General features: G+C 34.1%; 2 protein-coding genes across 2 annotated transcripts; both read left to right on the forward strand.

Moving 5' to 3' along the window:
• The first annotated feature begins 12234 nt into the window (after window positions 1–12234).
• On the forward strand, window positions 12235–13382 carry LOC139894253 (uncharacterized). The gene is made up of 5 exons (XM_071877452.1): window positions 12235–12433; window positions 12554–12621; window positions 12667–12734; window positions 12785–12818; window positions 12912–13382. Exons 1-5 carry the CDS (start codon window positions 12235–12237, stop codon window positions 13380–13382), a joined length of 840 nt encoding a protein of 279 aa, XP_071733553.1.
• A 17059-nt stretch (window positions 13383–30441) lies between these two features.
• On the forward strand, window positions 30442–39419 carry LOC139894254 (uncharacterized). Its single transcript, XM_071877453.1, has 4 exons — window positions 30442–32416; window positions 35821–36780; window positions 36919–37028; window positions 37095–39419. The coding sequence occupies exons 1-4, from the start codon at window positions 30442–30444 to the stop codon at window positions 39417–39419; spliced, it is 5370 nt and encodes a 1789-aa protein (XP_071733554.1).
• Window positions 39420–72089: the final 32670 nt, after the last annotated feature.

Genomic DNA, 72089 nt, shown 5'->3' on the forward strand with positions numbered 1-72089 from the left:
AATAAAACATTTATTAATAAAACAGCGGAAGCATTAAAAGTTTTACATCAAATTTAAACTGAAATAATAATAATAGTCTTAATGCAAAGTAAATGTAATGAAATGAAGACTCCATGTAGCATCATTCAATTCATCAGGTAGCAATCATCGCAATCATCTTATTCGTCACCTGAGACAAAACATGCTTAAAGTGTCAACCAAAAAGGTTGGTGAGTTCATTAGTTTATCAAAATCAATCATTTCCATTATAATAATAGGTCACAAGATTTCAGTTTCATAAATATCCGTACACTAGCAAGTGTATAAAAGCATTCTATAAGTTGTAGGCACCCGGTAACAAGCCTTAACGTTCATGTTTTACCCTCTGAAGTACACCAGATCAGGTGTGTTTAAAATAACCTCGAAGTACTAAAGCATCCCATAGTCAGGATGGGGTTTGTCAGACCCAATAGATCTATCTTTAGGATTCGCGCCTACAGTACATAGACAAGTAGTTTAATGTTACCAAGCTAAGGGTATATTTCTGGTTTAAACCCACGTAGAATTAGTTTTAGTACTTGTGCCTATTTCGTAAAACATTAATAAAAACAGCGCATGTATTCTCAGTCCCAAAAATATATATAAAAGGGAGCAAATGAAACTCACCTTAAATAGCAGTTGAAGTATTCCACGCAAGAAAGGAAAGTAAAGAAAGTAAGTGACCGAGATATCAAATAGAAGTAGTTCTTTAAGAGAGAAATGAGAGATTAAGGTGTAAGTTTAAAATGAGAAATGTATGTGGTATTTATAGTTGAAAATGTTAGGTAAAAAAAATTAAAATAAAATAAGTAAATCTTAAAAGTTAAAATAAGAAAAATTATTTTGTATTTTTATTAAAAGTAAATCTTAAAAGTTAAAATAAGAAAAAGGAGTTTTTATTTTTATTAAAAGTAAAATCTTAAAAGTTAAAATAAGAAAAAGTAGTTTGTATTTTTATTAAAAGTAAAATCTTAAAAGTTAAAATAAGAAAAAGTATTTTGTATTTTTATTAAAAGTAAATTTTAAAAGTTAAAATAAGAAAAAGTAGTTTGTATTTTTATTAAAAGTAAAATCTTAAAAGTTAAAATAAGAAAAAGTAGTTTTATTAAAAGTAAAATCTTAAAAGTTAAAATAAGAAAAAAGTATTTTGTATTTTTATTAAAAGTAAATCTTAAAAGTTAAAATAAGAAAAAGTAGTTTTTATTTTTTTTTTGTATAAAATTCTAAAAAAAAAATTTGTTTAATATATTTCTAAGAACATTTAACATTTTATTTCTATATTTGTTTAATTATTAAATACGAATTTTATATAAAAATTATTATTATATTTAGTTTTTATAAAAATTAAAATTTATGATTATTAATTTATAGTTTTTATTAGTTTTATAAATGTTATAATATTATGTATTATTTAGTTAATTATATATTCTATTAACTAAATAACAAAAGTAATATAAATATTATATATATATTCATTGATGTAATTATGTTATATTATATATCATAATCTTATTTATAATATTTATAATTATATTATTTATTTTAAGCGTACGTTTATTCGGTCAACGTTAAATTTATTCGTATATAACAACTCTAGGTATTATAGTAAAATCGGAAGTCGAAAAGTGAGGGTTGTTATAATATACCAATAGTACATACATCTAAAAGCTGTGTATTATACGAGTACGAATACGGGTGCATACGAGTAGAATTGTTGATGAAACTGAACGAGGATGTAATTGTAAGCATTTTTGTTAAGTAGAAGTATTTTGATAAGTGTATTGAAGTCTTTCAAAAGTGTATAAATACATATTAAAACACTACATGTATATACATTTTAACTGAGTCGTTAAGTCATCGTTAGTCGTTACATGTAAGTGTTGTTTTGAAACCTTTAGGTTAACGATCTTGTTAAATGTTGTTAACCCAATGTTTATAATATCAAATGAGATTTTAAATTATTATATTATCATGATATTATCATGTATAAATATCTCTTAATATGATACATATACATTAAATGTCTTTACAACGATAATCGTTACATATATGTCTCGTTTAAAAATCATTAAGTTAGTAGTCTTGTTTTTACATATGTAGTTCATTCTTAATATACTAAATGATATGTTTACTTATCATAGTATCATGTTAACTATATATATATCCATATATATGTCATCATATAGTTTTTACAAGTTTTAACGTTCGTGAATCACCGGTCAACTTGGGTGGTCAATTGTCTATATGAAACATATTTCAATTAATCAAGTCTTAACAAGTTTGATTGCTTAACATGTTGGAAACATTTAATCATGTAAATATCAATCTCAATTAATATATATAAACATGGAAAAGTTCGGGTCACTACAGTACCTACCCGTTAAATAAATTTCGTCCCGAAATTTTAAGCTGTTGAAGGTGTTGACGAATCTTCTGGAAATAGATGCGGGTATTTCTTCTTCATCTGATCTTCATGCTCCCAGGTGAACTCGGGTCCTCTACGAGCATTCCATCGAACCTTAACAATTGGTATCTTGTTTTGCTTAAGTCTTTTAACCTCACGATCCATTATTTCGACGGGTTCTTCGATGAATTGAAGTTTTTCGTTGATTTGGATTTCATCTAACGGAATAGTGAGATCTTCTTTAGCAAAACATTTCTTCAAATTCGAGACGTGGAAAGTGTTATGTACAGCCGCGAGTTGTTGAGGTAACTCAAGTCGGTAAGCTACTGGTCCGACACGATCAATAATCTTGAATGGCCCAATATACCTTGGATTTAATTTCCCTCGTTTACCAAATCGAACAACGCCTTTCCAAGGTGCAACTTTAAGCATGACCATCTCTCCAATTTCAAATTCTATATCTTTTCTTTTAATGTCAGAGTAGCTCTTTTGTCGACTTTGGGCGGTTTTCAACCGTTGTTGAATTTGGATGATCTTCTCGGTAGTTTCTTGTATAATCTCCGGACCCGTAATCTGTCTATCCCCCACTTCACTCCAACAAATCGGAGACCTGCACTTTCTACCATAAAGTGCTTCAAACGGCGCCATCTCAATGCTTGAATGGTAGCTGTTGTTGTAGGAAAATTCTGCTAACGGTAGATGTCGATCCCAACTGTTTCCGAAATCAATAACACATGCTCGTAGCATGTCTTCAAGTGTTTGTATCATCCTTTCGCTCTGCCCATCAGTTTGTGGATGATAGGCAGTACTCATGTCTAGACGAGTTCCTAATGCTTGCTGTAATGTCTGCTAGAATCTTGAAATAAATCTGGCATCCCTATCAGAGATAATAGAGATTGGTATTCCATGTCTGGAGATGACTTCCTTCAAATACAGTCGTGCTAACTTCTCCATCTTGTCATCTTCTCTTATTGGCAGGAAGTGTGCTGATTTGGTGAGACGATCAACTATTACCCAAATAGTATCAAAACCACTTGCAGTCTTTGGCAATTTAGTGATGAAATCCATGGTAATTTTTTCCCATTTCCACTCCGGGATTTCGGGTTGTTGAAGTAGACCTGATGGTTTCGGATGCTCAGCTTTGACCTTAGAACACGTCAAACATTATCCTACGTATTTAGCAACATCGGCTTTCATACCCGGCCACCAAAAATGTTTCTTGAGATCCTTGTACATCTTTCCCGTTCCAGGATGTATTGAGTATCTGGTTTTATGAGCTTCTCTAAGTACCATTTCTCTCATATCTCCAAATTTTGGTACCCAAATCCTTTCAGCCCTATACCGGGTTCCATCTTCCCGAATATTAAGATGCTTCTCCGATCCCTTGGGTATTTCATCCTTTAAATTTCCCTCTTTTAAAACTCCTTGTTGCGCCTCCTTTATTTGAGTAGTAAGGTTATTATGAATCATTATATTCATAGATTTTACTCGAATGGGTTCTCTGTCCTTCCTGCTCAAGGCATCAGCTACCACATTTGCCTTCCCCGGGTGGTAACGAATCTCAAAGTCGTAATCATTCAACAATTCAATCTACCTACGCTGCCTCATATTCAGTTGTTTCTGATTAAATATGTGTTGAAGACTTTTGTGGTCGGTATATATAATACTTTTGACCCCATATAAGTAGTGCCTCCAAGCCTTTAATGCAAAAACAACCGCGCCTAATTCCAAATCATGCGTCGTATAATTTTGTTCGTGAATCTTCAATTGTCTAGACGCATAAGCAATCACCTTCGTTCGTTGCATTAATACACAACCGAGACCTTGCTTTGATGCGTCACAATAAATCACAAAATCATCATTCCCTTCAGGCAATGACAATATAGGTGCCGTAGTTAGCTTTTTCTTCAATAACTGAAACGCTTTCTCTTGTTCATCATTCCATTCAAATTTCTTCCCTTTATGCGTTAATGCAGTCAAGGGTTTTGCTATTCTGGAAAAGTCTTGGATGAACCTTCTGTAGTAACCAGCTAGTCCTAAAAACTGGCGTATGTGTTTCGGAGTTTTCGGGGTTTCCCACTTTTCAACAGTTTCTATCTTTGCCGGATCCACCTTAATACCTTCTTTGTTCACTATGTGACCGAGGAATTGAACTTCTTCCAACCAAAATGCACACTTTGAAAACTTAGCGTATAATTCTTCCTTCCTCAATACTTCTAACACCTTTCTCAAATGTTCACCGTGTTCTTGGTCATTCTTTGAGTAAATAAGTATGTCATCAATGAAAACAATGACAAACTTGTCAAGGTATGGTCCACACACTCGGTTCATAAGGTCCATGAACACAGCTGGTGCATTAGTTAAACCAAACGGCATGACCATAAACTCGTAATGACCGTAACGTGTTCTGAAAGCAGTCTTTAGAATATCATCTTCTTTCACCCGCATTTGATGATACCCGGAACGTAAGTCAATCTTTGAATAAACAGACGAGCCTTGTAGTTGATCAAATAAGTCGTCGATTCTCGGTAGTGGGTAGCGGTTCTTGATGGTAAGTTTGTTCAACTCTCGGTAGTCGATACACAACCTGAATGTACCATCTTTCTTCTTGACAAACAAAATAGGAGCTCCCCACGGTGATGTGCTTGGTCGAATGAAACCACGCTCTAAAAGTTCTTGTAATTGGCTTTGCAGTTCTTTCATCTCGCTGGGTGCGAGTCTGTAAGGAGCACGAGCTATTGGTGCAGCTCCTGGTACAAGATCTATTTGAAATTCAACGGATCGATGTGGGGGTAATCCCGGTAATTCTTTCGGAAATACATCGGGAAATTCTTTTGCGACGGGAACATCATTGATGCTCTTTTCTTCAGTTTGTACTTTCTCGACGTGTGCTAGAACAGCATAGCAACCTTTTCTTATTAGTTTTTGTGCCTTCAAATTACTAATAAGATGTAGCTTCGTGTTGCCCTTTTCTCCGTACACCATTAAGGGTTTTCCTTTTTCTCGTATAATGCGAATTGCATTTTTGTAACAAATGATCTCTGCTTTCACTTCTTTCAACCAGTCCATACCGATTATCACATCAAAACTCCCTAACTCTACTGGTATCAAATCAATCTTAAATATTTCACTAACCAGTTTAATTTCTCGATTCCGACATATATTATCTGCTGAAATTAATTTACCATTTGCTAATTCGAGTAAAAATTTACTATCCAAAGGCGTCAATGGACAACTTAATTTAGCACAAAAATCTCTACTCATATAGCTTCTATCCGCACCCGAATCAAATAAAACGTAAGCAGATTTATTGTCAATAAGAAACGTACCCGTAACAAGCTCCGGGTCTTCCTGTGCCTCTGCCGCATTAATATTGAAAACTCTTCCGCGGCCTTGTCCATTCGTGTTCTCCTGGTTCGGGCAATTTCTAATAATGTGGCCCGGTTTTCCACATTTATAACAAACTACATTGGCATAACTTGCTCCGACACTACTTGCTCCGCCATTACTCGTTCCGACACCATTTGTTCCTTTCGTTCTATTAACTCCTGGTCCATAGACCTCACACTTCGCCGCGCTATGACCATTTCTTTTACACTTGTTGCAAAATTTGGTGCAGAACCCCGAGTGATTCTTTTCACACCTTTGGCATAGCTGCTTCTGATGGTTGTTGTTGTTGCGGTTATTATTGTTGTTGGGATGATTGTTGTAGTTGCTGTTGTTGTTGTTGTTGTTGTTGTTGTTGGGCCGTTTGTTGTAGTTGCGATTGATGTTGCGATTGTTGGGATAATTGTTGCGATTATTGTTGTAATTGCTGTTGTTGTTGTATTGGTGATTCTTATCACCGTTTTCCTCCCACTTTCTTTTGACTTGCTTCACATTGGCCTCTTCAGCAGTCTGTTCTTTAATTCTTTCTTCAATCTGGTTCACGAGTTTGTGAGCCATTCTACATGCCTGTTGTATGGAGGCGGGCTCGTGTGAACTTATATCTTCTTGGATTCTTTCCGGTAATCCTTTCACAAACGCGTCGATCTTCTCTTCCTCATCTTCGAATGCTCCCGGACACAATAGGCACAATTCTGTGAATCGTCTTTCGTACGTGGTAATATCAAATCCTTGGGTTCGTAACCCTCTAAGTTCTGTCTTGAGCTTATTGACCTCGGTTCTGGGACGCTACTTCTCGTTCATCAAGTGCTTGAATGCTGACCACGGTAGTGCGTACGCATCGTCTTGTCCCACTTGCTCTAGATAGGTATTCCACCATGTTAACGCAGAACCTGTGAAGGTATGCGTAGCGTACTTCACTTTATCCTCTTCAGTACACTTACTTATGGCAAACACCGATTCGACCTTCTCGGTCCACCGTTTCAATCCGATCGGTCCTTCGGTTCCATCAAATTCCAAAGGTTTGCAGGCAGTGAATTCTTTATAGGTGCATCCTACACGATTTCCTGTACTGCTAGATCCAAGGTTATTGTTGGTATGTAGCGCAGCCTGTACTGCGGCTATGTTTGAAGCTAGAAAAGTACGGAATTCCTCTTCATTCATATTCACGGTGTGTCGAGTAGTCGGTGCCATTTCCTTCAAAATAGTCAAATGGAACAAGTTAATCATACAGAATATTAAGAGTAGTTAATAGTATTTCGTAGCATAATATGAACTCATTTATAAAAGCTTTTTCTTCATATTAGCATTTTATAAATTTAAATTCGGGTAGTACCTACCCATTAAGTTCATACTTAGTAGCTAATATACAATTCAACTACTACAATTCTATATGAAAAACTGATTATAATAATATTTCGCGTTCAAACTTTTATACAATATTTTACAAACTTACAATACCGCTTATTTTACATAAAGCATGAAATATAGCACACAATAACTTTGATACAAGATAGTTGTGAAGATAATTCTAGCTAGTACACAAGTCGTTCAGCAAAGGCAATAAAGACACGTAATTCATACGTCCAGAAACAAGTCATGCATTCTGGTTTTACTAGGACTACTTCCCATCCTTGGTCTTGTGGAACATAACCGTTATGGCCATTGATAAGACAGCGTGTTGTAACGTCGTCAAAGGGACGAGGGTTACGTAATGTCCAACAGTCCCGTAACAATCTAAAAACCTCATTTCTTACCCCAATTACCGACTCCGTCACTTGTGGGAACGTTTTGTTTAATAGTTGTAGGCCGATGTTCTTGTTCTCACTTTGGTGAGAAGCGAACATTACTAATCCGTAAGCATAACATGCTTCTTTATGTTGCATGTTAGCCGCTTTTTCTAAATCACGAAGTCCAATATTCGGATATATTGAGTCAAAATAATTTCTTAACCCATTGCGTAAAATAGCATTTGGGTTCCCCGCAATATATGCGTCAAAGTAAACACATCGTAACTTATGGATTTCCCAATGTGATATCCCCCATCTTTCGAACGAAAGCCTTTTATAAACCAAGGCATTCTTGGAACGTTCTTCGAATGTCTTACAAACTGATCTCGCCTTAAATAGTTGTGCCGAAGAATTCTGACCGACTCTAGACAAGATTTCATCAATCATGTCTCCGGGTAAGTCTCTTAAAATATTGGGTTGTCTATCCATTTTGTGTTTTTATACTGTAAAATAGACAAGAGTTAGATTCATAAAAAAAATACTTATTAATACTAGCAATTTTTACATATATCATAAAGCATAAGCACACTATATTACATATATTACACCACACGAATACAGCTATCTTATTCCAACTCGCTTGTTTCTTCTTCTTCGGTTTTGGTTCGTTTTGCCAAGTTTCTAGAGATATATGATGTTCCCCTAATACGAGCCGTCGTTATCCACATTGGTTTAGAAAAACCTGGTGGTTTAGAGGTTCCCGGGTCATTGTTACAACTTAAGGACTTCGGGGGTTGACGATACATATAAAGTTCATCGGGGTTGGAATTAGATTTCTCTATTTTATGCCCTTTCCCTTATTATTTTCTTTTGCCTTTTTAAATTCAGTTGGGGTAATTTCTATAACATCATCGGAATTCTCGTCGGAATCCGATTCATCGGAGAATTGGTAATCCTCCCAATATTTTGCTTCCTTGGCGGAAACACCATTGACCATAATTAACCTTGGTCGGTTGGTTGAGGATTTTCTTTTACTTAACCGTTTTATTATTTCTCCCACCGGTTCTATTTCTTCATCCGGTTCCGATTCTTCTTCCGGTTTCGATTCTTCTTCTGGTTCCGACTCTTCTTCCGGTTCCTCTTCGGGAACTTGTGAATCAGTCCACGAATCATTCCAATTTACATTTGACTCTTCATTATTATTAGGTGAGTCAATGGGACTTGTTCTAGAGGTAGACATCTATCACATAATATCAAACGCGTTAAGAGATTAATATATCACATAATATTCACATGTTAAAAATATATAGTTTCCAACAAAATTTGTTAAGCAATCATTTTTCAAGTAAACACGGTCGAAGTCCAGACTCACTAATGCATCCTAACAAACTCGATAAGACACACTAATACAAAATTCTGGTTCTCTAAGACCAACGCTCTGATACCAACTGAAATGTACCGTTCTTATTGATTAAAAACGTTCCATATTAATTGATTTCGTTGCGAGGTTTTGACCTCTATATGAGACGTTTTTCAAAGACTGCATTCCTTTTAAAACAAACCATAACCTTTATTTCATCAATAAAGGTTTAAAAAGCTTTACGTAGATTATCAAATAATGATAATCTAAAATATCCTGTTTACACACGACCATTACATAATGGTTTACAATACAAATATGTTACAACAAAATAAGTTTCTTGAATGCAGTTTTTACACAATATCATACAAGCATGGACTCCAAATCTCGTCCTTATTTAAGTATGCGACAGCGGAAGCTCTTAATAATCACCTGAGAATAAACATGCTTAAAACGTCAACAAAAATGTTGGTGAGTTATAGGTTTAACCTATATATATCAAATCATAATAATAGACCACAAGATTTCATATTTCAATACACATCCCATACATAGAGATAAAAATCATTCATATGGTGAACACCTGGTAACCGACATTAACAAGATGCATATATAAGAATATCCCCATCATTCCGGGACACCCTTCGGATATGATATAAATTTCGAAGTACTAAAGCATCCGGTACTTTGGATGGGGTTTGTTAAGCCCAATAGATCTATCTTTAGGATTCGCGTCAATTAGGGTGTCTGTTCCCTAATTCTTAGATTACCAGACTTAATAAAAAGGGGCATATTCGATTTCGATAATTCAACCATAGAATGTAGTTTCACGTACTTGTGTCTATTTTGTAAATCATTTATAAAACCTGCATGTATTCTCATCCCAAAAATATTAGATTTTAAAAGTGGGACTATAACTCACTTTCACAGATTTTTACTTCGTCGGGAAGTAAGACTTGGCCACTGGTTGATTCACGAACCTATAACAATATATACATATATATCAAAGTATGTTCAAAATATATTTACAACACTTTTAATATATTTTGATGTTTTAAGTTTATTAAGTCAGCTGTCCTCGTTAGTAACCTACAACTAGTTGTCCACAGTTAGATGTACAGAAATAAATCAATAAATATTATCTTGAATCAATCCACGACCCAGTGTATACGTATCTCAGTATTGATCACAACTCAAACTATATATATTTTGATATCAACCTCAACCCTGTATAGCTAACTCCAACATTCACATATAGAGTGTCTATGGTTGTTCCGAAATATATATAGATGTGTCGACATGATAGGTCGAAACATTGTATACGTGTCTATGGAATCTCAAGATTACATAATATACAATACAAGTTGATTAAGTTATGGTTGGAATAGATTTGTTACCAATTTTCACGTAGCTAAAATTAGAAAAATTATCCAATCTTGTTTTACCCATAACTTCTTCATTTTAAATCCGTTTTGAGTGAATCAAATTGCTATGGTTTCATATTAAACTCTATTTTATGAATCTAAACATAAAAAGTATAGGTTTATAGTTGGAAAAATAAGTTACAAGTTGTTTTTGTAAAGGTAGTCATTTCAGTCGAAAGAACGACGTCTAGATGACCATTTTAGAAAATATACTTCCACTTTGAGTTTAACCATAATTTTTGGATATAGTTTCATGTTCATAATAAAAATCATTTTCCCAGAATAACAACTTTTAAATCAAAGTTTATCATAGTTTTTAATTAACTAACCCAAAACAGCCCGCGGTGTTACTACGACGGCGTAAATCCGGTTTTACGGTATTTTTCGTGTTTCCAGGTTTTAAATCATTAAGTTAGCATATCATACAGATATAGAACATGTGTTTAGTTGATTTTAAAAGTCAAGTTAGAAGGATTAACTTTTGTTTGCGAACAATTTTAGAATTAACTAAACTATGTTCTAGTGATTACAAGTTTAAACCTTCGAATAAGATAGCTTTATATGTATGAATCGAATGATGTTATGAACATCATTACTATCTGAAGTTCCTTGGATAAACCTACTGGAAAAGGGAAAAATGGATCTAGCTTCAATGGATCCTTGGATGGCTCGAAGTTCTTGAAGCAGAATCATGACACGAAAACAAGTTCAAGTAAGATCATCACTTGAAATAAGATTGTTATAGTTATAGAAATTGAACCAAAGTTTGAATATGATTATTACCTTGTATTAGAATGATAACCTACTGTAAGAAACAAAGATTTCTTGAGGTTGGATGATCACCTTACAAGATTGGAAGTGAGCTAGCAAACTTGAAAGTATTCTTGATTTTATGAAACTAGAACTTTTGAAATTTATGAAGAACACTTAGAACTTGAAGATAGAACTTGAGAGAGATCAATTAGATGAAGAAAATTGAAGAATGAAAGTGTTTGTAGGTGTTTTTGGTCGTTGGTGTATGGATTAGATATAAAGGATATGTAATTTTGTTTTCACGTAAATAAGTCATGAATTATTACTCATATTTTTGTAATTTTATGAGATATTTCATGCTAGTTGCCAAATGATGGTTCCCACATGTGTTAGGTGACTCACATGGGCTGCTAAGAGCTGATCATTGGAGTGTATATACCAATAGTACATACATCTAAAAGCTGTGTATTATACGAGTACGAATACGGGTGCATACGAGTAGAATTGTTGATGAAACTGAACGAGGATGTAATTGTAAGCATTTTTGTTAAGTAGAAGTATTTTGATAAGTGTATTGAAGTCTTTCAAAAGTGTATAAATACATATTAAAACACTACATGTATATACATTTTAACTGAGTCGTTAAGTCATCGTTAGTCGTTACATGTAAGTGTTGTTTTGAAACCTTTAGGTTAACGATCTTGTTAAATGTTGTTAACCCAATGTTTATAATATCAAATGAGATTTTAAATTATTATATTATCATGATATTATCATGTATGAATATCTCTTAATATGATATATATACATTAAATATCTTTACAACGATAATCGTTACATATATGTCTCGTTTAAAAATCATTAAGTTAGTAGTCTTGTTTTTACATATGTAGTTCATTGTTAATATACTTAATGATATGTTTACTTATCATAGTATCATGTTAACTATATATATATCCATATATATGTCATCATATAGTTTTTACAAGTTTTAACGTTCGTGAATCACCGGTCAACTTGGGTGGTCAATTGTCTATATGAAACTTATTTCAATTAATCAAGTCTTAACAAGTTTGATTGCTTAACATGTTGGAAACATTTAATCATGTAAATATCAATCTCAATTAATATATATAAACATGGAAAAGTTCGGGTCACTACATGCCTAAGGTTAAATGGTATGATGTTTGTTTTAAGAAGAGCCAGGGTGGATTGGGCATTAGATCTTTAAGTGGCTGGAATATTGCTTTGTTGTCCAAGCATATGTGGAATGTTTTATCTAATAAAGAGTCTTTATGGGTGAGATGGGTGAATAGCTATAGGTTAAATGGGAAGAATTTTTGGGCTGTGAAGGTTGATGGTGAGTGCTCTTTCTCTTGGAGAAATATTTTGAACATGAGGTCTGTGTTGAGAAGATTTTTCATGTACAAGTTGGGAAATGGTAATGCTGTTTCTCTATGGTATGATCAATGACATCAAGTGGGTCCTTTAATTGATTATCTTACTCCTAGGGATGTTCATATTGCTGGTATGAGTCTGAATGCTCAGGTGAGTGATGTCTGCATTGATGGTAATTGGTTGTGGCCTGTTCAGATTGTTCAAAAGATTGGTGATTTGCTTGTTTACCCCAACCATGTGCTTAGGGATGAAGAAAGGGATAGGTTGTATTGGAAAACTAGGTTTGATAAGCTTTGTGATTTTAGTACTTCAGGGTATGGGATGATATTAGAGCTTCTAGGGATGAGGTTAGTTGGCACAGGGTCATTTGGTTCTCTCAAAACATTCCTAGACATGCCTTCATTTGTTGGGTTGCTATCAATTGTATACTGAGCACACAGGACATATTAGAGAGGTGGGATGTGCCACGTGGTGATGTGTGTTGCTTATGTAATCAAGTTCAGGAATCTCATGATCATCTTTTGATTGGCTGTTCTTATGCTAAGTCTGTATGGAGATGGTTTAGAGGTAAGGCTGGTTTAGATGGGATTATTGATAGAATTGAATATGGTACTAGTCAATGGAATGATGTGGTTAATATCATGGCTGGTACTATTTGTAATAAAGGGATTTGGAGTATCATTAGAAGGCTGGTGTTTGCTGCTGTCATTTATCACTTGTGGCAGGAGAGAAATGCTAGAATTTTTGAGAATGATAGCTCATCTCATGATGTGATTGCAAAAAGGGTTTTTGAAGTTGTCAGGCTAAGGTTGATGGGATTGCAGGTGAAAAAGTCAATGCAGTCTCACAGTGCAGCTAAAGTTTGGAAGTTCAGTTTTGGTGATGGTGGTCCTACTCATTTGTCTGTTTAAAATGATGGATCAAAAAAGCATGTTTGGTGGTTTCTGGATTTGGTGGTTCATGTATCACTTGGGTGGTCTGGTTTGGGATGGAGTTATAAGGTGGTTTTGGGTAGTGATAATCCCATTAGTTGGTCTTGTTTGTACAGGGTCTGTCATCTATGAGTCTGTGTGTGTGAGTGGTGTTTCAAAAGAGTTATGGGTTATATGGGTCAACATTGAGTCTGTGTGTAGGTATATGGGATTATCAAATAGGGTGTTGGGTGGAAAAAAATAAAAAATTCATTATAAATGTGTTGGAGGTTAGCACTAGATTGAAAACCCTGGGAGATATAAGGTTGGAGTCATTTTTTAATTCTTTACTTTATTTTACCAATTTTAAATTTCTTAACCTCATTATTAGGAGTTTGGTCAAACCTGTGTCTTGTTATGTACAGGGTGTGTGTTTTAGTCAGTCTTTTCATTTTTGGGAAATCAATTGGGATTTTGGAGATATAAGGTGGAAAAGGGTTAATCTAGCATCTGCATGGTGTCATTTCATTTCTGGAAAAATAATGAATATATGGCTTATATTGTTTCATAAGTCATACTTAGTGAAAAAGAAATATTATATGGTCTGCAAATGCATAGGATTGGAGACTTTGGTGTATATGCAGGGTTTTAATGTATATATTCTTTTTACTGGAGCTATAAGGGGTGTCAAAAGAAGTCTCACTTTTTCCTGGCATCAATTTGTTGAGCTAAACTTGTTTTTTGATGGTGAGATGGGAATTCATAAGGTGAAGCAGGCACCATGGATAGGAACTTTATATTGGTTGTTTAGGGTGCTGTTTATGATCTTTATGTTTGTCCCAGGCTACCACAAAGGTCACATGCTTAATATTAGTGGTCTAAAAGGTGTACATCAATCATTGCACCTTCTGTGTATAGGTTCATGGTCTAGTGGTCTATCTTGTCTCATAAATGGGGGTAATGGAGTGATAAGGGTGATAAGGGTAGGTCAGTTCAACCTGTGGCAGGGTCTTGAGTTTCATTTTTGCTTAAATAACTGGCTTATATTTGTTCATAAGCTAGTAAAGTCATGTAAAATAATAAAAATGGCCACAGGTGTGTAGGATTGGAGACATTGGTGCATATGTATGGGGTTTATACATATGTTCTTTTTAAAGGAGTGATAAGGTGGGTCAAAATTAGTTTCACTTTTTCTGTTATGCTGCTTGTTGAACCATGTCCTTTTATTGGAGGTGAGATGGGAATGTATATGGTGAAACATGCCTTTAGGGGTTACAATTTTTTGTGTGGAAGGCTGTTTAGGATCCATATGCAGGTCTCAGGCTGCCAAAGGGTGTATTACCAGCATAAAAATGGTAATAGGTGGGTCCTACATCAGTTCTGGGACCCATAGAGTCTAGGTTCAGAGGTCTGTGTCAGTACATCCTTGGGTGGGACCATCTTGGTTTGGGATATGATTGTTGGTGGATTAGGATTCCTGCTGCTGCTATATTGTGGGTACAGATGGATAGGTTTGACTTTTTCGGGTCAAACTTATGTTCTTGAGAGTTTGTTGGGTTACAGGTTTATGATTGTATGGTATGACTTTGATTTGAGGCTGATGTGTTATGGTTATTTGAGGAGTAGGGTTTTAGGCTTGAAACTGTGGTGGTATTTAGGGTTTAGGATGAAGGTTGACTTTTTTACTCAAATGGTCCAATGGTGGTTTGATTTGTGTAATAAGTTTGGATTATGGATTGTGATGATATGCAAGTTTCAGATTGGTCAACAGGTTGTTAATTTTTAAAATGTTGACCAGGTTGGACTTTTGGTCAACTCTGAAGTTTTTGGGTGTACAAAAGTAGATTTCAAGATTGATACATGCTTATTGATGTTTATGAGTATTATTAGTATCATTTATGGGGTGTTTCAATGTTTGAAGGGTGTTCTTAATTTTACAACCCTTATTATTTTGTTCATTTTAGTTCCTCTCCTAAATGGGAAATGTGAGATTTATTTCATGGTTTTATGGATGATTTTTTGGGATTTTGTTGATATAATTCAGTGGCAGGTGAAAGGACCCGTTCATATACATTATAAACGATTCACAATAGTTGATTACATTGCGAGGTATTTGACCTCTATATGATACATTTTACAAACATTGCATTCGTTTTTAAAAGACAATCTTTCTTTACATCGAAAATTGATAGGCATGCATACCATTTCATAATATCCACTATCCAACTATAAATTGATTTAATAATAATCTTTGATGAACTCAATGACTCGAATGCAACGTTCTTCGAAATATGCTATGAAAGACTCCAAGTAATATCTTTAAAATGAGCAAATGCACAGCGGAAGATTTCTTTAACACCTGAGAATAAACATGCTTTAAAGTGTCAACCAAAAGGTTGGTGAGTTCATTAGTTTATCATAATCATTTATTTTCATCATTTTAATAGACCACAAGAATTTCATTTCCAGTTCTCATAAATATACGTCCCATGCATAGCGACAAAAATAATCATTCATATGGTGAACACCTGGTAACCGACATTAACTAGATACATATAAGAATATCCCCTATCATTCCGGGATCCTCCTTCGGACATGATATAAATTTCGAAGTACTAAAGCATCCGGTACTTTGGATGGGGTTTGTTAGGCCCAATAGATCTATCTTTAGGATTCGCGTCAATTAGGGTGTCTGTTCCCTAATTCTTAGATTACCAGACTTTAATAAAAAGGGGCATATTCGATTTCGATAATTCAACCATAGAATGTAGTTTCAATTACTTGTGTCTATTTCGTCAAACATTTATAAAAGCGCATGTATTCTCAGTCCCAAAAATATAAAGGGTAAAAAGGCAAATGAAACTCACCATACTGTATTTCGTAGTAAAAATACATATAACGTCATTGAACAAGTGCAAGGTTGGCCTCGGATTCACGAACCTAAATTAATTATATATATTTATGTATTGGTCAATATTTGTCTAACAAATTAGGTCAAGTCATAGTGTACCACAATCCTAATGCTCGAGACTAATATGCAAAAGTCAACAAAAGTAAATTTGACTCAAAATAATTTCCAAAAATTTATACATGATTAATATATAGTTTAAATATCGTCATTTTATATTTTTAAATATTTTTAAAAGATTTATTAGAGTAAATAATATAATTTATTTATTAATAAATAAAATTTTATATTATATCTATATAATAAAATATACTTTTATATATATTAAGTAATAAAATTTATAGGGTTCATTTAATATTATAAAGATAATATGATACGTATTATTAAAGTAAGTTATTACACGTAGTAAAATATGTTTGTATCAAATATTTATTTGATAAAATAATATCTATAATGATAGTAAGTAAAAGTTGTATTATTTTGTAATAATAATTATTATTATAAAAATATCAATATTTATAATTACTAAGATGACATTATGATAAAACGATAATTCTAATTATGATAACTTTAATATTTACGACAATTTTTAATATTATCTTTAAAATAATAATTCTATTTAAAATAATAATAATAATGATATTTTATAGTAACAATGACACTTTTATTAAAATGATAATTTTTGTTAAAATGATAGTTTTAATACTAACGATAATTTTAATAATAATAGTAATGATAAAAATAATAAGAACGATAATTTTATCTAAATCAATATCTTATAATATTTTAATTTCATCATGATACTCTTACCCATTATTTCCTAATCGTTTCGTTTAATAGCTTTTAATCGTCTTTTATATCGTGTTCATAATAATGATAATAATAGTAATCAAAATAATTAGGTGTTACAAATATTTGTTTTAATTACACTAATATTAATAATGATAGTTACTATAACATTATTAACGATAATACTAATAATTATCTTAATGATAATATAGTAATAATAATAATAATAACAATAACAATAACCATTTTTAAATAATGATATATATATTAATAATGATAATAATAATAATAATAATAATACCAATAATAATAATAATAATAATTGGATAATAATAATAATACTAATTATAACTTTAACGATAATAACGATAGCAATAATAAAAAAAAAAAATAACAATTTTTAATGATAAATCCCTTTTATTGATAAAGATAATAATAATGATAATAATAAGATAAAACTACAACGATGATAAAAACGACGATAATAATAATCATTTTTAATAAAAATATCGAAAATTCAATTGATTATAACTTCTAATCCGTTCATCGAAACCATTCGATATCTAAAGGAAAAGTTCTTAATTTTTCGCTAGCTTTCCAAAGACATGCATATCTTATACCTTATCTCAACCGCAAGTGTAACTATCTAAGGGCAATATCAAAAGTACAAGCATGCATAATCCTAAATACTCGAGCACTAGTCAGGGATACACTATTAGTATGTAAAAGTTAAATTATGAGTACTCACGTATCAATATTGAGATTCAATATTGCAGGAAAGGTACGTAGATGCAACGGAAATGATAAACACTATATTGACCTCACGAGCATACCCATGAACCATACTCAATCACCTCCATAGCTATAACCCATAATTTCCTTAATCCTATCCCACTCGAAAAACAATTTCGAAATCACTCGGACAGCACTCCGTCGTAATATTTTATGTATACTAATAATATCTTGAAATAATACGGAGTAAATATATATATGTAAATCGATTGAGAGAGTTTAGAGAAAAATATTTTCAAGTTTCTATGAAATAATGAAACCTATTGAATTCTATTTATAATAGATTTTTGAATTATTAAAGTGAATTATTAAAGTATGAATTATTAAAGTGAATTATTAAAGTATGAATTATTAAAGTAAATTATTAAAGTATGAATTATTAAAGCGAATTATTAAAGTATGAATTATTAAAGTGAATTATTAAAGTATGAATTATTAAAGTGAATTATTAAAGTTAAAGTAAAGTAAAAATAAAGTAAAGGTAAAGTTTAAGTATAGTAAAAGTATAAAACTATGTACGTATAATACGCGTATAAATATATATAATATTAATTTAAATCGTTATATATATAAAATAAAATATAAATATCGTTATCTTTATCATACTAGTTAAGTAATGAGTTGTCAAAAGTGGTTCTAGATATTTATAAAAGTTATATACGTTTTAATAATAAAGTTCTTTTTAAACTGAAAACGTTTTTGTACGTTTGAAACTAAATAGATCAATCGAGTCTTTATGAGATTCAATCTTCCACTATCCTTTGTCTAGTTCTCAATGATTGACAATTTGTTCTTATTTATAAATCACTTTACCATTTTTCGAATATTGTTAAAATGGAAAGATTTCTCAAATCAACGTGGGCCTTTCAACAGAGACTTGTAATCATAATTCAATATATCTGATAATTCAATCATTTGATCTTATCTTCTAATTCCATTGATAAACATTTTGAAACAGATACAATCATATAAAGTATTTAATCTAATATTTTGTTTACGTTTCAAGTTATAATATATATACACATATACATATATAATCATATTCGTTTAATGGTTCGTGAATCGTTGGAACTTGGTCGAGGTTGAATGAATGTATGAACATAGTTTAAAATTCTTGAAATTTAACTTAACAAATATTGCTTATCGTGTCGGAAACATATAAAGATTAAAGTTTAAATTTGGTTGGAAATTTTCGGGTTGTCACAGTACCTACCCGTTAAAGAAATTTCGTCCCGAAATTTGAGTGGAAAGGTCGTGAATGATAATAAGTATGTTTTCATGATGCATACGGGCTAAAAATTAGAGTTTTATCATCAGCGAATAATTTGGATAAACAATCCATTTATATGAAGAGTACGAATGAAGCTAACATAGAAGAGTGAAATGAGTAAGTGTAGATTCATCTTATCATTTGACGTAGATATGATTGATTTCCATATTTCAAAGGAATTGAAGAAAATCTTCTTAATAAGATTTGACTCTCCGGTAATCAAAGGAATTAGGATCCGCTTTAAATGCTATCGTCCATTTTAATTGTTCTGTCGGAGATTTTCTTATAAATTCACCTCCTTCGTTTCCTTACAGCTCACACCTTCTGTTGATGCATTTTATGCAAGTCCCTAGACATCTACCCACGTCCATTGCAGGTACAACAGTTTACAGGCCACCATGATTGCTCGTTATTATCCTATACGTGTTTGTATGTGGTTACAGAAACTGCAGGAACGAGATTTAGATGTTTGACTATGTTAGACTTAGTTAGACGTACGAGTGAAGCCTCACTAGTACGGCTGACAGGCTCATACGCACGGTTGATACTGAGCTAAGTCACAATTACAACCTAAATGAGAAGACACGAGTGAGTGATCACACGTACGGCTGATGAAGCCAACTCGTACGTGTGATGAATGAATCGTATGGGTGAGTCAACATCAGGGGTATATAAAGTCTTATGTTCTTCATTTTAGGTTAAGCCTCTCATTTGTTACACACACTCAGATCTAGTGAGCTCCTCCAATTTTCTCTCAGTCCAAATCACCCAGGTGGTGAATAATAGCTCTAGGTGTTGATCTAATCACACTTGATTTAGTTGTGGTTTGTCTAAATTAATCAAAAAAAAATTAACCTATTCACTAGAAGGTTTGATTCACTTATTCCGCCATTGTGTGAGTTAAATCTGTTGATTTCTAAGTTCCTAGTCATGTTTCATCACCTTCTATTCTTTCCCCCTCAACTCATATTTTAAAGTATTCATCAATATGCTCCATCCAGTTCTGATTCTCGATATACTTCTAACTTTCATATCGGTCATTCTTCTTTTTCATTTACCGCCAGAAGAATCTATTTACTTCTACTATACTCTTGGGTTTATAGTGTTTCTAGTTCTCCCGTTTCTTTATATTGCTATATGCATCGATATATATGGTTTATAATTTCTGGTTTATCGTTGGGCTTTATATGTTCCCTTATATTTCAAAGTCTCTGCTTCTGTCTTCTATAATCATTATCATTAACAGTTAATGCTCTCTTTTATTTGCTGCAATTTATACCCCAATTTTTATTTCGGAGTTTTGTCCTTTTGTTTCTTCTTCTTGCGATTAAGCACCGCTTGTAATGGTCCAGAATTCACAGATATGAATTTCAGAATGAACATTGTTAATGTTCTAGGAAGGAAATTGTGATGGCACGATCTTGACTTGTCAAATTACTAGAATACCTTGGAAAAGGCCGAATCATCAAGAAATATTTTCTTGATATTTTAGAGGTTAAATAGAATACAAGAGTCGTATAACATGGCACATGATGATATTATGATCTGTGAATCATCACGTTCCATTTAGAAACTCAGCATGACTTACTGTAATATAATCACGTTGATCAAGTGTCATTATATTATACTAATTCATGCTTCAGTTCCCAACACTACTTCAAAATATTCCTATTTTAAACTTGAATGTTTCAGAATTTAGAAACTAAAATAGTTTCTTTTATGATGTAATACAGATAGTGCGAAGAGGTAAATGATTTCAAATAAGAAAAATTAAGAAAATATCTTCAGAAATATGGAGGATATTTATAATGAAAGATATGATGATATTTTAGAATTTCTAATATCAGAGGATGATGAAGAATATTGTCCGCAGGGGTATAGAGTCAGGAGCAAGGTATTCGTTAATGACTTCAGCAGGTACTGAATTATTTGGATCCTTTGAAGTCAGGTTCGGTCTTTGTAATTTGTCCAAAGCCTCCTTCCTACTTTGCTCAATCCGTTTTCCAGTTCCAAAACTTCTCTTTTTCTGCCCTTTGCCAGCACACTTCATCATTATCATTCAGATTTTACCGTTTAAAGTCGTTTTTAGTTTTTGCTGCTTCATCAGCATTTTTCCATTTTCGGAGAACCAATTCTTAGTTCGGAGTGTTTTTCAGAAACTTCACATTCAAATTAAGTCCAGAAGATAGACGTTATATATACACATATAACTGTTGGCGTAGACATGCTGCGAGATTTCAAAATACTGATTGCTAATTCCCAATGATTTGTATGGCAATTCTCATTACAAGATGCGAATGAGTAAATGATGGGGTTTCAATAAATAATTATAATGACTTTTTGGAGAGGCTAAAGTCAAAGGGTAATGAAGTTGTTGGTACATCTGCTAATAATGTGGTGAAATGTAAAAGGTTCCCTGGTAACGATGGTGTATATCTCAAGGTTATAATAAGGTTAGTCTGACTGAAAAGTCGAAGTTGACTTGCTGGAGCTGTGACAAAACTGGCTACTTTGAATAGGAGTCGTAAAGTTATTTTTGCTAATAAATGCCAAAGAATCTGACGCGGATACGTTGTTTAAACTTTTACTTTGGTTTCAAGAGTTTTTTTGGGTACATAACTGTGGGTAACATGTGGTTGGATCATCATCTCGATTGCTCATCATTCGAAGTGTCTTCAGAAATTTTCGAAGGGTTTGAACACAGATTGTAATCGTTAACATACATTTGATGTTCTAACACAGTTTTGAAGTCAAAATATAGCTTGTGAAAGATGTAAGGATCTAAGAGTGATGATTTTGGTCATATCTCGAGTTGAATTTTGAGATTTCAAAATCAGAATATGTAATTAAATTTTGAATGAGTATGGTTGTTTTGATTTCTATAAAAGAATGTATATTGTTGTGAAAGTAGGGAGTATAATGGATAATTTGCTGAATCAGATTCGAAGAATGTAATATATTATTTGTGAATTTATATATCTCTCGGGTATTACCTACCCGTTAAAAAAAAATTCACAATTAATATTTTGTACAAAAGAATTTTATTACAGTCTTTATGAAAATATATATATATGTATATTTTCTTCAGATGTAACATAGATTTAATGAGTTAATGTTAAATTAAACTCATTTGATTTACGGTTGAAACTAGAATTTAATAATCCCTAAAGGCTTTAAAAAGTACATAACTTTTATGCAGTATTTCTTTAATGACATTGAAATTATGAATCAATACTTCGTTATTTGTTGATGTATGATGTTCGGTTCGTGGAATTCTTGTGAATTTTGCAAAGTACGAATGATGTTATCTGAAAAGTTTCGGGTACATCGATGATGAAAGTGTAAAATCAAATATATACTTGATTTATTATGAATTGGAATTTGTTGAATTGCGACAGAGATTGTAGTTAACGCTGGTTAAGTTGCGGCCGAAGGACGTACATTATTGCATATTTGTAATATGAATTAACCGAGTAGTTAAAATTCACACACAATAGTTTAGCACGGAAAGATTTATTTCAAAATATATATATATAAATATAATATACATATAATTTCTTGAGAGGGAATGAGTTAATTCTTCATAACTCGTTGATACAATATACACGTTATTGATTCGTAATGATGTCCACAGTGATTCTTGAACTGACGGAGTTTGTGATGTTATCGGTGTTGTTGATTCGGATGTTGACTGTACTGACGATGCTGGTAACTCTGACGGTACTGCTGATGCTGTTGGTAAAGCAAGTTTAGCTTGTTAATCACACACCATTTTTGTCAGGGTTTCTACTCTTCCTTCTATCATTTTTGGTTCGCTTAACTGATTTATGGTTAGGGCTAGATTAGATAATCTCTAAGACTTTAGAGATTACATAATCATCGCAGAATGTTTCTCCAATGAAGTTATGAATTAATACTTCGTCAGTTATTGTTGTTGGTACTCCTTGGTATCTATGGTGCGTATGACGTTGATGCTCGTGGGACAGATTGTGAAGTTGAGGTTTACGACGCGGTTGTGGTTGGAGGTGGTAATGGTACTGTTGGCGTTGATGATGGTGGTACTGGTTATGCTGCTGATGCTGCTGCTGGTGTTTGTAATCTCTACACCATATTCTCCAAAGCCACTACCCGAGCGCGAAGCTCGTTGACTTCATCTATTACACCGGGGTGATTGTCGGTTCGGACGAGCGGATAAATAAAATCTAAAATTTGATGTAATATATAATCGTGACGAGATACTCTAAAAATGAGCGAGAACATGGTGTTTCGGACAGGTTCGCCGGTAAGTGCTTCAGGTTCTTCGTCAAGAGGGCAATGTGGTGGATGGAAAGGATCGCCTTCTTCTTGTTTCCAATGATTGAGGAGGCTACGAACCCATCCCCAATTCATCCAGAATAGGTGATGACTGATTGGTTGATCCATTCTGGTCACACTGCTTTCGGAGCTTGAGTGAGATTCCATTTCGGAATCCGAGTGACTTGAACTGATGACAAATTCCATTTCGTATGATTGGATAAAGGATATTCGATATAAAAATGATTTTTCGGCTATCGGGTGGTATTCTATTTACATAGGATATCTATATATAGAGATCAAAAGATTTCATAGATTACGGAGGAATTTGCGGGGTATGTCAGGTAAAGTTTAAAGTAACAGATACGATAAGATATGATTTAGCAGATATGCTAAGATATGAAGTTTGTCTATACACTACTCATGCAATTAATGTAGCAAGACGTGTCTAGACTAATAATGATAAGCAGGTAATTTCCTATGGATGATAAGCAGATGATTTCCGACTAGAAATGATAAGCAAAACTTTTGACATGCAGACACGGTCGAAGTCCAGACTCACTAATGCATCCTAACGACTTATCAGTTAGACACACTAATGCAGACCTGGTTCGCTAAGACCACCGCTCTGATACCAACTGAAAGGACCCGTTCATATACATTATAAACGATTCACAATAGTTGATTACATTGCGAGGTATTTGACCTCTATATGATACATTTTACAAACATTGCATTCGTTTTTAAAAGACAATCTTTCTTTACATCGAAAATTGATAGGCATGCATACCATTTCATAATATCCACTATCCAACTATAAATTGATTTAATAATAATCTTTGATGAACTCAATGACTCGAATGCAACGTTCTTCGAAATATGCTATGAAAGACTCCAAGTAATATCTTTAAAATGAGCAAATGCACAGCGGAAGATTTCTTTAACACCTGAGAATAAACATGCTTTAAAGTGTCAACCAAAAGGTTGGTGAGTTCATTAGTTTATCATAATCATTTATTTTCATCATTTTAATAGACCACAAGAATTTCATTTCCAGTTCTCATAAATATACGTCCCATGCATAGAGACAAAAATAATCATTCATATGGTGAACACCTGGTAACCGACATTAACTAGATACATATAAGAATATCCCCTATCATTCCGGGATCCTCCTTCGGACATGATATAAATTTCGAAGTACTAAAGCATCCGGTACTTTGGATGGGGTTTGTTAGGCCCAATAGATCTATCTTTAGGATTCGCGTCAATTAGGGTGTCTGTTCCCTAATTCTTAGATTACCAGACTTTAATAAAAAGGGGCATATTCGATTTCGATAATTCAACCATAGAATGTAGTTTCAATTACTTGTGTCTATTTCGTCAAACATTTATAAAAGCGCATGTATTCTCAGTCCCAAAAATATAAAGGGTAAAAAGGCAAATGAAACTCACCATACTGTATTTCGTAGTAAAAATACATATAACGTCATTGAACAAGTGCAAGGTTGGCCTCGGATTCACGAACCTAAATTAATTATATATATTTATGTGTTGGTCAATATTTGTCTAACAAATTAGGTCAAGTCATAGTGTACCACAATCCTAATGCTCGAGACTAATATGCAAAAGTCAACAAAAGTAAATTTGACTCAAAATAATTTCCAAAAATTTATACATGATTAATATATAGTTTAAATATCGTCATTTTATATTTTTAAATATTTTTAAAAGATTTATTAGAGTAAATAATATAATTTATTTATTAATAAATAAAATTTTATATTATATCTATATAATAAAATATACTTTTATATATATTAAGTAATAAAATTTATAGGGTTCATTTAATATTATAAAGATAATATGATACGTATTATTAAAGTAAGTTATTACACGTAGTAAAATATGTTTGTATCAAATATTTATTTGATAAAATAATATCTATAATGATAGTAAGTAAAAGTTGTATTATTTTGTAATAATAATTATTATTATAAAAATATCAATATTTATAATTACTAAGATGACATTATGATAAAACGATAATTCTAATTATGATAACTTTAATATTTACGATAATTTTTAATATTATCTTTAAAATAATAATTCTATTTAAAATAATAATAATAATGATATTTTATAGTAACAATGACACTTTTATTAAAATGATAATTTTTGTTAAAATGATAGTTTTAATACTAACGATAATTTTAATAATAATAGTAATGATAAAAATAATAAGAACGATAATTTTATCTAAATCAATATCTTATAATATTTTAATTTCATCATGATACTCTTACCCATTATTTCCTAATCGTTTCGTTTAATAGCTTTTAATCGTCTTTTATATCGTGTTCATAATAATGATAATAATAGTAATCAAAATAATTAGGTGTTACAAATATTTGTTTTAATTACACTAATATTAATAATGATAGTTACTATAACATTATTAACGATAATACTAATAATTATCTTAATGATAATATAGTAATAATAATAATAATAATAATAACAATAACAATAACCATTTTTAAATAATGATATATATATTAATAATGATAATAATAATAATAATAATAATACCAATAATAATAATAATAATAATTGGATAATAATAATAATACTAATTATAACTTTAACGATAATAACGATAGCAATAATAAAAAAAAAATAACAATTTTTAATGATAAATCCCTTTTATTGATAAAGATAATAATAATGATAATAATAAGATAAAACTACAACGATGATAAAAACGACGATAATAATAATCATTTTTAATAAAAATATCGAAAATTCAATTGATTATAACTTCTAATCCGTTCATCGAAACCATTCGATATCTAAAGGAAAAGTTCTTAATTTTTCGCTAGCTTTCCAAAGACATGCATATCTTATACCTTATCTCAACCGCAAGTGTAACTATCTAAGGGCAATATCAAAAGTACAAGCATGCATAATCCTAAATACTCGAGCACTAGTCAGGGATACACTATTAGTATGTAAAAGTTAAATTATGAGTACTCACGTATCAATATTGAGATTCAATATTGCAGGAAAGGTACGTAGATGCAACGGAAATGATAAACACTATATTGACCTCACGAGCATACCCATGAACCATACTCAATCACCTCCATAGCTATAACCCATAATTTCCTTAATCCTATCCCACTCGAAAAACAATTTCGAAATCACTCGGACAGCACTCCGTCGTAATATTTTATGTATACTAATAATATCTTGAAATAATACGGAGTAAATATATATATGTAAATCGATTGAGAGAGTTTAGAGAAAAATATTTTCAAGTTTCTATGAAATAATGAAACCTATTGAATTCTATTTATAATAGATTTTTGAATTATTAAAGTGAATTATTAAAGTATGAATTATTAAAGTGAATTATTAAAGTATGAATTATTAAAGTAAATTATTAAAGTATGAATTATTAAAGCGAATTATTAAAGTATGAATTATTAAAGTGAATTATTAAAGTATGAATTATTAAAGTGAATTATTAAAGTTAAAGTAAAGTAAAAATAAAGTAAAGGTAAAGTTTAAGTATAGTAAAAGTATAAAACTATGTACGTATAATACGCGTATAAATATATATAATATTAATTTAAATCGTTATATATATAAAATAAAATATAAATATCGTTATCTTTATCATACTAGTTAAGTAATGAGTTGTCAAAAGTGGTTCTAGATATTTATAAAAGTTATATACGTTTTAATAATAAAGTTCTTTTTAAACTGAAAACGTTTTTGTACGTTTGAAACTAAATAGATCAATCGAGTCTTTATGAGATTCAATCTTCCACTATCCTTTGTCTAGTTCTCAATGATTGACAATTTGTTCTTATTTATAAATCACTTTACCATTTTTCGAATATTGTTAAAATGGAAAGATTTCTCAAATCAACGTGGGCCTTTCAACAGAGACTTGTAATCATAATTCAATATATCTGATAATTCAATCATTTGATCTTATCTTCTAATTCCATTGATAAACATTTTGAAACAGATACAATCATATAAAGTATTTAATCTAATATTTTGTTTACGTTTCAAGTTATAATATATATACACATATACATATATAATCATATTCGTTTAATGGTTCGTGAATCGTTGGAACTTGGTCGAGGTTGAATGAATGTATGAACATAGTTTAAAATTCTTGAAATTTAACTTAACAAATATTGCTTATCGTGTCGGAAACATATAAAGATTAAAGTTTAAATTTGGTTGGAAATTTTCGGGTTGTCACAGCAGGTTAGTTTTCTGGTGATTTTGTTGAGGATTGAGGGGTTATTTGATCGGTTTTTGAAGGTAAAGTTGAGGGTTTGGAGATTGGTTTTATGGTATTTCACTGTGGCAGTTTCAAATTGGCACTTGTTGAAGTTTTGGACTGCAGGGACCAGAGATGTAAATGTGATGCAGTTTCAGTGGTTTTGCAAGGCCAGTCCTGGGATGAAGTTTTAGATTGTTTGCAGTTTTAGTCCATCATTTGTTAATTTTGTTTTGAGGATTAGTAGTGTTAGTACCTTTGTTGTTATGTATAGTTTTTTAGTTTTACCTTATAGATTGTTTGTGTACCAAGTTTGGGATGTACACTAAAAACACCCCCTCGAGAATACCCGTTGTATTTGTACATTCTTATTTCTTTCATATATGATATTTTCCGGGGGCTTGTCCCTCTTTATCAAAAAAAAAAAAAAAAAAAAAAAAAAAACCCTAAACCCTAAACCCTAAACCCTAAACCCTAAACCCTAACCCCTAACCCCTAAACCCAAAACCCTAACCCCTAACCCCTAACCCCTAAACCCTAAACCCTAATCCCTAACCCCTAACCCCTAAACCCTAAACCCTAAACCCTAACCCCTAACCCCTAAACCCTAAACCCTAAACCCTAAACCCTAAACCCTAAACCCTAAACCCCAAACCCCAAACCCCAAACCCTAAACCCTAAACCCTAAACCCTAAACCCCAAAACCCCAAAACCCCAAACCCCAAACCCCAAACCCCAAACCCCAAACCCCAAACCCTAAACCCTAAACCCTAAACCCTAAACCCTAACCCCTAACCCCTAACCCCTAACCCCTAACCCTAAACCCTAAACCCTAAACCCTAAACCATAGGTATAATTTGTCATATTTTATATGTCTTTGTTTTCTTGCAGGTTGGTAATTGTGGCATTTTGAACTTTTATTGTCATTTACTTTGGTATTGGTGGATGTTTAGGTTAAAGTCTTTTTTGATTTTCCTAGGCATTGTTTGATGTATAGATTTACATTTAGAATTAGTGTAGGTTTATTGTTAAAGTGTTAGGGGGTGATCACTTCAAAACACCCCCTCCATGTACTTATTTTTTATGATCTAATAAAATTTTGCCGGGGTACCGTCCCCTTTTCCTAAACCCTAAACCCTAAACCCTAAAACCCTAAACCCTAAAACCCTAAAACCCTAAACCCTAAACCCTAAACCCTAAACCCTAAACCCTAAACCCTAAAACCCAAAACCCTAAAACCCAAAACCCAAAACCCTAAACCCTAAACCCTAAACCCTAAACCCTAAACTCTAAACCCTAAACCCTAAACCCTAAACCCTAAAACCCAAAAACCCAAAACCCCAAAACCCCAACCCCAAAACCCTAAAACCCTAAAACCCTAAAACCTAAAACCCTAAAACCCTAAAACCCTAAAACCCTAAACCCTAAACCCTAAGCACTAAACCCTAAACCCTAAACCCTAAACCCTAAACCCTAAACCCTAAAACCCTAAAACCATAAAACCCTAAAACCCTAAAACCCTAAACCCTAAACCCTAAACCCTAAAACCCTAAAACCCTAAACCCCCTAAACCCTAAACCCTAAATCCTAAACCCTAAAACCCTAAACCCTAAACCCTAAACCCTAAACCCTAAACCCTAAACCCTAAACCCTAAAACCCTAAACCCGAAAACCCGAAAACCCGAAAACCCAAAACCCAAAAACCTAAACCCAAAAACCCAAAACCCCAAAACCCCAAAACCCCAAAACCCTAAACCCTAAACCCTAAACCCTAAACCCTAAACCCTAAACCCTAAACCCTAAGGAAAATCATTTGGTCGTTTTTTCTCTCTCTTCCATTTTTCTCTCTCTAGGGTGATTTTGAGATTCTGATCGATTTCTTTTTGTTCATGCCCTAACCTATTAAATCTTTGTGTTATCTATCGCATCCCAGTTGATTTCCTTCATCTTTTCATTCATGAAATCATCAGGGAATGATCCCCCTGATCCCTTAAGCCATAATCCATCGAAAAAGCCAAAAAATATGTTGAACCCTACGGTTGCTGTTTCATCGAATTTGAATAGTCAAGGTAAAGAAAATCTTAATCCACTGGGACTAGGTAATCGCCTTAGTGCTACAAACAATCCTGGAAAACCGAATATGAATGATTCATCTCATATGAAGAATATTGGAAGAAAGGTTGTGAATCTGAATAACAACGATAATCATCAAAAAAATGGAACGAATGATGAAGTTATGATAGATACTCCGGTCAATAATAGTGAAAGTATTAAGCCTCAACCTAATGGGGACCCGAATATGGAGGCTTCTAATGGTGATTCACAAAATACTCCCCCAAATAGTGCACCCATACCACGAAGTAATATCATATCTAACAGAAGAATGCTTAAGGCCGTTATTGATGAAGTGTTTGAGGAACCTGCCCTTATAGAAGATGAAGTTAACAAAGTGGTTGCTGAGGCAACCATATCTGAAACCGTGGTTAACTCATCAGGTAATCAAACTAGTGGTACCAAAAGAAAGAAGGTTGTATTTCTTAAAGCAAAACACAAATATATCAAAGTAGATAACTTTGGAAATGTGACTCTGTTGAGTGACTTGATCAGTGATGAACATGCTCCTAACATAGAAACCCTGGTTAAAATGACGGGTACAACTAATGCTGTTACACCATAGACCAAGAGAACTGTCAATAGATTGATGAGGAAATGGCAGTCTAAGGATACAAAGAAGGATGCTAGAAGTGATGTTATTAGTCAGTTTGGTGTAGGCAAAGATGATGCTGTTGTTAAGCCAAAAGATAAAGCTGTAAATGTGGCCAGGAAACTTACAATGCAACCAGAAGTTTCCACTGATGCTCCAACAACAAGTTTGCAAGAATATCTTAATAAGAAACCTGATAAGCATGACCATTCTTACTTACAACTACTGGATGTTGCCCCTACTGAATTTAAAGCTGGCACAGAAAATGTTATTGACTCTGAGATGGTTGGGGAAGATGGCAAGGTATTGGAGGGAAAGTCTTTTGCAGCTGCTGTTAGTAAGGATGGTAATGCCACTTTAAAATTTGCTCTTGATCAATTAGAGTACTTACCTTCTTCTATAAGCTATGGTGGTGAAAAAGTTGTCCAGTTAAAAAAGGAATATGTTGAAGTGGGTAGTGCTATGTATTCTCTTACTTTATATGGGTATTTTGTTGGTGCCAAGATGCATTACTCAACTGTTAGATGGCATTTAAATAGGATGTGGAGGAACTATGGCATTAAAGACATATCCATGAATAGTTCAGGGTTTTTCCTCTTTAACTTTAGCAGTGAAGATAAAATGCTCCAAGTTTTAAAGAGTGGCCCTTGGATGATAGAGAATGTTCCAATGTTCTTGAAGAGATGGGAGCCAGGTATGTATTTGGACAGGGTTGAGCCCATTGTCTTACCCCTATGGGTTGCTTTAATTGATTTACCTTTTGATCTCTGGAATGGTAAATGTATTAGCAATATTGTAAGTCAAATTGGTAAACCCATTGCAATGGATAAGGTTACTAAAGAGAGATGCATAAGACAAACTGGGCAGGCTGGGTATGCTAGAGTGTTGGTAGATATTAATGCCAATGAAGAGATTCCAGACTATATTAAAGCCATATACCCTAGTGAAAATGGTTACCCTGGTAAGATGATCAAAATCAAGCTTGGATACCAATGGAAGCCAGTAAGGTGTTCACACTGCAAGGTATTTGGCCATGATTATGGTACCTGTAGAAGCAGACCCCTAACTGAAGAAGAAATAGAGATTAAAAGGAAAAAAGAAGAAGAGGATAGGTTAAAGGAAGAAAGATCAAGAGAAAAGGCTGATGAAGGGTGGCAGACCATGGGCAGGAAAAATAAAGTAATAAAGAGTGTAGATGGTAAACCTATCATAAAACAAGCTCAAGTGGCCAATAAAAATGGAAATGGCAATAAGGTTCATATATCAGGCAGCAAAACCCAAGAGCAGACTAGTGGTAGTAACAGCAAACCAAACCCCAAACATACTGGTAACATTAAAAAGGGTAGCAACAGTCATAATAACAGCAAAGTCAACAAACCTGGAGGAGCATGGGTTAAGGTGGGAGATAAGAACAAAAGCAATGGCATCAGAATAGAGGATATGAGTGAAAATGGGAAAAAGGAAAAGGTTTTAGATGGGAATGTTAGTAAGAATAGAGATTTAGATGGGTATAGATCTAAGTGTAATGCTGCAAAAAACAATGATAAGGAGAATAGTGATAGTGGGATTGAAGCCAAGGGTAACTCTGAAGGTGCTAAGGACAAAGGCAAAGGCATAATGGGTGGGAATGGTAACAAAAAGAATGAAACAATTATACAAAATAAATTTGAGGTTTTGGTAGATGAATCAGACCAAGAAGAGATTGATAATGAATATGATGAGGAGTGGAAATTATGGGAATCTCAGAAGGATTACATCAAATCATGTGCTAACCCTAAATTTCTTCCACCAGGTTTAGTAGTCAATGCCTGGTCAAAAGAAGAGAAAGATTTTTTTAAATTTCTATGTGACAAGAAAGGTATTGACTATTTTAAGCCTTATGAATGCACTGTATCAGATGAAGAAGATGTAATTTCTGAAACAGATGGTACAGCTGTATTAATGAAGGATGTGGATATGAATTCTGATGAAGGTTGTAGTGACCCGAACTTTTCCATGTTTATATATATTAATTGAGATTGATATTTACATGATTAAATGTTTCCAACATGTTAAGCAATCAAACTTGTTAAGACTTGATTAATTGAAATATGTTTCATATAGACAATTGACCACCCAAGTTGACCGGCGATTCACGAACGTTAAAACTTGTAAAAATGACATGACGATATATATATGGATATACATATGGTTAACATGAGATTATGATAAGTAAGTATCTCCATAAGTATATTAACAATGAGTTATATACATATAAACAAGACTACTAACTTAAGGATTTCGAAACGAGACATATATGTAACGATTATCGTTGTAACGACATTTAAATGTATATATATCATATTAAGATATATTAATATATCATAATATCATGATAATATAATAATTTAACATCTCATTAGATATAATAAACAATGGGTTAACAACATTAATTGAGATCGTTAACTTAAAGGTTTCAAAACAACACTTACATGTAATGACTAACGATGACTTAACGACTCAGTTAAAATGTATATACATGTAGTGTATTTAGATGTATTAAAATACTTTTGGAAGACTTCAAGACATATATCAAAACACTCATACTTAACAAAAATGGTTACAGTTACTTTCCCATTCTTTTCTTTCATCAAGAATTCTAGTCGTATTTTTACCCGTATTATACACAGCTTCAAAACGTACTTACTATGGGTATATACCAATAGGAACTAGCATGGGATTCCACTCTTGATTATGTCATGTATGACTAATCAATTTTAACTTCTACCATGAGCTAGTCAACTAACTAGAACTCCTTTTAACCCCACTCACCACTCACCAATTACCACTCATCATTCACTCCATTTCACTTCCAATTCTCTTTCTAATTCTCTCTCAACACACCCACACTATTATGAACGTATTTTTCCAGTAGTTAATCATCATCTTCATCAAAAATCACTTCAAGAATCAAGCTATAATCATCATAGGAAGAACACTTCAAGAACACTTCAAAAATCCCTTCAAGTTTACTAATTTACTTCCAAGCTTTCTAATCCATTCCAAGTAATCATCTAAGATCAAGAAACCTTTGTTATATACAGTAGGTTATCTTTCTTATTCAAGGTAATATTCATATTCAAACTTTGATTCAATTTCTATAACTATAAACTATCTTAATTCGAGTAAAAATCTTACTTGAACTTGTTTTTGTGTCATGATCCTACTTCAAGAACTTTCAAGCCATCCAAGATCCTTTGAAGCTAGATCATTTCTTATCACTTCCAGTAGGTTTATCTACTAAACTTGAGGTAGTAATGATGTTCATAACATCATTTGATTCATATATATAAAACTATCTTATTCGAAGGTTTAAACTCGTAATCACTAGAACATAGTTTAGTTAATTCTAAACTTGTTCGCAAACAAAAGTTAATCCTTCTAACTTGACTTTTAAAATTAACTAAACACATGTTCTATATTTATATGATATGCTAACTTAATGATTTAAAACCTGGAAACACGAAAAACACCGTAAAACCGGATTTACGCCGTCGTAGCAACACCGCGGGCTGTTTTGGGTTAGTTAATTAAAAACTATGATAAACTTTGATTTAAAAGTTGTTATTCTGAGAAAATGATTTTTATTATGAACATGAAACTATATCCAAAAATTATGGTTAAACTCAAAGTGGAAGTATGTTTTCTAAAATGGTCATCTAGACGTCGTTCTTTCGACTGAAATGACAACCTTTACAAAAACGACTTGTAACTTATTTTTCCGACAATAAACCTATACTTTTTCTGTTTAGATTCATAAAATAGAGTTCAATATGAAACCATAGCAATTTGATTCACTCAAAACGGATTTAAAATGAAGAAGTTATGGGTAAAACAAGATTGGATAATTTTTCTCATTTTAGCTACGTGAAAATTGGTAACAAATCTATTCCAACCATAACTTAATCAACTTGTATTGTATATTATGTAATCTTGAGATACCATAGACACGTATACGATATTTCGACCTATCATGTCGACACATCTATATATATTTCGGAACAACCATAGACACTCTATATGTGAATGTTGGAGTTAGCTATACAGGGTTGAGGTTGATTCCAAAATATATATAGTTTGAGTTGTGATCAATACTGAGATACGTATACACTGGGTCGTGGATTGATTCAAGATAATATTTATCGATTTATTTCTGTACATCTAACTGTGGACAACTAGTTGTAGGTTACTAACGAGGACAGCTGACTTAATAAACTTAAAACATCAAAATATATTAAAAGTGTTATAAATGTATTTTGAACATACTTTGATATATATGTATATATTGTTATAGGTTCGTGAATCAACCAGTGGCCAAGTCTTACTTCCCGACGAAGTAAAAATCTGTGAAAGTGAGTTATAGTCCCACTTTTAAAATCTAATATTTTTGGGATGAGAATACATGCAGGTTTTATAAATGATTTACAAAATAGACACAAGTACGTGAAACTACATTCTATGGTTGAATTATCAAAATCGAATATGCCCCTTTTTATTAAGTCTGGTAATCTAAGAATTAGGGAACAGACACCCTAATTGACGCGAATCCTAAAGATAGATCTATTGGGCCTAACAAACCCCATCCAAAGTACCGGATGCTTTAGTACTTCGAAATTTATATCGTATCCGAAGGGTGTCCCGGAATGATGGGGATATTCTTATATATGCATCTTGTTAATGTCGGTTACCAGGTGTTCACCATATGAATGATTTTTATCTCTATGTATGGGATGTGTATTGAAATATGAAATCTTGTGGTCTATTGGTACAATTTGATATATATAGGTTAAACCTATAACTCACCAACATTTTTGTTGACGTTTAAAGCATGTTTATTCTCAGGTGAATATTAAGAGCTTCCGCTGTTGCATACTAAAATAAGGACAAGATTTGGAGTCCATGTTTGTATCATATTGTGTAAAAACTGCATTCAAGAAACTGATTTCGATGTAACATATTTGTATTGTAAACCATTATGTAATGGTCGTGTGTAAACAGGATATTTTAGATTATCATTATTTGATAATCTACGTAAAGCTTTTTAAACCTTTATTTATGAAATAAAGGTTATGGTTTGTTTTAAAAATGAATGCAGTCTTTGAAAAACGTCTCATATAGAGGTCAAAACCTCGCAACGAAATCAATTAATATGGAACGTTTTTAATCAATAAGAACGGGACATTTCAAAGGTATTGTCAATGGAGATAGTACCAACACCACTACTGTTATCAATGTTTAAACTAGCATGTTGGAACATTAGAGGTATGAACCTTACCTCTAAACAGGATGAAGTCAGGAAACTTATTAGAGAAAGTAACTGTAGTGTTTGTTGTATAGTTGAAACTAGGGTCTTGTCTACAAAACTCGATAGAGTCTGTAATTATGTCTTTGGTAATTGGTATAGAGCTTCTAATAGCACTAGTAGTTTAGGAGGTACCAGAATTGTTGTTGGATGCGATCCCAATGAAGTAACCTGTAATGTGATTCATCACACTGACCAGGTAATTCAGTGTATGGTTGAGCAGATAAATGGAAACAAAAGATTCTTATGCTCTTTTGTCTATGCCTCAAATAATGATACAAGAAGGAAGAAGCTATGGGAAGAACTTACAATATTCAACAATATTGTTAATGGCAGCCCTTGGGTAATTGCTGGAGATTTTAATGTGAGTCTCAACCCTGAGGACAGGTGTGCTGGCCCTTCTGTTACTAACCCTATGAATGCCTTTAGAGAATGTGTGAATGATATTGAAATTGAAGATATAAACCAATCAGGCCTACTTTATACATGGAACCAAAAACCACATGCCATAGGACCTGATAAGGGTGTGTTGAAAAAGATTGATAGAGCTATGGGTAATCTTGGTCTTATCACCCACTTCCCTAGAGTTTTTGCTGAGTTTCTTCCATATGGGATATCAGATTACACCCCTATTGTCATCTCTTTTCCTAATATGGCCAAAAGGAAAGTTAAACCTTTTAGATTTAATAATCACTTGGCTGATAAACAGGAATTTCTCCCTCTGATCAAAGATGTGTGGTGTGTGCATGTTAATGGCTATAAGATGTTTTCTGTTGTTACCAAATTAAAGAAAGTGAAAAAACAAATGAGGAAACTGAATAACCAAACTGGAAATGTCCACAAAAAGACTGCTATCTTGAGAGAAGACCTCTTACTTGTCCAACAACAGATTAATGATGATCCTTTTAATAGCCAGATAAGAGAAGATGAATGTGTTATATTTAGAGCCTATAAGGATGCCATTATTGAGGAGGAAAAGTTGTTAATTCAGAAAAGTAAAGTGTAATGGCTGAGAGAGGGTGATGCTACCACTGCCTATTTTCACAAGGTTATAAAGGCTAGAAATAACAAGAATAGAATTGAGAGTGTTCAAAATATTGATGGAGTCAGTTTTGTGGGTAATGAGGTTCCAGGGCAGTTTGTTTCTCATTTTGAAAGCATGTTGGGTTCATCTCATAATGTTTCTACCATAGATAGCCCTGAATCTCTGTTTAAAAATAGACTGAGCATGGCTGATGCAGAGGTCATGATCAGAAAGGTGGAAGAGAATGAAATTAAAGCAGCTCTTTAGGACATTGATGAAACAAAGGCCCCTGGACCTGATGGCTTCAATTCTAAATTCTATAAAACTGCATGGTCTGTTATTGGTGAAGAAATTGTAGCTGCTGTTAGAGAATTCTTTAATAATGGCAGACTGCTTGGTGAGGTAAATGCCACTCTCATTGCTTTGGTGCCCAAGTCTGACTGTCCTCAAAAAGTGGGTGACTATAGACCCATCTCATGCTGCAATGTGCTATACAAGATCATAAGTAAGATCTTAGCTGATAGAATCAAAGGTGTGTTAGATGATCTTGTTGATGAAAATCAATCTGCCTTCATCCCAGGTAGACAAATCAGTGACAATGTTTTGTTAGCTCAAGAATTGATGAGGGGTTATAACTGGAAGAAAGGTAAAGGAAGATGTGCCTTCAAAATAGATATTCAAAAAGCCTATGACACTGTCAATTGGGAGTTTATGAGAAGTATATTGACACATTTTGGTTTTCATCCTAAAATGGTGAATTGGCTTATGGTTTGTATGTCTACTCCTTCATTTGCTATTTCTGTTAATGGGGACCAACATGGTTATTTTAAGGGCAAAAGAGGTCTAAGGCAAGGTGACCCCATCTCCCCATATTTATTCACTTTAGTCATGGAGATTCTCACCTTGTGCATCAAAAGGAAGATTGAGGAAAATGAAGGTTTTAAATATCATCCTGATTGCCAAAAGCTTGGTATCACTCATCTTTGTTTTGCAGATGATTTAATGATGTTTTGTAATGCTGATGCAGGGTCTGTGCAGATTTTAAGTAATGCTTTAAATGAGTTTAGTAGTTACTCTGGATTATACCCCAATATGTCCAAAAGTACTACTTTCTTTGGTAATGTTTCTGTTGAGCAGCAGGAAGAAGTGATCTCAACATTACCCTTTGAAGTTGGTAGCCTTCCTGTTAGATATCTAGGGTTGCCTCTGATATCCACTAGATTATATGCCAAGGACTGCACTAGTCTGCTTGAGAAGGTCAGGGAAAGGATCCAAGACTGGAAAAACAAATCTTTATCCTTTGCAGGTAGGCTCCAACTAATAAAGTCTGTCCTCATCTCTATTCAAGTATACTGGATATCAATGTTTGTCATTCCTAAAAATGTGATCTATGATATTGAGAAAATGCTTAGAAGTTTCCTTTGGGGTGGCAAAGACAAAGGCAAGGTTGTTGCAAAGGTGTCATGGAAGGATATAAGCTATGACAAATGCCAAGGTGGTTTGGGGATTAGAGATATTCACCTGTGGAACAAAACATTTATTACTAAGCATATATGGAACCTGGTATCTAACAAAAAGTCCATATGGGTTAGGTGGATAAAAGAGCATAGAATTGGTAACAAAAATTTTTGGGCCATGGATGGAGAAGTTGTGGAAGCCTCTAGCAGTTGGAGAGGTATTTTAAGAATAAAAGAATCTGTTAGGAGCAATTTTTTCCATAAATTGGGTGATGGCAGAGGCACTTTTATTTGGTATGATCATTGGCACCCTTCTGGCCCCATGTGTAAGCTTATGCTCAAAAGGGATTACTTGGCTAGTGGTTTATCTTTAAACAGCTGCATGGATGAGATCATAGAAGGTAATGTGATTAAATGGCCAGACATACTTATGCAGAAATATAATCATTCACTTTCTATAATACCTGCCATTAATGCTAATCAAAGTGATGCAGTGAAATGGGTCTCAAATGATGGTAAACTAAATGAGTATAGCACATGTAGAGCTTGGATGGATATGAAAATGACCAGAGATAAAGTGATTTGGAGCAAATTAGTGTGGTTCTCTCAAAACATACCAAGGCATGCCTTCATTCTGTGGGTGGCTGCAAATGGAAAATTGACTACTCAGGACAGGCTTGAGGGGTGGTTGGTTAACAATAATAAGTTATGCGCATTCTGCAATCAAATCAAGGATTCTCATACTCACCTTTTTATTGACTGCCAATATACAAAGGAGGTGTGGAATCATTTCAGAAACAAAGCTGACTTAGATGATGTGATTGATATTGTGACTAATGGTGGCTTAGACTGGAAGGGTCTTTTTAATGTGTTTGCCAGTAAGAAATGCAGTAAATCTATTTGGAGTATTATTAGAAGGTTAGTGATTGCAGCCATCATTTACAACATTTGGCAGGAAAGAAATGCTAGAATTTTTAAAGCTAGTGAAAGGAATGTTGTTACCATATGCAAACACATAGAAGATGTTGTTAGATTAAGGCTCATGGGGTTAAAAATCATTAAATCTCGTTTCTCTGTGAGGGCTGCTAGTATCTGGAAATTCAAAGTTATGGAAGTCAACCAACAAAGCCATGATGGTAGTACACACCAATGATTCTGCTGTTGTGGGTTCCAAATTGTGGTATTGGGGTCACTGGGATCTGGTTTGGGTTGGAGACATAAGGGGAAGATGGGTAGATGCAACCTTTATTTTTCCTTTTTATTCTGTGTCCCTCAATGTCCCTCTTAAACCTAATCAAACTAGTCAAACTGAGTCAAATGTGGTTACTTGGTCTTTTAGTCTCTTTGTTATGAGGTTGCAATATAGGGTCTGGGTGATAAAATATAATGTGCTGGAGATTAGCACTCTTAGATTAACCCTGGGAGATATAAGGTGGTGCGTTTTGGATTTTCTCAATTATCTTACCTTTTTTAAATGCCCTAACCCCAATCTTAGGTTTCTGTGGAAGACTGCCATATTAAACAGTGGAATAGGTAAGGAAAGGCTGAAGTTGCTTGCAAGAAAGTGTAGTATGAAATGTCCCGTTCTTATTGATTAAAAACGTTCCATATTAATTGATTTCGTTGCGAGGTTTTGACCTCTATATGAGACGTTTTTCAAAGACTGCATTCATTTTTAAAACAAACCATAACCTTTATTTCATAAATAAAGGTTTAAAAAGCTTTACGTAGATTATCAAATAATGATAATCTAAAATATCCTGTTTACACACGACCATTACATAATGGTTTACAATACAAATATGTTACATCGAAATCAGTTTCTTGAATGCAGTTTTTACACAATATCATACAAACATGGACTCCAAATCTTGTCCTTATTTTAGTATGCAACAGCGGAAGCTCTTAATATTCACCTGAGAATAAACATGCTTTAAACGTCAACAAAAATGTTGGTGAGTTATAGGTTTAACCTATATATATCAAATCGTAACAATAGACCACAAGATTTCATATTTCAATACACATCTCATACATAGAGATAAAAATCATTCATATGGTGAACACCTGGTAACCGACAATAACAAGATGCATATATAAGAATATCCCCATCATTCCGGGACACCCTTCGGATATGATATAAATTTCGAAGTACTAAAGCATCCGGTACTTTGGATGGGGTTTGTTAGGCCCAATAGATCTATCTTTAGGATTCGCGTCAATTAGGGTGTCTGTTCCCTAATTCTTAGATTACCAGACTTAATAAAAAGGGGCATATTCGATTTCGATAATTCAACCATAGAATGTAGTTTCACGTACTTGTGTCTATTTTGTAAATCATTTATAAAACCTGCATGTATTCTCATCCCAAAAATATTAGATTTTAAAAGTGGGACTATAACTCACTTTCACAGATTTTTACTTCGTCGGGAAGTAAGACTTGGCCACTGTTGATTCACGAACCTATAACAATATATACATATATATTAAAGTATGTTCAAAATATATTTACAACACTTTTAATATATTTTGATGTTTTAAGTTTATTAAGTCAGCTGTCCTCGTTAGTAACCTATAACTAGTTGTCCACAGTTAGATGTACAGAAATAAATCGATAAATATTATCTTGAATCAATCCACGACCCAGTGTATACGTATCTCAGTATTGATCATAACTCAAACTATATATATTTTGGAATCAACCTCAACCCTGTATAGCTAACTCCAACATTCACATATAGAGTGTCTATGGTTGTTCCGAAATATTATAGATGTGTCGACATGATAGGTCGAAACATTGTATACGTGTCTATGGTATCTCAAGATTACATAATATATAATACAAGTTGATTAAGTTATGGTTGGAATAGATTTGTTACCAATTTTCACGTAGCTAAAATGAGAAAAATTATTCAATCTTGTTTTACCCATAACTTCTTCATTTTAAATCCGTTTTGAGTGAATCAAATTGCTATGGTTTCATATTGAACTCTATTTTATGAATCTAAACAAAAAAAGTATAGGTTTCTAGTCGGAAAAATAAGTTACAAGTCGTTTTTGTAAAGGTAGTCATTTTAGTCGAAAGAACGACGTCTAGATGACCATTTTAGAAAACATACTTCCACTTTGAGTTTAACCATAATTTTTGGATATAGTTTCATGTTCATAATAAAAATCATTTTCTCAGAATAACAACTTTTAAATCAAAGTTTATCATAGTTTTTAATTAACTAACCCAAAACAGCCCGCGGTGTTACTACGACGGCGTAAATCCGGTTTTACGGTGTTTTTCGTGTTTCCAGGTTTTAAATCATTAAGTTAGCATATCATATAGATATAGAACATGTGTTTAGTTGATTTTAAATCATTAAGTCAATAATTCAATCCACCTACGCTGCCTCATATTCAGTTGTTTCTGATTAAATATGTGTTGAAGACTTTTGTGGTCGGTATATATAATACTTTTGACCCCATATAAGTAGTGCCTCCAAGTCTTTAATGCAAAAACAACCGCGCCTAATTCCAAATCATGCGTCGTATAATTTTGTTCGTGAATCTTCAATTGTCTAGACGCATAAGCAATCACCTTCGTTCGTTGCATTAATACACAACCGAGACCTTGCTTTGATGCGTCACAATAAATCACAAAATCATCATTCCCTTCAGGCAATGACAATATAGGTGCCGTAGTTAGCTTTTTCTTCAATAACTGAAACGCTTTCTCTTGTTCATCATTCCATTCAAATTTCTTCCCTTTATGCGTTAATGCAGTCAAGGGTTTTGCTATTCTGGAAAAGTCTTGGATGAACCTTCTGTAGTAACCAGCTAGTCCTAAAAACTGGCGTATGTGTTTCGGAGTTTTCGGGGTTTCCCACTTTTCAACAGTTTCTATCTTTGCCGGATCCACCTTAATACCTTCTTTGTTCACTATGTGACCGAGGAATTGAACTTCTTCCAACCAAAATGCACACTTTGAAAACTTAGCGTACAATTCTTCCTTCCTCAATACTTCTAACACCTTTCTCAAATGTTCACCGTGTTCTTGGTCATTCTTTGAGTAAATAAGTATGTCATCAATGAAAACAATGACAAACTTGTCAAGGTATGGTCCACACACTCGGTTCATAAGGTCCATGAACACAGCTGGTGCATTAGTTAAACCAAACGGCATGACCATAAACTCGTAATGACCGTAACGTGTTCTGAAAGCAGTCTTTGGAATATCATCTTCTTTCACCCGCATTTGATGATACCCGGAACGTAAGTCAATCTTTGAATAAACAGACGAGCCTTGTAGTTGATCAAATAAGTCGTCGATTCTCGGTAGTGGGTAGCGGTTCTTGATGGTAAGTTTGTTCAACTCTCGGTAGTCGATACACAACCTGAATGTACCATCTTTCTTCTTGACAAACAAAATAGGAGCTCCCCACGGTGATGTGCTTGGTCGAATGAAACCACGCTCTAAAAGTTCTTGTAATTGGCTTTGCAGTTCTTTCATCTCGTTGGGTGCGAGTCTGTAAGGAGCACGAGCTATTGGTGCAGCTCCTGGTACAAGATCTATTTGAAATTCAACGGATCGATGTGGGGGTAATCCCGGTAATTCTTTCGGAAATACATCGGGAAATTCTTTTGCAATGGGAACATCATTGATGCTCTTTTCTTCAGTTTGTACTTTCTCGACGTGTGCTAGAACAGCATAGCAACCTTTTCTTATTAGTTTTTGTGCCTTCAAATTACTAATAAGATGTAGCTTCGTGTTGCCCTTTTCTCCGTACACCATTAAGGGTTTTCCTTTTTCTCGTATAATGCGAATTGCATTTTTGTAACAAACGATCTCCGCTTTCACTTCTTTCAACCAGTCCATACCGATTATCACATCAAAACTCCCTAACTCTACTGGTATCAAATCAATCTTAAATGTTTCGCTAACCAGTTTAATTTCTCGATTCCGACATATATTATCTGCTGAAATTAATTTACCATTTGCTAATTCGAGTAAAAATTTACTATCCAAAGGCGTCAATGGACAACTTAATTTAGCACAAAAATCTCTACTCATATAGCTTCTATCCGCACCTGAATCAAATAAAACGTAAGCAGATTTATTGTCAATAAGAAACGTACCCGTAACAAGCTCCGGGTCTTCCTGTGCCTCTACCGCATTAATATTGAAAACACTTCCACGGCCTTGTCCATTCGTGTTCTCCTGGTTTGGGCAATTTCTAATAATGTGGCCTGGTTTTCCACATTTATAACAAACTACATTGGCATAACTTGCTCCGACACTACTTGCTCCGCCATTACTCGTTCCGACACCATTTGTTCCTTTCGTTCTATTAACCCCTGGTCCGTAGACCTGACACTTCGCCGCGCTATGACCATTTCTTTTACACTTGTTGCAAAATTTGGTGCAGAACCCCGAGTGATTCTTTTCACACCTTTGGCATAGTTGCTTCTGATTGTTGTTGTTGTTGCGGTTATTATTGTTGTTGGGATGATTGTTGTAGTTGCTGTTGTTGTTGTTGTTGTTGTTGTTGGGCCGTTTGTTGTAGTTGCGATTGATGTTGCGATTGTTGGGATAATTGTTGCGATTATTGTTGTAATTGCTGTTGTTGTTGTATTGGTGATTCTTATCACCGTTTTCCTCCCACTTTCTTTTGACTTGCTTCACATTGGCCTCTTCAGCAGTCTGTTCTTTAATTCTTTCTTCAATCTGGTTCACTAGTTTGTGAGCCATTCTACATGCCTGTTGTATGGAGGCGGGCTCGTGTGAACTTATATCTTCTTGGATTCTTTCCGGTAATCCTTTCACAAACGCGTCGATCTTCTCTTCCTCATCTTCGAATGCTCCCGGACACAATAGGCACAATTCTGTGAATCGTCTTTCGTACGTGGTAATATCAAATCCTTGGGTTCGTAACCCTCTAAGTTCTGTCTTGAGCTTATTGACCTCGGTTCTGGGACGGTACTTCTCGTTCATCAAGTGCTTGAATGCTGACCACGGTAGTGCGTACGCATCATCTTGTCCCACTTGCTCTAGATAGGTATTCCACCATGTTAACGCAGAACCTGTGAAGGTATGCGTAGCGTACTTCACTTTGTCCTCTTCAGTACACTTACTTATGGCAAACACCGATTCAACCTTCTCGGTCCACCGTTTCAATCCGATCGGTCCTTCGGTTCCATCAAATTCTAAAGGTTTGCAGGCAGTGAATTCTTTGTAGGTGCATCCTACACGATTTCCTGTACTGCTAGATCCAAGGTTATTGTTGGTATGTAGCGCAGCCTGTACTGCGGCTATGTTTGAAGCTAGAAAAGTACGGAATTCCTCTTCATTCATATTCACGGTGTGTCGAGTAGTCGGTGCCATTTCCTTCAAAATAGTTAAATGGAACAAGTTAATCATACAGAATATTAAGAGTAGTTAATAGTATTTCGTAGCATAATATGAACTCATTTATAAAAGCTTTTTCTTCATATTAGCGTTTTATAAGTTTAAATTCGGGTAGTACCTACCCGTTAAGTTCATACTTAGTAGCTAATATACAATTCAACTACTACAATTCTATATGAAAAACTGATTATAATAATATTTCGGGTTCAAACTTTTATACAATATTTTACAAACTTACAATACCGCTTATTTTACATAAAGCATGAAATATAGCACACAATAACTTTGATACAAGATAGTTGTGAAGACAATTCTAGCTAGTACACAAGTCGTTCAGCAAAGGCAATAAAGACACGTAATTCATACGTCCAGAAACAAGTCATGCATTCTGGTTTTACTAGGACTACTTCCCATCCTTGGTCTTGTGCAACATAACCGTTATGGCCGTTGATAAGACAGCGTGTTGTAACGTCATCAAAGGGACGAGGGTTACGTAATGTCCAACAGTCCCGTAATAATCTAAAAACCTCATTTCTTACCCCAATTACCGACTCCGTCACTTGTGGAAACGTTTTGTTTAATAGTTGTAGCCCGATGTTCTTGTTCTCACTTTGGTGAGAAGCGAACATTACTAATCCGTAAGCATAACATGCTTCTTTATGTTGCATGTTAGCCGCTTTTTCTAAATCACGAAGTCCAATATTCGGATATATTGAGTCAAAATAATTTCTTAACCCGTTGCGTAAAATAGCATTTGGGTTCCCCGCAATATATGCGTCAAAGTAAACACATCGTAACTTATGGGTTTCCCAATGTGATATCCCCCATCTTTCAAACGAAAGTCTCTTATAAACCAAGACATTCTTGGAACGTTCTTCGAATGTCTTACAAACTGATCTCGCCTTAAATAGTTGTGCCGAAGAATTCTGGCCGACTCTAGACAAGATTTCATCAATCATGTCTCCGGGTAGGTCTCTTAAAATATTGGGTTGTCTATCCATTTTGTGTTTTTAAACTGTAAAATAGACAAGAGTTAGATTCATAAAAAAATACTTATTAATACAAGCAATTTTTACATATATCATAAAGCATAAGAACACTATATTCCATATATTACACCACACGAATACAACTATCTTATTCCGACTCGCTCGTTTCTTCTTCTTCGGTTTTGGTTCGTTTTGCCAAGTTTCTAGGGATATATGATGTTCCCCTAATACGAGCCGTCGTTGTCCACATTGGTTTAGAAAAACCTGGTGGTTTAGAGGTTCCCGGGTCATTGTTACAACTTAAGGACTTCGGGGGTTGACGATACATATAAAGTTCATCGGGGTTGGAATTAGATTTCTCTATTTTTATGCCCTTTCCCTTATTATTTTCTTTTGCCTTTTTAAATTCAGTTGGGGTAATTTCTATAACATCATCGGAATTCTCGTCGGAATCCGATTCATCGGAGAATTGGTAATCCTCCCAATATTTTGCTTCCTTGGCGGAAACACCATTGACCATAATTAACTTTGGTCGGTTGGTTGAGGATTTTCTTTTACTTAACCGTTTTATTATTTCCCCCACCGGTTCTATTTCTTCATCCGGTTCCGATTCTTCTTCCGGTTCCGATTCTTCTTCCGGTTCCGACTCTTCTTCCGGTTCCTCTTCGGGAACTTGTGAATCAGTCCACAAATCATTCCAATTTACATTTGACTCTTCATTATTATTAGGTGAGTCAATGGGACTTGTTCTAGAGGTAGACATCTATCACATAATATCAAACACGTTAAGAGATTAATATATCACATAATATTCATATGTTAAAAATATATAGTTTCCAACAAAAATGTTAAGCAATCATTTTTAAAGAAAACACGGTCGAAGTCCAGACTCACTAATGCATCCTAACAAACTCGATAAGACACACTAATGCAAATTTTCTGGTTCTCTAAGACCAACGCTCTGATACCAACTGAAATGTCCCGTTCTTATTGATTAAAAACGTTCCATATTAATTGATTTCGTTGCGAGGTTTTGACCTCTATATGAGACGTTTTTCAAAGACTGCATTCATTTTTAAAACAAACCATAACCTTTATTTCATAAATAAAGGTTTAAAAAGCTTTACGTAGATTATCAAATAATGATAATCTAAAATATCCTGTTTACACACGACCATTACATAATGGTTTACAATACAAATATGTTACATCGAAATCAGTTTATTGAATGCAGTTTTTACACAATATCATACAAACATGGACTCCAAATCTTGTCCTTATTTTAGTATGCAACAGCGGAAGCTCTTAATATTCACCTGAGAATAAACATGCTTTAAACGTCAACAAAAATGTTGGTGAGTTATAGGTTTAACCTATATATATCAAATCGTAACAATAGACCACAAGATTTCATATTTCAATACACATCCCATACATAGAGATAAAAATCATTCATATGGTGAACACCTGGTAACCGACAATAACAAGATGCATATATAAGAATATCCCCATCATTCCGGGACACCCTTCGGATATGATATAAATTTCGAAGTACTAAAGCATCCGGTACTTTGGATGGGGTTTGTTAGGCCCAATAGATCTATCTTTAGGATTCGCGTCAATTAGGGTGTCTGTTCCCTAATTCTTAGATTACCAGACTTAATAAAAAGGGGCATATTCGATTTCGATAATTCAACCATAGAATGTAGTTTCACGTACTTGTGTCTATTTTGTAAATCATTTATAAAACCTGCATGTATTCTCATCCCAAAAATATTAGATTTTAAAAGTGGGACTATAACTCACTTTCACAGATTTTTACTTCGTCGGGAAGTAAGACTTGGCCACTGTTGATTCACGAACCTATAACAATATATACATATATATTAAAGTATGTTCAAAATATATTTACAACACTTTTAATATATTTTGATGTTTTAAGTTTATTAAGTCAGCTGTCCTCGTTAGTAACCTATAACTAGTTGTCCACAGTTAGATGTACAGAAATAAATCGATAAATATTATCTTGAATCAATCCACGACCCAGTGTATACGTATCTCAGTATTGATCACAACTCAAACTATATATATTTTGGAATCAACCTCAACCCTGTATAGCTAACTCCAACATTCACATATAGAGTGTCTATGGTTGTTCCGAAATATTATAGATGTGTCGACATGATAGGTCGAAACATTGTATACGTGTCTATGGTATCTCAAGATTACATAATATATAATACAAGTTGATTAAGTTATGGTTGGAATAGATTTGTTACCAATTTTCACGTAGCTAAAATGAGAAAAATTATCCAATCTTGTTTTACCCATAACTTCTTCATTTTAAATCCGTTTTGAGTGAATCAAATTGCTATGGTTTCATATTGAACTCTATTTTATGAATCTAAAAAAAAAAGTATAGGTTTCTAGTCGGAAAAATAAGTTACAAGTCGTTTTTGTAAAGGTAGTCATTTCAGTCGAAAGAACGACGTCTAGATGACCATTTTAGAAAACATACTTCCACTTTGAGTTTAACCATAATTTTTGGATATAGTTTCATGTTCATAATAAAAATCATTTTCTCAGAATAACAACTTTTAAATCAAAGTTTATCATAGTTTTTAATTAACTAACCCAAAACAGCCCGCGGTGTTACTACGACGGCGTAAATCCGGTTTTACGGTGTTTTTCGTGTTTCCAGGTTTTAAATCATTAAGTTAGCATATCATATAGATATAGAACATGTGTTTAGTTGATTTTAAAAGTCAAGTTAGAAGGATTAACTTTTGTTTGCGAACAAGTTTAGAATTAACTAAACTATGTTCTAGTGATTACAAGTTTAAACCTTCGAATAAGATAGCTTTATATGTATGAATCGAATGATGTTATGAACATCATTACTACCTTAAGTTCCTTGGATGAACCTACTGGAAAAGAGAAAAATGGATCTAGCTTCAATGGATCCTTGGATGGCTCAAAGTTCTTGAAGCAAAATCATGACACGAAAACAAGTTCAAGTAAGATCATCACTTGAAATAAGATTGTTATAGTTATAGAAATTGAACCAAAGTTTGAATATGATTATTACCTTGTATTAGAATGATAACCTACTGTAAGAAACAAAGATTTCTTGAGGTTGGATGATCACCTTACAAGATTGGAAGTGAGCTAGCAAACTTGAAAGTATTCTTGATTTTATGAAACTAGAACTTTTGGAATTTATGAAGAACACTTAGAACTTGAAGATAGAACTTGAGAGAGTTCAATTAGATGAAGAAAATTGAAGAATGAAAGTGTTTGTAGGTGTTTTTGGTCGTTGGTGTATGGATTAGATATAAAGGATATGTAATTTTGTTTTCATGTAAATAAGTCATGAATGATTACTCATATTTTTGTAATCTTATGAGATATTTCATGCTAGTTGCTAAATGATGGTTCCCACATGTGTTAGGTGACTCACATGGGCTGCTAAGAGCTGATCATTGGAGTGTATATACCAATAGTACATACATCTAAAAGCTGTGTATTGTACGAGTACGAATACGGGTGCATACGAGTAGAATTGTTGATGAAACTGAACGAGAATGTAATTGTAAGCATTTTTGTTAAGTAGAAGTATTTTGATAAGTGTATTGAAGTCTTTCAAAAGTGTATAAATACATATTAAAACACTACATGTATATACATTTTAACTGAGTCGTTAAGTCATCGTTAGTCGTTACATGTAAGTGTTGTTTTGAAACCTTTAGGTTAACGATCTTGTTAAATGTTGTTAACCCAATGTTTATAATATCAAAAGAGATTTTAAATTATTATATTATCATGATATTATGATGTACGAATATCTCTTAATATGATATATATACATTAAATGTCGTTACAACGATAAACATTACATATATGTCTCGTTTCAAAATCATTAAGTTAGTAGTCTTGTTTTTACATATGTAGTTCATTGTTAATATAATTAATGATATGTTTACTTATCATAATATCATGTTAACTATATATATAACCATATATATGTCATCATATAGTTTTTTTACAAGTTTTAACGTTCGTGAATCACCGGTCAACTTGGGTGGTCAATTGTCTATATGAAACCTATTTCAATTAATCAAGTCTTAACAAGTTTGATTGCTTAACATGTTGGAAACATTTAATCATGTAAATATCAATCTCAATTAATATATATAAACATGGAAAAGTTCGGGTCACTACATAGTAGATGTGCTTTCAACTTATACAAGGGTAGGCAAGAATTGAAGATGCATTACCTTATGACTATTCACTGTAGTTGTGTCATTCCTGTGTCATATGATCATGGTTGTGTGTGTTTGAGTCTGTCTTCTGAGTCTTGGGTCCATAAATAGGGTAATGGAGTTAAAAGGTGGAGCTGGGTAGTTACATCTGCTTTGAGTCACCAAATGTGTCACTTCCTTTTTGAAAATATATGGTCTATATTGTTTCATAAGCCATACATAGAACAAAATAGATTTTTTATTTTGTGCAGATGCATAGGAGTGGAGAATTTGGTATATGTGTATGGGAATGGTACATATATTCTTTTTACTGGAGATATAAGGTGGGTTAAAACTAGTCTCTTTTTTTCTTGGAAGATTTTTGTTGAGCTTATTCCATTTTTTGGAGGTGAGATGAGGATATACATGGTGAAACAGGCACCTGGGATTGGTAGGAGAAGACTTTCCCATTCTATTATGGTGTTAAGGGTGCTGTTTATGAGCCTTGTATATGTCTCAGGCTGCCACTTAAGTCAAAATGTCTATTATCAGCCTAAAAATGGTAATAGGTGTGCCCTTCATCAGTTCTGGGGCCCACATAGTCTAGGTTCAGAGGTCTGTGTCTGTACATTCCTGGGTGGGCCCACTTTAGTTTGGGGGTTGGAGCTTGATGGTTTATTGTTACAGCTGCTACAATTATTTGACCTATTTAAGGGAACTTTGACTATTCCGGGTCAAACCTATAATTCTGGTACTGTCCTTTGCTGCATTTTCATGATCTTAAGGCAGGATGTTGGTCTATTGATAAGTTATTTGCAGAAAGAGAGGATTAGGGTTTTAATTCTATATTTGTGGTGGTATGTAGGGTCTTTAATCACCGTTGACTTTTTGAGTCAAAGGTTTGTTTGGGACTTTGACGGGTGCATAAAGTTTATTCTAAGATTTATGGTGATATGCAAAAGACAGGATACCCAATGGAAGCTTAATTCAAAATATGTTGACCAGGGTGGACTCGTAGTCAAAGTCACTGTTTTATTGGACCATGGTCAGAATGTTGTTGTTTTTTTGGGGTTATGTTATACTGATTATATGGCCATTATGGATTATGAGATGACCAAATGCATGATCAAACTGATTATTTATGCATACGAGCTCTTTGTTTACATATTGACCTTACGGCATTTTTTGGCATTATTGAAGAACTTAACTATTATTTGGTCATGGATTAATATTGAGCTCGATATGATGCAGCAGAAACTGGATCTAGTGAGCTTGATCATTATGATGGGGACCAACAGCGTAAATATGGTGCAGATTCAGAAGTTTCTTCATGAAAGTCCTTTGCAGTTTAAAATGTTTTGCATTGTCAGTCCTTCGTTTGTTATTCCTTCTTGTCATTTTGTCATTGGTGATCCTTAGGATGTACATTAAACTCTACTGTATATAGTTTTTTTGTCATCTTTTTATTGCCATTTTGTAAGTGTTCTGGAGGTCACTAAAATCTCCCCTCGGGTATTCCTGTTGTAATTGTACTATCTTTTTTCCGTCTAATGGATTTTTCCGGGGCAACGTCCCCTTATCCAAAAAAAAAAAAAAAAAAAAAACCCTAAACCCTAAACCCTAAACGCTAAACGCTAAACCCTAAACCCTAAACCCTAAACCCTAAACCCTAAAACCCTAAAACGCTAAAACCCTAAACCCTAAACCCTAAACCCTAAACCCCTAACCCTAAACCCCTAACCCTAAACCCTAAACCCCTAAACCCCTAAAACCCTAAACCCTAAACCGTAAACCCGTAAACCCGTAAACCCGAAACCCGAAACCCGAAACCCGAAACCCGAAACCCGAAACCCGAAACCCTAAACCCTAAACCCGAAACCCTAAACACTAACCCCCTAACCCTAAACCCTAACCCCCTAACCCCCGAAACCCGAAACCCGAAACCCGAAACCCGAAACCCGAAACCCGAAACCCTAAAACCTAAACCCTAAACCCTAAACCCTAAACCCTAAACCCCTAAACCCCTAAACCCTAAACCCTAAATGAAATGTCCCGTTCTTATTGATTAAAAACGTTCCATATTAATTGATTTCGTTGCGAGGTTTTGACCTCTATATGAGACGTTTTTCAAAGACTGCATTCATTTTTAAAAACAAACCATAACCTTTATTTCATAAATAAAGGTTTAAAAAGCTTTACGTAGATTATCAAATAATGATAATCTAAAATATCCTGTTTACACACGACCATTACCTAATGGTTTACAATACAAATATGTTACATCGAAATCAGTTTCTTGAATGCAGTTTTTACACAATATCATACAAACATGGACTCCAAATCTTGTCCTTATTTTAGTATGCAACTGCGGAAGCTCTTAATATTCACCTGAGAATAAACATGCTTTAAACGTCAACAAAAATGTTGGTGAGTTATAGGTTTAACCTATATATATCAAATCGTAACAATAGACCACAAGATTTCATATTTCAATACACATCCCATACATAGAGATAAAAACTGCATTTTTACTTCGTCGGGAAGTAAGACTTGGCCACTGGTTGATTCACGAACCTATAACAATATATACATATATATCAAAGTATGTTCAAAATATATTTACAACACTTTTAATATATTTTGATGTTTTAAGTTTATTAAGTCAGCTGTCCTCGTTAGTAACCTACAACTAGTTGTCCACAGTTAGATGCACAGAAATAAATCGATAAATATTATCTTGAATCAATCTACGACCAGTGTATAGGTATCTCAGTATTGATCACAACTCAAACTATATATATTTTGGAATCAACCTCAACCCTGTATAGCTAACTCCAACATTCACATATAGAGTGTCTATGGTTGTTCCGAAATATATATAGATGTGTCGACATGATAGGTCGAAACATTGTATACGTGTCTATGGTATCTCAAGATTACATAATATACAATACAAGTTGATTAAGTTATGGTTGGAATAGATTTGTTACCAATTTTCACGTAGCTAAAATGAGAAAAATTATCAAATCTTGTTTTACCCATAACTTCTTCATTTTAAATCCGTTTTGAGTGAATCAAATTGCTATGGTTTCATATTGAACTCTATTTTATGAATCTAAACAGAAAAAGTATAGGTTTATAGTCAGAAAAATAAGTTACAAGTCGTTTTTGTAAAGGTAGTCATTTCAGTCGAAAGAACGACGTCTAGATGACCATTTTAAAAAACATACTTCCACTTTGAGTTTAACCATAATTTTTGGATATAGTTTCATGTTCATAATAAAAATAATTTTCTCAGAATAACAACTTTTAAATCAAAGTTTATCATAGTTTTTAATTAACTAACCTAAAACAGCCCGCGGTGTTACTACGACAGCGTAAATCCGGTTTTACGGTGTTTTTCGTGTTTCCAGGTTTTAAATCATTAAGTTAGCATATCATATAGATATAGAACATGTGTTTAGTTAATTTTAAAAGTCAAGTTAGAAGGATTAACTTTTGTTTGCGAACAAGTTTAGAATTAACTAAACTATGTTCTAGTGATTACGAGTTTAAACCTTCGAATAAGATAGTTTTATATATATGAATCGAATGATGTTATGAACATCATTACTACCTCAAGTTTAGTAGGTAAACCTACTGGAAGTGACAAGAAATGATCTAGCTTCAAAGGATCTTGGATGGCTTGAAAGTTCTTGAAGTAGGATCATGACACAAAAATAAGTTCAAGTAAGATTTTTACTCGAATTAAGATAGTTTATAGTTATAGAAATTGAATCAAAGTTTGAATATGAATATTACCTTGAATAAGAAAGATAACCTACTGTATATAACAAAAGTTTCTTGATCTTAGATGATTACTTGGAATGGATTAGAAAGCTTGGAAGTAAATTAGTAAACTTGAAGGGATTTTTGAAGTGTTCTTGAAGTGTTCTTCCTATGATGATTATAGCTTGATTCTTGAAGTGATTTTTTATGAAGATGATGATTAACTACTGTAAAAATACGTTCATAATAGTGTGTGTGTGTTGAGAGAGAATTAGAAAGAAAATTGGAAGTGAACTGGAGTGAATGATGAGTGGTAATTGGTGAGTGATGAGTGGGGTTAAAAGGAGTTCTAGTTAGTTGACTAGCTTATGGTAGAAGTTAAAATTGATTAGTCATACATGACATAATCAAGAGTGGAATCCCATGCTAGTTCCTATTGGTATATACCCATAGTAAGTACATTTTGAAGCTGTGTATAATACGGGTAAGAATACGACTAGAATTCTTGATGAAAGAAAAGAATGGGAAAGTAACTGTAACCATTTTCGTTAAGTATGAGTGTTTTAATATATGTCTTGAAGTCTTCCAAAAGTATTTTAATACATCTAAATACACTACATGTATATACATTTTAACTGAGTCGTTAAGTCATCGTTAGTCGTTACATGTAAGTGTTGTTTTGAAACCTTTAAGTTAACGATCTCAATTAATGTTGTTAACCCATTGTTTATTATATCTAATGAGATGTTAAATTATTATATTATCATGATATTATGATATATTAATATATCATAATATGATATATATACATTTAAATGTCGTTACAACGATAATCGTTACATATATGTCTCGTTTCGAAATCCTTAAGTTAGTAGTCTTGTTTATATGTATATAACTCATTGTTAATATACTTATGGAGATACTTACTTTTCATAATCTCATGTTAACCATATGTATATCCATATATATATCGTCATGTCATTTTTACAAGTTTTAACGTTCGTGAATCGCCGGTCAACTTGGGTGGTCAATTGTCTATATGAAACATATTTCAATTAATAAAGTCTTAACAAGTTTGATTGCTTAACATGTTGGAAAAATTTAATCATGTAAATATCAATCTCAATTAATATATATAAACATGGAAAAGTTCGGGTCACTACAGTACCTACCCGTTAAATAAATTTCGTCCCGAAATTTTAAGCTGTTGAAGGTGTTGACGAATCTTCTGGAAATAGATGCGGGTATTTCTTCTTCATCTGATCTTCACGCTCCCAGGTAAACTCGGGTCCTCTACGAGCATTCCATCGAACCTTAACAATTGGTATCTTGTTTTGCTTAAGTCTTTTAACCTCACGATCCATTATTTCGACGGGTTCTTCGATGAATTGGAGTTTTTCGTTGATTTGGATTTCATCTAACGGAATAGTGAGATCTTCTTTAGCAAAACATTTCTTCAAATTCGAGACGTGGAAAGTGTTATGTACAGCCGCGAGTTGTTGAGGTAACTCAAGTCGGTAAGCTACTGGTCCGACACGATCAATAATCTTGAATGGTCCAATATACCTTGGATTTAATTTCCCTCGTTTACCAAATCGAACAACGCCTTTCCAAGGTGCAACTTTAAGCATGACCATCTCTCCAATTTCAAATTCTATATCTTTTCTTTTAATGTCAGCGTAGCTCTTTTGTCGACTTTGGGCGGTTTTCAACCGTTGTTGAATTTGGATGATCTTCTCGGTAGTTTCTTGTATAATCTCCGGACCCGTAATCTGTCTATCCCCCACTTCACTCCAACAAATCGGAGACCTGCACTTTCTACCATAAAGTGCTTCAAACGGCACCATCTCAATGCTTGAATGGTAGCTGTTGTTATAGGAAAATTCTGCTAACGGTAGATGTCGATCCCAACTGTTTCCGAAATCAATAACACATGCTAGTAGCATGTCTTCAAGCGTTTGTATCATCCTTTCGCTCTGCCCATCAGTTTGTGGATGATATGCAGTACTCATGTCTAGACGAGTTCCTAATGCTTGCTGTAATGTCTGCCAGAATCTTGAAATAAATCTGCCATCCCTATCAGAGATAATAGAGATTGGTATTCCATGTCTGGAGACGACTTCCTTCAAATACAGTCGTGCTAACTTCTCCATCTTGTGATCTTCTCTTATTGGCAGGAAGTGTGCTGATTTGGTGAGACGATCAACTATTACCCAAATAGTATCAAAACCACTTGCAGTCCTTGGCAATTTAGTGATGAAATCCATGGTAATGTTTTCCCATTTCCATTCCGGGATTTCGGGTTGTTGAAGTAGACCTGATGGTTTCTGATGCTCAGCTTTGACCTTAGAACACGTCAAACATTCTCCTACGTATTTAGCAACATCGGCTTTCATACCCGGCCACCAAAAATGTTTCTTGAGATCCTTGTACATCTTCCCCGTTCCAGGATGTATTGAGTATCTGGTTTTATGAGCTTATCTAAGTACCATTTCTCTCATATCTCCAAATTTTGGTACCCAAATCCTTTCAGCCCTATACCGGGTTCCGTCTTCCCGAATATTAAGATGCTTCTCCGATCCTTTGGGTATTTCATCCTTTAAATTTTCCTCTTTTAAAACTCCTTGTTGCGCCTCCTTTATTTGAGTAGTAAAGTTATTATGAATCATTATATTCATAGATTTTACTCGAATGGGTTCTCTGTCCTTCCTGCTCAAGGCATCGGCTACCACATTTGCCTTCCCCGGGTGGTAACGAATTTCAAAGTCGTAATCATTCAACAATTCAATCCACCTACGCTGCCTCATATTCAGTTGTTTCTGATTAAATATGTGTTGAAGACTTTTGTGGTCGGTATATATAATACTTTTGACCCCATATAAGTAGTGCCTCCAAGTCTTTAATGCAAAAACAACCGCGCCTAATTCCAAATCATGCGTCGTATAATTTTGCTCGTGAATCTTCAATTGTCTAGACGCATAAGCAATCACCTTCGTTCGTTGCATTAATACACAACCGAGACCTTGCTTTGATGCGTCACAATAAATCACAAAATCATCATTCCCTTCAGGCAATGACAATATAGGTGCCGTAGTTAGATTTTTCTTCAATAACTGAAACGCTTTCTCTTGTTCATCCTTGCATTCAAATTTCTTCCCTTTATGCGTTAATGCAGTCAAGGGTTTTGCTATTCTGGAAAAGTCTTGGATGAACCTTCTATAGTAACCAGCTAGTCCTAAAAACTGGCGTATGTGTTTCAGAGTTTTCGGGGTTTCTCACTTTTCAACAGTTTCTATCTTTGCCGGATCCACCTTAATACCTTCTTTGTTCACTATGTGACCGAGGAATTGAACTTCTTCCAACCAAAATGCACACTTTGAAAACTTAGCGTACAATTCTTCCTTCCTCAATACTTCTAACACCTTTCTCAAATGTTCACCGTGTTCTTGGTCATTCTTTGAGTAAATAAGTATGTCATCAATGAAAACAATGACAAACTTGTCAAGGTATGGTCCACACACTCGGTTCATAAGGTCCATGAACACAGCTGGTGCATTAGTTAAACCAAACGGCATGACCATAAACTCGTAATGACCGTAACGTGTTCTGAAAGCAGTCTTTGGAATATCATCTTCTTTCACCCGCATTTGATGATACCCGGAACGTAAGTCAATCTTTGAATAAACAGACGAGCCTTGTAATTGATCAAATAAGTCGTCGATTCTCGGTAGTGGGTAGCACTGAAATGTCCCGTTCTTATTGATTAAAAACGTTCCATATTAATTGATTTCGTTGCGAGGTTTTGACCTCTATATGAGACGTTTTTCAAAGACTGCATTCATTTTAAAACAAACCATAACCTTTATTTCATCAATAAAGGTTTAAAAAGCTTTACGTAGATTATCAAATAATGATAATCTAAAATATCCTGTTTACACACGACCATTACATAATGGTTTACAATACAAATATGTTACAACAAAATAAGTTTCTTGAATGCAGTTTTTACACAATATCATACAAACATGGACTCCAAATCTTGTCCTTATTTAAGTATGCGACAGCGGAAGCTCTTAATAATCACCTGAGAATAAACATGCTTAAAACGTCAACAAAAATGTTGGTGAGTTATAGGTTTAACCTATATATATCAAATCATAATAATAGACCACAAGATTTCATATTTCAATACACATCCCATACATAGAGATAAAAATCATTCATATGGTGAACACCTGGTAACCGACATTAACAAGATGCATATATAAGAATATCCCCATCATTCCGGGACACCCTTCGGATATGATATAAATTTTGAAGTACTAAAGCATCCGGTACTTTGGATGGGGTTTGTTAGGCCCAATAGATCTATCTTTAGGATTCGCGTCAATTAGGGTGTCTGTTCCCTAATTCTTAGATTACCAGACTTAATAAAAAGGGGCATATTCGATTTCGATAATTCAACCATAGAATGTAGTTTCACGTACTTGTGTCTATTTTGTAAATCATTTATAAAACCTGCATGTATTCTCATCCCAAAAATATTAGATTTTAAAAGTGGGACTATAACTCACTTTCACAGATTTTTACTTCGTCGGGAAGTAAGACTTGGCCACTGGTTGATTCACGAACCTATAACAATATATACATATATATCAAAGTATGTTCAAAATATATTTACAACACTTTTAATATATTTTGATGTTTTAAGTTTATTAAGTCAGCTGTCCTCGTTAGTAACCTACAACTAGTTGTCCACAGTTAGATGTACAGAAATAAATTGATAAATATTATCTTGAATCAATCCACGACCCAGTGTATACGTATCTCAGTATTGATCACAACTCAAACTATATATATTTTGGAATCAACCTCAACCCTGTATAGCTAACTCCAACATTCACATATAGAGTGTCTATGGTTGTTCCGAAATATATATAGATGTGTCGACATGATAGGTCGAAACATTGTATACGTGTCTATGGTATCTCAAGATTACATAATATACAATATAAGTTGATTAAGTTATGGTTGGAATAGATTTGTTACAAATTTTCACGTAGCTAAAATGAGAAAAATTATCCAATCTTGTTTTACCCATAACTTCTTCATTTTAAATCCGTTTTGAGTGAATCAAATTGCTATGGTTTCATATTAAACTCTATTTTATGAATCTAAACAGAAAAAGTATAGGTTTATAGTCGGAAAAATAAGTTACAAGTCGTTTTTGTAAAGGTAGTCATTTCAGTCGAAAGAACGACGTCTAGATGACCATTTTAGAAAACATACTTCCACTTTGAGTTTAACCATAATTTTTGGATATAGTTTCATGTTCATAATAAAAATCATTTTCTCAGAATAACAACTTTTAAATTAAAGTTTATCATAGTTTTTAATTAACTAACCCAAAACAGCCCGCGGTGTTACTACGACGGTGTAAATCCGGTTTTACGGTGTTTTTCGTGTTTCCAGGTTTTAAATCATTAAGTTAGCATATCATATAGATATAGAACATGTGTTTAGTTGATTTTAAAAGTCAAGTTAGAAGGATTAACTTTTGTTTGCGAACAAGTTTAGAATTAACTAAACTATGTTCTAGTGATTACAAGTTTAAACCTTCGAATAAGATAGCTTTATATGTATGAATCGAATGATGTTATGAACATCATTACTACCTTAATTTTCTTGGATAAACCTACTGGAAAAGAGAAAAATGGATCTAGCTTCAATGGATCCTTGGATGGCTCGAAGTTCTTGAAGCAGAATCATGACACGAAAACAAGTTCAAGTAAGATCATCACTTGAAATAAGATTGTTATAGTTATAGAAATTGAACCAAAGTTTGAATATGATTATTACCTTGTATTAGAATGATAACCTACTATAAGAAACAAAGATTTCTTGAGGTTGGATGATCACCTTACAAGATTGGAAGTGAGCTAGCAAACATGAAAGTATTCTTGATTTTATGAAACTAGAACTTTTGGAATTTATGAAGAACACTTAGAACTTGAAGATAGAACTTGAGAGAGATCAATTAGATGAAGAAAATTGAAGAATGAAAGTGTTTGTAGGTGTTTTTGGTCGTTGGTGTATGGATTAGATATAAAGGATATGTAATTTTGTTTTCATGTAAATAAGTCATGAATGATTACTCATATTTTTGTAATTTTATGAGATATTTCATGCTAGTTGCCAAATGATGGTTCCCACATGTGTTAGGTGACTCACATGGGCTACTAAGAGCTGATCATTGGAGTGTATATACCAATAGTACATACATCTAAAAGCTGTGTATTGTACGAGTACGAATACGGGTGCATACGAGTAGAATTGTTGATGAAACTGAACGTGGATGTAATTGTAAGCATTTTTGTTAAGTAAAAGTATTTTGATAAGTGTATTGAAGTCTTTCAAAAGTGTATAAATACATATTAAAACACTACATGTATATACATTTTAACTGAGTCGTTAAGTAATCGTTAGTCGTTACATGTAAATGTTGTTTTGAAACCTTTAGGTTAACGATCTTGTTAAATGTTGTTAACCCAATGTTTATAATATCAAAAGAGATTTTAAATTATTATATTATCATGATATTATGATGTACGAATATCTCTTAATATGATATATATACATTAAATGTCGTTACAACGATAATCGTTACATATATGTCTCGTTTCAAAATCATTAAGTTAGTAGTCTTGTTTTTACATATGTAGTTCATTGTTAATATACTTAATGATATGTTTAATTATCATAATATAATGTTAACTATATATATAACCATATATATGTCATCATATAGTTTTTACAAGTTTTAACGTTCGTGAATCACCGGTCAACTTGGGTGGTCAATTGTCTATATGAAACCTATTTCTATTAATCAAGTCTTAACAAGTTTGATTGCTTAACATGTTGGAAACATTTAATCATGTAAATATCAATCTCAATTAATATATATAAACATGGAAAAGTTCGGGTCACTACAGTACCTACCCGTTAAATAAATTTCGTCCCGAAATTTTAAACAGTTGAAGGTGTTGACGAATCTTCTAGAAATAGATGCGGGTATTTCTTCTTCATCTGATCTTCATGCTCCCAGGTGAACTCGGGTCCTCTACGAGCATTCTATCGAACCTTAACAATTGGTATCTTGTTTTGCTTAAGTCTTTTAACCTCACGATCCATTATTTCGACGGGTTCTTCGATGAATTGAAGTTTTTCGTTGATTTGGATTTCATCTAACGGAATAGTGAGATCTTCTTTAGCAAAACATTTCTTCAAATTCGAGACGTGGAAAGTGTTATGTACAGCCGCGAGTTGTTGAGGTAACTCAAGTCGGTAAGCTACTGGTCCGACACGATCAATAATCTTGAATGGTCCAATATACCTTGGATTTAATTTCCCTCGTTTACCAAATCGAACAACGCCTTTCCAATGTGCAAATTTAAGCATGACCATCTCTCCAATTTCAAATTCTATATCTTTTCTTTTAATGTCAGCGTAGCTCTTTTGTCGACTTTGGGCGGTTTTCAACCGTTGTTGAATTTGGATGATCTTCTCGGTAGTTTCTTGTATAATCTCCGAACCCGTAATCTGTCTATCCCCCACTTCACTCCAACAAATCAGAGACCTGCACTTTCTACCATAAAGTGCTTCAAACGGCGCCATCTCAATGCTTGAATGGTAGCTGTTGTTGTAGGAAAATTCTGCTAACGGTAGATGTCGATCCCAACTGTTTCCGAAATCAATAACACATGCTCGTAGCATGTCTTCAAGCGTTTGTATCGTCCTTTCACTCTGCCCATCAGTTTGTGGATGATAGGCAGTACTCATGTCTAGACGAGTTCCTAATGCTTGCTGTAATGTCTGCCAGAATCTTGAAATAAATCTGCCATCCCTATCAGAGATAATAGAGATTGGTATTCCATGTCTGGAGACGACTTCCTTCAAATACAGTCGTGCTAACTTCTCCATCTTGTCATCTTCTCTTATTGGCAGGAAGTGTGCTGATTTGGTGAGACGATCAACTATTACCCAAATAGTATCAAAACCACTTGCAGTCCTTGGCAATTTAGTGATGAAATCCATGGTAATGTTTTCCCATTTCCATTCCGGGATTTCGGGTTGTTGAAGTAGACCTGATGGTTTCTGATGCTCAGCTTTGACCTTAGAATACGTCAAACATTCTCCCACGTATTTAGCAACATTGGATTTCATACCCGGCCACCAAAAATGTTTCTTGAGATCCTTGTACATCTTCCCCGTTCCAGGATGTATTGAGTATCTGGTTTTATGAGCTTCTCTAAGTACCATTTCTCTCATATCTCCAAATTTTGGTACCCAAATCCTTTCAGCCCTATACCGGGTTCCGTCTTCCCGAATATTAAGATGCTTCTCCGATCCTTTGGGTATTTCATCCTTTAAATTTCCCTCTTTTAAAACTCCTTGTTGCGCCTCCTTTATTTGAGTAGTAAGGTTATTATGAATCATTATATTCATAGATTTTACTCGAATGGGTTCTCTGTCCTTCCTGCTCAAAGCACCGGCTACCACATTTGCCTTCCCCGGGTGGTAACGAATCTCAAAGTCGTAATCATTCAATAATTCAATCCACCTACGCTGCCTCATATTCAGTTGTTTCTGATTAAATATGTGTTGAAGACTTTTGTGGTCGGTATATATAATACTTTTGACCCCATATAAGTAGTGCCTCCAAGTCTTTAATGCAAAAACAACCGCGCCTAATTCCAAATCATGCGTCGTATAATTTTGTTCGTGAATCTTCAATTGTCTAGACACATAAGCAATCACCTTCGTTCGTTGCATTAATACACAACCGAGACCTTGCTTTGATGCGTCACAATAAATCACAAAATCATCATTCCCTTCAGGCAATGACAATATAGGTGCCGTAGTTAGCTTTTTCTTCAATAACTGAAACGTTTTCTCTTGTTCATCATTCTATTCAAATTTCTTCCCTTTATGCGTTAATGCAGTCAAGGGTTTTGCTATTCTGGAAAAGTCTTGGATGAACCTTCTGTAGTAACCAGCTAGTCCTAAAAACTGCCGTATGTGTTTCGGAGTTTTCGGGGTTTCCCACTTTTCAACAGTTTCTATCTTTGCCGGATCCACCTTAATACCTTATTTGTTCACTATGTGACCGAGGAATTGAACTTCTTCCAACCAAAATGCACACTTTGAAAACTTAGCGTACAATTCTTCCTTCCTCAATACTTCTAACACCTTTCTCAAATGTTCACCGTGTTCTTGGTCATTCTTTGAGTAAATAAGTATGTCATCAATGAAAACAATGACAAACTTGTCAAGGTATGGTCCACACACTCGGTTCATAAGGTCCATGAACACAGCTGGTGCATTAGTTAAACCAAACGGCATGACTATAAACTCGTAATGACCGTAACGTGTTCTGAAAGCAGTCTTTGGAATATCATCTTCTTTCACCCGCATTTGATGATACCCGGAACGTAAGTCAATCTTTGAATAAACAGACGAGCCTTGTAGTTGATCAAATAAGTCATCGATTCTCGGTAGTGGGTAGCGGTTCTTGATGGTAAGTTTGTTCAACTCTCGGTAGTCGATACACAACCTGAATGTACCATCTTTCTTCTTGACAAACAAAACAGGAGCTCCCCACGGTGATGTGCTTGGTCGAATGAAACCACGCTCTAAAAGTTCTTGTAATTGGCTTTGCAGTTCTTTCATCTCGCTGGGTGCGAGTCTGTAAGGAGCACGAGCTATTGGTGTAGCTCCTGGTACAAGATCTATTTGAAATTCAACGGATCGATGTGGGGGTAATCCTGGTAATTCTTTCGGAAATACATCGGGAAATTCTTTTGCGACGGGAACATCATTGATGCTCTTTTCTTCAGTTTGTACTTTCTCGACATGTGCTAGAACAGCATAGCAACCTTTTCTTATTAGTTTTTGTGCCTTCAAATTACTAATAAGATGTAGCTTCGTGTTGCCCTTTTCTCCGTACACCATTAAGGGTTTTCCTTTTTCTCGTATAATGCGAATTGCATTTTTGTAACAAACGATCTCTGCTTTCACCTCTTTCAACCAGTCCATACCGATTATCACATCAAAACTCCCTAACTCTACTGGTATCAAATCAATCTTAAATGTTTCGCTAACCAGTTTAATTTCTCGATTCCGACATATATTATCTGCTGAAATTAATTTACCATTTGCTAATTCGAGTAAAAATTTACTATCCAAAGGCGTCAATGGACAACTTAATTTAGCACAAAAATCTCTACTCATATAGCTTCTATCCGCACCCGAATCAAATAAAACGTAAGCAGATTTATTATCAATAAGAAACGTACCCGTAACAAGCTCCGGGTCTTCCTGTGCCTCTGCCGCATTAATATTGAAAACTCTTCCGCGGCCTTGTCTATTCGTGTTCTCCTGGTTCGGGCAATTTCTAATAATGTGGCCCGGTTTTCCACATTTATAACAAACTACATTGGCATAACTTGCTCCGACACTACTTGCTCCGCCATTACTCGTTCCGATACCATTTGTTCCTTTCGTTCTATTAACCCCTGGTTCGTAGACCTCACACTTCGCCGCGCTATGATCATTTCTTTTACACTTGTTGCAAAATTTGGTGCAGAACCCCGAGTGATACTTTTCACACCTTTGGCATAGCTGCTTCTGATTGTTGTTGTTGTTGCGGTTATTATTGTTGTTGGGATGATTGTTGTAGTTGCTGTTGTTGTTGTTGTTGTTGTTGTTGGGCCGTTTGTTGTAGTTGCGATTGATGTTGCGATTGTTGGGATAATTGTTGCGATTATTGTTGTAATTGCTGTTGTTGTTGTATTGGTGATTCTTATCACCGTTTTCCTCCCACTTTCTTTTGACTTGCTTCACATTGGCCTCTTCAGCAGTCTGTTCTTTAATTCTTTCTTCAATCTGGTTCACTAGTTTGTGAGCCATTCTACATGCCTGTTGTATGGAGACGGGATCGTGTGAACTTATATCTTCTTGGATTCTTTCCGGTAATCCTTTCACAAACGCGTCGATCTTCTCTTCCTCATCTTCGAATGCTCCCGGACACAATAGGCACAATTCTGTGAATCGTCTTTCGTACGTGGTAATATCAAATCCTTGGGTTCGTAACCCTCTAAGTTCTGTCTTGAGCTTATTGACCTCGGTTCTGGGACGGTACTTCTCGTTCATCAAGTGCTTGAATGCTGACCACGGTAGTGCGTACGCATCGTCTTGTCCCACTTGCTCTAGATAGGTATTCCACCATGTTAACGCAGAACCTGTGAAGGTATGCGTAGCATACTTCACTTTGTCCTCTTCAGTACACTTACTTATGGCAAACACCGGTTCGACCTTCTCGGTCCACCGTTTCAATCCGATCGGTCCTTCGGTTCCATCAAATTCCAAAGGTTTGCAGGCAGTGAATTCATTGTAGGTGCATCCTACACGATTTCCTGTACTGCCAGATCCAAGGTTATTGTTGGTATGTAGCTCAGCCTGTACCGCGGCTATGTTTGAAGCTAGAAAAGTACGGAATTCCTCTTCATTCATATTCACGGTGTGTCGAGTAGTCGGTGCCATTTCCTTCAAAATAGTCAAATGGAACAAGTTAATCATACAGAATATTAAGAGTAGTTAATAGTATTTCGTAGCATAATATGAACTCATTTATAAAAGCTTTTTCTTCATATTAGCATTTTATAAGTTTAAATTCGGGTAGTACCTACCAGTTAAGTTCATACTTAGTAGCTAATATACAATTCAACTACTACAATTCTATATGAAAAACTGATTGTAATAATATTTCACGTTCAAACTTTTATACAATATTTTACAAACTTACAATACCGCTTATTTTACATAAAGCATGAAATATAGCACACAATAACTTTGATACAAGATAGTTGTGAAGATAATTCTAGCTAGTACACAAGTTGTTCAGCAAAGGCAATAAAGACACGTAATTTTATGGCCGTTGATAAGACAGCGTGTTGTAACGTCGTCAAAGGGACGAGGGTTACATAATGACCAACAGTCTCGTAATAACCTAAAAACCTCATTTCTTATCCCAATTACCGACTCCGTTACTTGTGGGAATGTTTTGTTTAATAGTTGTAGCCCGATGTTCTTGTTCTCACTTTGGTGAGAAGCGAACATTACTGACCCGTAAGCATAACATGCTTCTTTATGTTGCATGTTAGCCGCTTTTTCTAAATCACAAAGTCCTATATTCGGATATACTGAGTCAAAATAATTTCTTAACCCGTTGCGTAAAATAGCATTTGGGTTCCCCGCAATATATGCGTCAAAGTAAACACATCGTAACTTATGGAATTCCTAATGTGATATCCCCCATCTTCCGAACGAAAGCCTTTTATAAACTAAGGCATTCTTGGAACGTTCTTCGAATGTCTTACAAACTGATCTCGCCTTAAATAGTTGTGCCGAGGAATTCTGACCGACTCTAGACAAGATTTCATCAATCATGTCTCCGGGTAGGTCTCTTAAAATATTGGGTTGTCTATTCATTTTGTGTTTTTATACTGTAAAATAGACAAGAGTTAGATTCATAAAAAAAAATACTTATTAATACAAGCAATTTTTACATATATCATAAAGCATAAGCACACTATATTACATATATTACACCACACGAATATAACTATCTTATTCCGACTCGCTCGTTTCTTCTTGTTCGGTTTTGGTTCGTTTTGCCAAGTTTCTAGGGATATATGATGTTCCCCTAATACGAGCCGTCGTTGTCCACATTGGTTTAGAAAAACCTGGTGGTTTAGAGGTTCCCGGGTCATTGTTACAACTTAAGGACTTTGGGGGTTGACGATACATATAAAGTTCATCGGGGTTGGAATTAGATTTCTCTATTTTTTTGCCCTTTCCCTTATAATTTTCTTTTGCCTTTTTAAATTCAGTTGGGGTAATTTCTATAACATCATCGGAATTCTCGTCGGAATCCGATTCATCGGAGAATTGGTAATCCTCCCAATATTTTGCTTCCTTGGTGGAAACACCATTGACCATAATTAACCTTGGTCGGTTGATTGAGGATTCTCTTTTACTTAACCGTTTTATTATTTCCCCCACCGGTTCTATTTCTTCTTCCGGTTCCGATTCTTCTTCCGGTTCTGATTCTTCTTCCGGTTCCGACTCTTCTTCCGGTTCCTCTTCGGGAACTTGTGAATCAGTCCACGAATCATTCCAATTTACATTTGACTCTTCATTATTATTAGGTGAGTCAATGGGACTTGTTCTAGAGGTAGACATCTATCACATAATATCAAACACGTTAAGAGATTAATATATCACATAATATTCATATGTTAAAAATATATAGTTTCCAACAAAAATGTTAAGCAATCATTTTTAAAGAAAACACGGTCGAAGTCCAGACTCACTAATGCATCCTAACAAACTCGATAAGACACACTAATGCAAATTTTCTGGTTCTCTAAGACCAACGCTCGGATACCAACTGAAATGTCCCGTTCTTATTGATTAAAAACGTTCCATATTAATTGATTTCGTTGCGAGGTTTTGACCTCTATATGAGACGTTTTTCAAAGACTGCATTCATTTTAAAACAAACCATAACCTTTATTTCATCAATAAAGGTTTAAAAAGCTTTACGTAGATTATCAAATAATGATAATCTAAAATATCCTGTTTACACACGACCATTACATAATGGTTTACAATACAAATATGTTACAACAAAATAAGTTTCTTGAATGCAGTTTTTACACAATATCATACAAACATGGACACCAAATCTTGTCCTTATTTAAGTATGCGACAGCGGAAGCTCTTAATAATCACCTGAGAATAAACATGCTTAAAACGTCAACAAAAATGTTGGTGAGTTATAGGTTTAACCTATATATATCAAATCATAATAATAGACCACAAGATTTCATATTTCAATACACATCCCATACATAGAGATAAAAATCATTCATATGGTGAACACCTGGTAACCGACATTAACAAGATGCATATATAAGAATATCCCCATCATTCCGGGACACCCTTCGGATATGATATAAATTTCGAAGTACTAAAGCATCTGGTACTTTGGATGGGGTTTGTTAGGCCCAATAGATCTATCTTTAGGATTCGCGTCAATTAGGGTGTCTGTTCCCTAATTCTTAGATTACCAGACTTAATAAAAAGGGGCATATTCGATTTCGATAATTCAACCATAGAATGTAGTTTCACGTACTTGTGTCTATTTTGTAAATCATTTATAAAACGTGCATGTATTCTCATCCCAAAAATATTAGATTTTAAAAGTGGGACTATAACTCACTTTCACAGATTTTTACTTCGTCGGGAAGTAAGACTTGGCCACTGGTTGATTCACGAACCTATAACAATATATACATATATATCAAAGTATGTTCAAAATATATTTACAACACTTTTAATATATTTTGATGTTTTAAGTTTATTAAGTCAGCTGTCCTCGTTAGTAACCTACAACTAGTTGTCCACAGTTAGATGTACAGAAATAAATCGATAAATATTATCTTGAATCAATCCACGACCCAGTGTATACGTATCTCAGTATTGATCACAACTCAAACTATATATATTTTGGAATCAACCTCAACCCTGTATAGCTAACTCCAACATTCACATATAGAGTGTCTATGGTTGTTCCGAAATATATATAGATGTGTCGGCATGATAGGTCAAAACATTGTATACGTGTCTATGGTATCTCAAGATTACATAATATACAATATAAGTTGATTAAGTTATGGTTGGAATAGATTTGTTACAAATTTTCACGTAGCTAAAATGAGAAAAATTATCCAATCTTGTTTTACCCATAACTTCTTCATTTTAAATCCGTTTTGAGTGAATCAAATTGATATGGTTTCATATTAAACTTTATTTTATGAATCTAAACAGAAAAAGTATAGGTTTATAGTCGGAAAAATAAGTTACAAGTCGTTTTTGTAAAGGTAGTCATTTCAGTCGAAAGAACGACGTCTAGATGACCATTTTAGAAAACATACTTCCACTTTGAGTTTAACCATAATTTTTGGATATAGTTTCATGTTCATAATAAAAATCTTTTTCTCAGAATAACAACTTTTAAATCAAAGTTTATCATAGTTTTTAATTAACTAACCCAAAACAGCCCGCGGTGTTACTACGACGGCGTAAATCCGGTTTTACGGTGTTTTTCGTGTTTCCAGGTTTTAAATCATTAAGTTAGCATATCATATAGATATAGAACATGTGTTTAGTTGATTTTAAAAGTCAAGTTAGAAGGATTAACTTTTGTTTGCGAACAAGTTTAGAATTAACTAAACTATGTTCTAGTGATTACAAGTTTAAACCTTCGAATAAGATAGCTTTATATGTATGAATCGAATGATGTTATGAACATCATTACTACCTTAATTTTCTTGGATAAACCTACTGGAAAAGAGAAAAATGGATCTAGCTTCAATGGATCCTTGGATGGCTCGAAGTTCTTGAAGCAGAATCATGACACGAAAACAAGTTCAAGTAAGATCATCACTTGAAATAAGATTGTTATAGTTATAGAAATTGAACCAAAGTTTGAATATGATTATTACCTTGTATTAGAATGATAACCTACTGTAATAAACAAAGATTTCTTGAGGTTGGATGATCACCTTACAAGATTGGAAGTGAGCTAGCAAACTTGAAAGTATTCTTGATTTTATGAAACTAGAACTTTTGGAATTTATGAAGAACACTTAGAACTTGAAGATAGAATTTGAGAGAGATCAATTAGATGAAGAAAATTGAAGAATAAAAGTGTTTGTAGGTGTTTTTGGTCGTTGGTGTATGGATTAGATATAAAGGATATGTAATTTTGTTTTCATGTAAATAAGTCATGAATGATTACTCATATTTTTGTAATTTTATGAGATATTTCATGCTAGTTGCCAAATGATGGTTCCCACATGTGTTAGGTGACTCACATGGGCTGCTAAGAGCTGATCATTGGAGTGTATATACCAATAGTACATACATCTAAAAGCTGTGTATTGTACGAGTACGAATACGGGTGCATACGAGTAGAATTGTTGATGAAACTGAACGTGGATGTAATTGTAAGCATTTTTGTTAAGTAGAAGTATTTTGATAAGTGTATTGAAGTCTTTCAAAAGTGTATAAATACATATTAAAACACTACATGTATATACATTTTAACTGAGTCGTTAAGTCATCGTTAGTCGTTACATGTAAATGTTGTTTTGAAACCTTTAGGTTAACGATCTTGTTAAATGTTGTTAACCCAATGTTTATAATATCAAAAGAGATTTTAAATTATTATATTATCATGATATTATGATGTACGAATATCTCTTAATATGATATATATACATTAAATGTCGTTACAACGATAATCGTTACATATATGTCTCGTTTCAAAATCATTAAGTTAGTAGTCTTGTTTTTACATATGTAGTTCATTGTTAATATACTTAATGATATGTTTAATTATCATAATATAATGTTAACTATATATATAACCATATATATGTCATCATATAGATTTTACAAGTTTTAACGTTCGAGAATCACCGGTCAACTTGGGTGGTCAATTGTCTATATGAAACCTATTTCAATTAATCAAGTCTTAACAAGTTTGATTGCTTAACATGTTGGAAACATTTAATCATGTAAATATCAATCTCAATTAATATATATAAACATGGAAAAGTTCGGGTCACTACACGGTTCTTGATGGTAAGTTTGTTCAACTCTCGGTAGTCGATACACAACCTGAATGTACCATCTTTCTTCTTGACAAACAAAACAGGAGCTCCCCACGGTGATGTGCTTGGTCGAATGAGACCATGCTCTAAAAGTTCTTGTAATTGGCTTTGCAGTTCTTTCATCTCGCTGGGTGCGAGTCTGTAAGGAGCACGAGCTATTGGTGCAGCTCCTGGTACAAGATCTATTTGAAATTCAACGGATCGATGTGGGGGTAATCCCGGTAATTCTTTCGGAAATACATCGGGAAATTCTTTTGCGACGGGAACATCATTGATGCTCTTTTCTTCAGTTTGTACTTTCTCGACGTGTGCTAGAACAGCATAGCAACCTTTTCTTATTAGTTTTTGTGCCTTCAAATTACTAATAAGATGTAGCTTCGTGTTGCCTTTTTCTCCGTACACCATTAAGGATTTTCCTTTTTTCTCGTATAATGCGAATTGCATTTTTGTAACAAACGATCTCTGCTTTCACTTCTTTCAACCAGTCCATACGGATTATCACATCAAAACTCCCTAACTCTACTGGTATCAAATCAATCTTAAATGTTTCGCTAACCAGTTTAATTTCTCGATTTTGACATATATTATCTGCTGAAATTAATTTACCATTTGCTAATTTGAGTAAAAATTTACTATCCAAAGGCATCAATGGACAACTTAATTTAGCACAAAAATCTCTACTCATATAGCTTCTATCCGCACCCGAATCAAATAAAACGTAAGCAGATTTATTGTCAATAAGAAACGTACCCGTAACAAGCTCCGGGTCTTCCTGTGCCTCTGCCGCATTAATATTGAAAACTCTTCCGCGGCCTTGTCCATTCGTGTTCTCCTGGTTCGGGCAATTTCTAATAATGTGGCCCGGTTTTCCACATTTATAACAAACTACATTGGCATAACTTGCTCCGACACTACTTCCTCCACCATTACTCGTTCCGACACCATTTTTTCCTTTCGTTCTATTAACCCCTGGTCCGTAGACCTCACACTTCGCCGCGCTATGACCATTTCTTTTACACTTGTTGCAAAATTTAGTGCAGAACCCCGAGTGATACTTTTCACACCTTTGGCATAGCTGCTTCTGATTGTTGTTTTTGTTGCGGTTATTATTGTTGTTGGGATGATTGTTGTAGTTGCTGCTGCTGCTGTTGTTGTTGTTGTTGTTGTTGTTGTTGTTGGGCCGTTTGTTGTAGTTGCGATTGATGTTGCGATTGTTGGGATAATTGTTGCGATTATTGTTGTAATTGCTGTTGTTGTTGTATTGGTGATTCTTATCACCGTTTTCCTCCCACTTTCTTTTGACTTGCTTCACATTGGCCTCTTCAGCAGTCTGTTCTTTAATTCTTTCTTCAATCTGGTTCACTAGTTTGTGAGCCATTCTACATGCCTGTTGTATGGAGGCGGGCTCATGTGAACTTATATCTTCTTGGATTCTTTCCGGTAATCCTTTCACAAACGCGTCGATCTTCTCTTCCTCATCTTCGAATGCTCCCGGACATAATAGGCACAATTCTGTGAATCGTCTTTCGTACGTGGTAATATCAAATCCTTGGGTTCGTAACCCTCTAAGTTCTGTCTTGAGCTTATTGACCTCGGTTCTGGGACGGTACTTCTCGTTCATCAAGTGCT

Source organism: Rutidosis leptorrhynchoides, chromosome 2 (genome assembly GCF_046630445.1).
Source record: "Rutidosis leptorrhynchoides isolate AG116_Rl617_1_P2 chromosome 2, CSIRO_AGI_Rlap_v1, whole genome shotgun sequence".
Lineage (NCBI taxonomy): Eukaryota > Viridiplantae > Streptophyta > Magnoliopsida > Asterales > Asteraceae > Rutidosis > Rutidosis leptorrhynchoides.

What these genes read in the sequence shown, in the direction of transcription:
- LOC139894254 (XM_071877453.1), top strand. Translation starts at nt 30,442, where the DNA reads ATGAGGAAATGGCAGTCTAAGGATACAAAGAAGGATGCTAGAAGTGAT. An exon ending in AAAGTTGTTAATTCAGAAAA is followed by an intron (nt 36,781 to 36,918) that starts GTAAAGTGTAAT and finishes ATGAGGTTCCAG; the next exon opens with GGCAGTTTGTTTCTCATTTT. An exon ending in TGAGCATGGCTGATGCAGAG is followed by an intron (nt 37,029 to 37,094) that starts GTCATGATCAGA and finishes GATGAAACAAAG; the next exon opens with GCCCCTGGACCTGATGGCTT.
- LOC139894253 (XM_071877452.1), top strand. Translation starts at nt 12,235, where the DNA reads ATGCCTAAGGTTAAATGGTATGATGTTTGTTTTAAGAAGAGCCAGGGT. An exon ending in TTGGGCTGTGAAGGTTGATG is followed by an intron (nt 12,434 to 12,553) that starts GTGAGTGCTCTT and finishes AATGACATCAAG; the next exon opens with TGGGTCCTTTAATTGATTAT. An exon ending in GTATGAGTCTGAATGCTCAG is followed by an intron (nt 12,622 to 12,666) that starts GTGAGTGATGTC and finishes TGGCCTGTTCAG; the next exon opens with ATTGTTCAAAAGATTGGTGA.